Source organism: Dipodomys merriami, unplaced genomic scaffold, assembly GCF_024711535.1.
Source record: "Dipodomys merriami isolate MVZ:Mamm:240054 unplaced genomic scaffold, mDipMer1.0.p SCAF_5, whole genome shotgun sequence".
Taxonomy (NCBI): domain Eukaryota; kingdom Metazoa; phylum Chordata; class Mammalia; order Rodentia; family Heteromyidae; genus Dipodomys; species Dipodomys merriami.
The window spans coordinates 42,554,308-42,615,255 of NW_027206068.1; the positions used below are offsets into that span (position 1 = coordinate 42,554,308).

Genomic DNA, 60,948 nt, shown 5'->3' on the forward strand with positions numbered 1-60,948 from the left:
TCAGCCTGTTATTTTTTTCTCCTCTGTATTGACGTGGCATAGAGGCAGCTTCTGACATACATACAAAAGTAGATCCTCTCATAGCAAACAAGCTGCAGTTTCACTTTCTTGCTGATAGTCCCTGTCTCCATGGGTTCTTCTCTCACAACTCTCTCATTTGGTCTGGGTGTTCAAATGCTCACTTGAAGCTGGCAGTATGGGACAAATGGAAGAGTACCGGTCTAGTAACTACAAAGCCTTGAGTTCAAACCCTAAACACACACACACACACACACACACACACACACACACACACACACACACACACACACACACAACTTTTAAGGAACATCCCCCAAACTGTAGTAAGTAAACAAGCAAATGCCAGCCACTCTTATTTCAGGAAGTTGGTCCCCCCACCTCTCTCTCTCTCTCTCTCTCTCTCTCTCTCTCTCTCTCTCTCTCTCTCTCTCTCACACACACACACACACACACACACCAGTCTCTGTAAGTCTCTAACAGAGATTGAATAAAGAAAGGGGAGCAGGTGGGAAACTAGAAGGAATCAGCAAAGCATTCAAAGCCTTGAAGGTTGACTGTTCTCAGTTGTTTCTGTTGTCTTTTAGAATAGCAGAGTTTTAAAGAGGGCTGTAGGTTAGGGTTTTTGTTATTGTTCAGAGCTCAAAGATGCAAAGGGAAACACATTAGTAAACAAACTACAACTCCAATCAAAGTTATTGTAATTCCTTTCCCTTTCTTTTGCTCTTTCTCCTTGCTTGAATCGTCTGCAATTCTATTTCCTTCTTTCCCTTTCTTGCCTTCTTCCTCTCCCATGTTCTTCCTCTACTATCCCTCTCGCTTTCCATCCTTCCTTATATTTTTCTTTTCTTATTCTTTTTATTCTTAAAGATGAAATAATAAAAGGTACACAAAGGAAATTAAGTTGAAAATTTAAAACATTGGAAAACCAGAACAACAGGTTGACTAAAGGAATCTCTGATATAATACATGGCTTCAAACAACCTTAAAATAATAAAACAGTAATAGAGCTAGAAAGAAAGAAACTGATGTTTACCTTGAACATGAAAAGAATCCCTAATCAAATAATTTTCTTTCCCTCAAACTTTCTAAAAGAGAATATTTTCTCAATTCCTTCTATTTTTTTTAATCCAGCATATAGTTTTAAAGTTATAGGAAGTAAAAAGTTACTAAGCAGTTCACCCTTGGTTCACTTTAGGAGCTTCCTAAATTCCCTTCAAATTTTTTTTGAATGATTTAAATGATACCTGATCAAGCACATCAAAACAGGTTGTATATAAGGGGCTGGAACTCCAGGCCTCATGTTTTTACTTAGCTTTTACACTCAGGGGTGGTGCTCTGCCATTTGAGCCATACTTTCCAGTTCTGGCTTTCTACTGGTTAGAGATAAGTGTCTTTGGATTTGTCTGCCCAGGCTTGCTTAGAACTTTGATATTCAAATCTCAGCCTCCTGAGAATCTAGGATTACAGATATGAATGACAAGGCCCCCAGTTCAGGTGGTATATTCTGAAAAGGAAAATCAAGGGACTTACCGAGGAGCTGCTAGGCAGTGCACATACCTTATTAATTGAGGCGCCCATAAGAGGGAGAGAGTAATAAAAATACAACATCCACCCACTATTTCAATATAAATCTTCAACATGATCCTTTCTTAAAAGATTTTCCCCCTCCCTTCCCATGTTGAACCTCAATACCATATAAACCACTGTCCTAGCCCTCACAAAGTCACTCACCTAATATTTTACCAACAAATGTGGCAATAGTTGTCATGAACTTTAAATCCTATCTCCCCCTTGCTACCAATTTGTGTAGTTTTTCATGTAAAGTAGCTCTCCTGTGTCCCATCACTTCCTGCCATTAAACAAGCTCACCTTATTGTTCTAGGCTCGAGAATTGCAGTTGTGCTTCAGGGTATAAACGTATGAGTATGGGTTATTTAGATCACAGCCTTCCTGGTATCTATACCTGGTGCTTCATTACCTTAAAGCTGATAACTGATTGCAGTGCAAAATAATTATTATCCAGAAATGAGTAAATTCCATCCAATGGAGAGCCAATTGATTCTTCTCTCTTCTTACAGCCCTCCCCATGGAGCAATTTTACCTTCATGTGCACATTTATTTATTCCTGACTTAAAATTACCATTTTTATCTCTTTAACTATTTCACCTTTAAGTATGGAAATTATGGCTCATTATTGAAGTTTTACAGAAATTATGATTAAGTAATTGAGTTTTGGTGCTAGCAATTGAACCTGAGACCTTGTACATGGTTAGCATGTGTTTTACCATTTTAAAGCAAATTCTGTTCTAATACTCAATAACACATTGTCACTTCTTTCCCTTAGTTTTTGTTTTTGTTTTTGATTTGGTGCCAGTCCTGGAGTTTGAACTGCTATCTCTGAACTTTTTGCTTAAGGCTAGTGCTCTACCACTTGAGCCACAGCTCCATTCTGCCTTTTTGGTGCTAATTGGACATAAGAGTCTCACAGACTTTCCTGCTTGGGCTAAATTCAAATCTCAAACCTTAGATCTCACTTAGCCACTGGTGCCTGGCAACATTGTCACTTCTTTTTTTTCTTTCTTTTTTTCTTTTTCTTTTTTGTGAACATACTGTACAGAGGGGTTACAAATTACATGGGCAAGATAATGAGTACATTTCTTATCAAGCATTGCAGCCTCCTCCTTTGTTTTCCCTTCACATCCCTTCCCAGCCTCCCCACGTCCCCCCACCCAATCCTCCCCCACATTGTCACTTCTTAATACTTAGCATCATCAGTGGTCTAATTGCTTTGGCCATCCTACTCCCCAAGTAAACTCTTGGATACTAAGACATTTACAAAAATTATTGTAATGTAATAGTAAGAATTGATTGAGTGATGAAATGACAAATGTTAAGTAGATAAAATTTTACTTATCAGCATGTATCTGAGACTCCATCCCTGGGATCTGTTAGTGATCTTGCTGTCTATAACCCTTTCTTACCACCACCCCCTAGAAAGACCCTGATCAAAGTCTTTATGAAAAGTTACATAATACTTCCCAATAAGGAATTTCAGTTTTGACATTTAAGGTTGCCCAATAAATTAGTCATGATCATTTGGTCTCCATGATTACAAATCTCTGCTATTTGCTGATGCTTGTGTAAAGACTTGTGGTTTAAGAGTTTTGTCTTCCAAAGGCGGAACCAATACAACAGTGATACTCAAAAGACAATATGTTGGAAATTATCTGTACTTGGGGGGGGCGGAAGGAGGGAGAGTGGGAGAAAAATGAGGGGATAGTAAGTTCGACAAGAAATGTACTCACTACCTTATGCAACTGTAACCCCTCCTGTACATCGCCTTGACAATAAAATTAAAATTTAAAACAAAAAAAAAAAGAAAAAAGAGCTTTGTCCTCAACAAAAAATATAATCTCAGATTATTTATTTATTTAGCCCATCATGGGGCTTGAACTCAGGGCCTGGGCGCTGTCCCCAAACTTTTTTGTGCTCAAGGCTAGCCCCAAACCTCTTTGTGCTCAAGGCTAGCACTATACCGCTTCAGCCACACCACCACTACTGGCTTTTTCTGAGTGGTTTATTGGAGATAAGGATCTCTCAGCCTTTTCTGCGTGGGTTGGCTTCAAACCACACTCCTTAGATCTCAGCCTCCTGAATAACTATGATTGCAGGGGTGAGCCATCAGCGCCTGGCTTAATCTCTTACAGGAAGGATTTTACTAGGTGCTTTTTAATTATTTGTATTTCAATGACCAAATTCATATGTAACAGCTTGCTTTCACTATTTTCATATAAGACTTTCAGAACTCCTGTTAATACAGAAGCACATGGCTTCAAGAAAGCAGCCTGCTGATCCAAGAGAGAGCTGAGCAAGAAATGAATACATAAACAAAGTGAACAGACCACCAGATGAGAGGAAACTAATTATTGCTACTTGGTTTGTAATACTGTTGGCATTTGTTAATTATGTACTTTCTTGTGTGTAAAGAAGTCATTTCTCTTATTTTGTAATTTGTTTCTCTCAATACCAAATGAAACATTTTAAAAATAACTTAAAACTTTCAGTGTCCCTTAGAATTCAGAACCAAATGTCTTTACTCCATTTCCATGCCTTACATTGAAATATTTACTTGCGTAGTGACAATATAAAACTGTCTTCTTTCTCATCAGTCATCCGTTTTTAAAAAGAAATTATATATTGTATCCCAACAAAAATGTTTAATTTCTTCATTGTTGAAAGTCATACAGGTTATACTTGGATTCATATTTGAGAATAATGACCTTTGATCAGATATAGAAAGCCTATCATTATAGAGCAATGCCTACCAATTTCACCCCAGGAAACAGGTTTTATTTCATGATTAAAGCTTCACAGGCGAGAAGCAACAACACTTGTTGGCTAGCCAGGAATTCTTTGTTGGGAGACTTCATGTAGAAATTAATTTGCCAGAATCTAAAAGTAATGAAAGTGAGATCTTGATGGGTAAATTTTATAGGGCTTGGTTTCTTAGATTGGGGATAGAAGGAAAAAATAATAGAGATATTTAAATTACCAAATCCAATATTCCTTAATGAAATTACCAGGCCAAATTTAATTATTCTGCCTCAGTAGTTGATCAATACTGAGTGCTCACAGAAGTATGTATGATTAGTTGATACCTGCCTCTGAACTATGTCAACAATCAAGCCAAAACATAATGGGACTAACTTTATGTATATGTGTGTGATCAAGCATAATCTCTAGAGATTACTTATCAAAACAGAATTCTGAAGCAAAAGCATTTAAGACAGAATGAGGCAAAAAGGTGGACTGACCAAAAGTAGATTTTTAAAATTTATTTATTTTTTTGCCAGTCCTAGGGTTTGACCTCAGGGTCAGGCACTGTTCCTGAACTTCTTCGGCTTAAAGTCAACTATCACTTGAGCCACTGCTCTAGGTTTATCTTTTGTGGTAGTTTATTGGAAGTAAGAGTCTCCTGGACTTTCCTCTTGGGCTAGCTTTGAACAATGATCTCAGATCTTATCTTTCTAAATAGCTATGATTATAGAAATGAGCCACTGACATCCAGCTAAAAGGTAGAATCTCTAATGTTATACTTTTGTTTTTAACAGGCATGATCAAGGATTACTTAAATATGAAACTGTATCTGAGTTTTACTTGACTATATTCTTTTATACTTTCATTCTCAGTGACATGTATGTTTGCATGTGGTGATAGATCAATAGGGGAAAGATTTAGGAACTGCTCATGAGTTTGCCAGTAACACTGAAGTTTGAAGGAAGAAAAAAAAATTTTATTGAGTATCTAAATGAAAAGAACTATACATTACTCATTTAGTCGTAAAAACAACCATGAGTGACAGGTGCTATTATCTCCATTTTTACAAGTAAAAGTTGAAGTTCAACAGGTAAAATGATTTGACACGTTATTTAGCTCGTGACGGGTAGAGCCAGGTGTCAGATTCCAAATGTTCTTGTAGAACCTACGCTCTTTTTACTACATTATTCTACCTCCATAATAAAAACTTTTCCCTAACGACCACAGAGTTATACCTGCCACTCCTGCAAACTGAAAATGATATCTAAATGCCACAGAAGAATGTGCTAGCTAGAAAGGAAGAACTTCATGATGAGAAATGCAAGTATATGATCTGTATGCATGAAGTAAAAAGATCTATGAGTCAGTTTTTGCAACCCACAAAATGTTTAGTTGAAGATTGTTCTTTATCATTTAGCTGGATGGCAATTATAAGTGTGTGAAACAAAATATCCCTTAGGAAAAACTGGCAAATTAATAAATCATTTATTTTATAGGCATTACCTAATACATTTTCACACATCCCTGTGAGCTACACAGACTTGCACCAAAAGCAATTCTAATTTGTTTACAGACATTCAAAGGTGATATTGTGGAACTGGAAGGCCAAGATGCATCTAACAGCATTAGACATACCTGAGGCCTAGGGCAGTTTGGGCCATTTCAGTAGAAACATCTCTAAGTTAATTAACCTCCATTGTTTCCTTTAACCTGCTTAATGAAAATGGCAGTACCATTTGGGCCACTAGGCTGTGAAACCAGGCAGGTCATTTAGAATTTTCTTTTCTCCTTCAAATTGCTCTACTCTGATCTGATCAATGGTTAGCAACCTTCACCTTGGAAACAATGAGAGATACTCATATTCCCTTTCCCTAAGGGACATTGTGGCTTTAAAGAAAGCAGTGGGCTGTGAATTTCCAGCAGTCTAAATGAACTATTTCACAGAAAGGAGAATTTGTCTTAGCCTTTGAGGAAGACTCAAGAGAAAGTAACACACTATCATTTTTTTTCTCCCTGTATTTTTGTTATGTTTTGTGTTTTTTATTCATTGATAGAAAACATTGATTTCAGCTGAAACAACTGTAATTTTTGTATTTCTGACCTGGAGAAAAGGATATTAAGGATGTTTAAACAAGGCATTTCACACTCTAGTTTTTGAGTTTTAACTTTCTACTTTTGTTAATGTTAACAAGAATAAAATGAAGAAATATCGTGATCATCTTTCCCAAACTTATTTCTACTTGAGGTTTTCCTGTTAGTAAGTAGTTTCTCAAATCAGAAACAGAAGTATGTCACTCTGATTCTCACTTATTGTTGATACATATGCAATCCATCAGCAAGTTGTGTTCATTTCACTTCTAAATTTGTAGTGCCCACGTCACAGGATCCTCACCAAGAAGACCACCAAGAGTCAGACGTTCCGAAATGCAAAAGCAAGATTTTATTTAGACTCAGGCCTAGTCCTACACTCCAACACAACAGAGCCTAGGAGGAGAGCCCTGAGCTAAACATTTGCAAGGCTTATAAAGGCAAAAACCAGGTGTTTGGATTACCACCATGTGTGGCTCTGCTAGCTGAGATAAACAAGCAACAAATGGTCACTGCCTCAAAAATGGAGTTACTTTAACCCTTCAAATTTGTCTCTAATCCATCTACCTTTTCCCTCCTCTGCTTCTGCTCAAACCTTTGCTAGAAACATCTCAACAAACTATGACCACTAGGGTAAGAAATAGTTTTCTCAAAAGTAAACCCTGTAATTGGTAACAGAAAGAAACAAGATAGAAGAGAAGCAATAAAGGAGGTGGGGTGGGGAGGGAACAGATATATAGGTCAAGAAGGGAATTTAGGTACAAAGTTGTAGAAACTTAAGGTTGATTCTTGAGTGATTACAATCTAAAGACAAATAAGACATCTGCGAATATAGGGTGACTTCAAAATGTGTTCCCAATATTAAAAACATATTATGAAACTTTCACATTAGAAGATCTTTACATCATTTTTCCCAGGGAAAATTTTTCAAATTTTCTTAACCTAAAAGGATAAAATTAAAATAGTTTAGTTTTTTTTTTATGGGAGTTTTTAAACAGTTGAATAAATACAAGTTGGCCAAATACAAATTGGATATTGCGTTTTGCTTTTTTGGTGTAGGACACACTTAACCAAAAAAATATAAAGGCTTATATTCAAATTAATTATGTAAAAAAGCCTTTTTAGTTTTTTAAAGGACAGAATTTCAGGGTTTTTTTTGTTTTGTTTTTGTCGGTCGTGGGGCTTGAACTCTGGGCCTGAGTGCTGTTCCTCAGCTCTTCAGCTCAAGGCTAGCGCTCTACCACTTGAACTACAGCACCACTTCTGGTTTTCTGGTGGTTTATTGGAGATAAGCATTTCACAGACTTTCTTGCCCGGGCTGGTTTTGAAACACAATCCTCAGATCTCAGCCTCCTGAGTAGTTAGGATTACAGGCGTGAGCCACTGGTGCCCAGTCAAGAATTTCGGTTTTTAAAATAGTTTTGTACCACAATTTAAAAAATTCTAAGAAGAGAAGTATCTCAGTTTCCTCTAGTGTTCTTCATTAATTGATCCTTAATCTGAAATTAAGAAATGTAAGTTCAAGGGCACATTGGTGTATTAAAAAGTAGTCCACAAAGGAATATAAAAATCATGCTTTTGTACAGATATGAAATGTACATCTGCAAAGCTTTAACTGAATCCATCAGTAAGGCTAACAGTAAGATGTTACAACTAATCCAAAGGAAATTCAAAAAATCTATAAAGAAATGTTTGCTTAATAAATGTAAATTTTCAAACTAGTTTAATGTCCATCGGGTACTCCAAAAGGGATAAAATTTGCATTTCTATGGGAGGAAATTCTGCATCACTGTATTATGTAAGTTACAACATAAAATAATTCAGAGACAATAAAAGAGACCCCCCTAGAATCAGATTACCTGATTTCCATTGAAAACAAATATAATATTTTCATCCATTTATCAAAGTTTTTATAACATTTCCCTACAAATAATACAAAATGGACTAAATTCCTATGCCTCAATACATAAAAATCTGATGGAAGGAAATGAAAAGAAAAACAAATGCAGCAACCGAATAGTGTTCTTTATAATAAAGAATGTATGTCCCAAAATACAAAGTGATCATTTCTTATCATACACAGTATACACAAGAATATCCATTCTGATTGGATGAGTCTATGTAGTTAATTACCAATAAAAACAAAGTGCTATGAGAAATCAGATGAGGAAATATTTGTAATCTCATGAGGAACTACTAGGACAAATTAATAGATGAATCAAAATGTAGGAAACTTTTAAATGAGAAAGTTTTAAAATATAATATGAGATTCGTGTGTGGAGGGGAAGTACTTCAAACCAGGAAAAAAGCCACAAATAGTTAATGTTTTTGTTTTATCTTTTAACCTAATTGTATGAAATAAGAGTTGGAAGAGGAAAGAGCTTTGAGGCCTAATCTCAGGTCATCTTAATCATATTGAAAGGTTAGGAATTCTTCTTGTCCCAATAGAGAACTACCAATTATTTTTGTTTTCTGTTTGTTTTTCCCCCCATTGCACTGTGGGGAATTGAAAACGAGGTCTTGTACATGTGAATCAAACCCCCTACCCTTGAACTATATTCCCAAGATAACTATAGCATTTTTTAAAGCAAGGAGATAAGAAATTTAAATGTGTTTCACCTAATTCACTCAAACAGCAATTGGGAGTGGGAAGAGAAAGAAAATTATAAAGAAAAAAGTGTGTAGTCACAAGGCTGCCAGTAGACATCTAGAAGTCTAGTGCAATGGTCTGTTTGGACAGGTTGGAGCCTAAACCAGAGTGTATTGGGAGAAAAAAAGAGCTTTAAAAAAGGTAGAATTAATGAGACATGGCAAATCAAGTGACTCCACTTCTTTTTTTTAAAATCTGGTTATACATATCAGTTAAAAATTTGAGCATGTATCCCTTTCAACTTGTGAATATTTATTTCTTTATAAATTATGTACTGGTCTACTAATGTACTTATATAGTAACATGCGATTTGAGACATTTGCGATACTCATCAACTTTCTTTGTTCTCAACAAATACAAGCATATTTTGGCTGTATGGGGAAGGAGGCAGGGTCCTGGGCCTTGAACACAGTGCCTGGGCACTGTTCCTGAACTTCTTTACTCAAGGCTGGTATTCTAGCACTTGAACCACAGCCCCACTTCCCACTTCTTGGTAGTTAGTTGGAGATAAGAGTCTCAGACTTTTCTGCCCCAGGTGGCTTCAAATCACAATCCTCAGATCTCAGACCCCTGAGTATCTACGATTACCAGAGTGAGCCTCAGGTACCCAGATAAGAACAGAAAATTAATGCATCCATGTTTTAGAAGCTTAATTTTTAAGTGTCTTCCTACTTTTGATGGTCTTATGTCAGTAGTTATTTCTCATAACAAAACACTATACTCTTACTGACTGTATCCTTAAAAAATGAGTGGTTATAAATTCTTGTTCTAACCAGTCTTGATAGTTTCACATTTCTTTGCAGTTTTCTTACAAATTCAAATGGTATTCTCACATGTGCCGAATGTGTTAAACAAATACACAACAGGTTTTTCTTAACTAAGTAATATAACTAATAAAGAGCACATATTTGAAGACTGACTGTTTTTTCTTTTTTGTTACTTTGATTTGAACTATTTTCGAGGCACAGTTTCCATTCCATGTTATAAGTTTAAGTAGATAAAATGAGTTAAAGGTAACAAGTTTGACAAGAAATGTACTTACTACCTTATTTATGTAACTGTAACCCTTCTGGACATCACCTTGACAAAAAAAAAAAAAGTAGATAATACTATGTGCCAATTCATTTGATGCTCTCATTGGCTCAACTTTCTGAAAGTTAGCAAGTGTCAAGTTCTCACAAACACAAATTCCTCTTTCTCCCAAATGAACTTAGTGGTACTCCACAAAATACACAACGCCAGGGCACTAAGGATAATCTTTACACCAAATATTTTATTATAATTCAGAATTAACTATGTGAAAGTCTAAGTACTTTATTGTGGCTATACAATATTTTGACTTGTAAATACAAGTCCTTTGAAAAATCTATACTTTAGATGAGGCAGAGGCAAAAAAGATGAATCAAAAATTAGCTGAAATGTCTTAGAGGATAGCAGTTCTAGCGAACTAAACAGTAAATGTAATAGAATGAATGGCTTTGAAAGAAGAAAAGCTTGTTTCTGGCACATTGAATCTGAGACAATATGAGATCGTCAAGGATGCTATAGGTGATTTTGGGAGAGAAGGTCCAGAATGAGTGACAGAATTCCTGACTACATGCATATATCTGGTATATGGGATGCTTGAAACTATTTTGGATTTCCTAAAAATAAGCACACATGATAACCCCGAGAAGCACTTTCCTATAAGGAGTTTCAAAATGCAAGAGGAATCTTTTTGGAAATGTGTTGGGAAAGTGAATAAAGCCTGAAGGATGTAGGATTATGAAAGTCAGGAGGAGGATACTTTTTTTGAGTGGTACTGGGGATTGAATACATGCCTTGAACTTGCCACAGGGAACACTTCCACTTACATCATGCCACCAGCCAAAAGAGGAGATTTGGAGAAAACAAATATTTCAACAATGCACAAAAAGCTAAAGATATTAGATTTGATAATTTGGGATGTGACCAACAAGAATGCCTTAGCAACAAGTCATTTTTCAAGTGTCTAAACATGAAGTAGTAAAAAGGAAAATTAGAGCAGTAACCATCTTCTCCATGTTTGATAGTTAAGGAAGGAGAAAATGACATAGCAAGAAAGGTGTTTACCAAAGGTAGCATATGCCAAACAGTGAAGAGAGATATACTGGAAACAGCAATAGGGAAGGGAGACATGAAGACAAGTTCTCAAATGAAAGCTACTGATACACTCATGGTCACAGATGAAAGTGTCATTTTTTGAGAAAGGGGGGAGAAATGACTGCCATCAGAAGAGAAAGGATAGATCATGGTAGTTTATAGTCTGGTATAGAGTTGAAAGGGTTCCTATGAGATTTGTGTGTGTTTTCTCTTTCTCTGTCTCTCTCTAACCTGAAAATGAATTAGCAAACATAATTTGTACCAGAAAATGAACGTCATATTTAAGAGAAAATCCTTCTTAACAAGTAGATGCCAGAATTGGAGTAGGATTAGATTTCTGAGACACACCTGAGGAAGATGGTTTAAGGAATACTAAGTTTTGGCAAAAAATCATGTTTTAACCAAGACAACAGCAAGGTGATGGGGGACAACATTATCTGAGGATTATTTAGTAAGGATCAAAGGTAATGAATATTTGCTTGGATAATGGGGATGATGGTGAAACAATGAGGCACATAGGTTAAAAGATTAAGGGATAGTGATGAGTTTTTATTGGAAATAATGATTAACTATTTAAGGGTTATTCTAGCAAAGAGATCTGAGGGACAGTCTACATTTCGAAGATGAGGAGATAAATATGAACTAATATAACCAGGGGTGTGTATGTGCATACAAGTTAATTGATTACATGTGTGTAATTGGGGGTTGCTAGGTGATGGATAAGTCAGACATGATCTTAAGCTCACTTAAGGACAGGTAAGAGTGGGCTGACAACAGATACCTAGTTTATATCATTTAAAGAAGGTCCAAGGAAGGCCTCCTTCTAGACACAGGGAAGGGAAACTTGATGGATACCAAATAAGGTACAATAGTCAAACGTATGTGATGCAAGGAAATGATCCAAGATGGTAAGAAACATAAAATGCCCCCCTGCTTTTTTTTTTTTTTTTAAACAACAGGTCCTTTCCACCCAGCCTAATAACAACAATGAAGTAGGCAGAAAAGATAATGGGAATCGAGCAAGTCAAAACCCTCACTATTACTCAGTTAAGAGGACTGTCACAGGGGGGGAAAAAGAAGTAAACATATAGAAACAGAATCCAGGGGTGTTATTCATTGAAAAGATAAATTTATCAGTGGAAACCAAACAGCAGGCAGGGAGGCGGTGAGAGGAAGAGAGAGGAGAAAGAGAAAGAGAGACACAAACATGAAGGCACACACAGAGGACAGAGAGAGAGAGAGGGGGGGGGGAGAGGGAGAAACAGAGAGAGAGAGAGAGAGAGAGAGAGAGAGAGAGAGAGAGAGAGAGAGAGAGAGAGAGAGAGAGAGAGAGAGAGAGAGAGAGAGAGCACCCTTGCTAGGGAGGCGAGGGAGCACTTACAGGACCCAAGGAAAGGTGATTAATGTAGGGGCAGGGAGAAATTTAGTGCAGAGGTAGAGGGATTAGCTTTAAACTAGAGTGCAGAAATAAAAAGAGGTTTTCAAGCTATTTACAATATTTCAGAAAGCCTTCTGGAAATTGCAATTAAATAAAATGTCAAGTTTCTTTACTTTTGGCAGGCACTAAATCAACCCTGTTGGCTAACTCTGGTTTATTGAAGGCTGATCAGAAACTCCAATTTGCTGTTGGTGACATCATAGAAATGTCTAGGATGTGACTGGCAGACTATATATTGTTAGCAGAGTTATTTATCTGGTTTTTACAATATCTGATTTAATTCTGCCAGCTTGTGACCAACCTCAGATCAGAAGAATGACAGCCAAAATTAAGTGACCATTTGCAGAGAACTGTGCCCAAGTGTTTGTACACTTATTTAACTTTATTGCTTATTAGCATTGCGTCCATGACAGTGATATATGTGATTTCATTTAAGTGACAAAATCTTTCAAGATATGAGGTCCGGGACTGAAAATATAATAATAAAGAGTCCTTGGATGAAAACAATGGGAGTGACTAGACACCATCTCTACAGTCCCTTCTACCTAAATTCTATAATTTTGGGAAGGGCCTATAAACCCAAGGTCTGGAATGGGTAAATGGGGAAAGTTGTAAAGAATACTGGACAACGAACACCTCCAACCCTCCAATGACTTAACTCTGCACAAAGCAAGCAGAACGGCGAACCATGCAAATAGACATTTGTAGCTACATGAACACGTGTATGTGGCTGCGAGAACCATTAAACATTCACCAACTTCAGGAGGGAGGGTTGTCATAAATCCTCCCTCCTCTCCTCGCCCCCCAAGTCCGTTAACTTGTGTGTAAACACAACTGCCAGCAGGCTGGTTTCCCTCACCTGCCCTGTTGGGCCTCTCCCTCCGTGCCCTGTCCATACTTTGCCCATTGCAAGTGGGCAAACCCAACCAAAAAGGTTTGCAAGATAAACAGGCCAGGGCAGTAAGGCTGGAAGTGATAAGACCGGTTCCACTCCTAGGCTGGATGATAACCAGCCACCCCAACACCTGCCCAGCACCTGGGAGCGGCCCGACTGGCCAGGCAGGGATGCCAGGCCGGTTCAAGGAGCACTAGAAAGTTCAGACCAGGGCGGCAGCGGGAAGGAGGAGTGTGTACTTTTTCCTCTTGCTTTCTTTCCCGGAACTGTACTTCTATTGTCCCAACCTGGGCTCAGGTAGCGGACAGTGTTCCAGGGGACAGTCCAGGATCCGCGTCCCAGCCGGGATGGACCCCCGAGACCCCTCTCCGCGGCGCCCGGCGTCCCCGCCGCCGCCCGCGGCCTCCGCCCGTGACCCCGTGACCCCGGAGGGCCTGCCGGGGCCGGTGACCCCCGGGCACCCGGCATCCGGACCCCCCTCGGAGGCGCAGCCGTTATTAAGGCAGGAGGCTGGAGAGGAGGAGGAGGAGGAGGAGGAGGTGGAGGAAGGGGAGGAGACAGGCGTCCGGGGCGCCTGGGGGACCGGCACGGCGGAGCAGCGGCGGCGGGCTTGGGGGGAGGCCACCGAGGAGGGGCCGGGCGAGGCCCAGGGCGCCGCGGCCGCGGGGTCCGGCTGCCCGGTGGGAGGCCCCGGTGGCGGCCGCGGCCGCTGGCGGCGGCTCCTGGGCTGGCTGCGGCGGCGGCCGCCCCAGTGCTGCCCCTGCGCGGCGCCCCTTCCCCGCTCCGCCGCGCACTGTTGTCATGGAGGAACCAAGATGGCGGCTCTGGCCTACAACCTGGGCAAGCGGGAGATCAACCACTACTTCAGCGTGAGGAGCGCCAAGGTGCTGGCGCTGGTGGCCGTGCTGCTGCTCGCGGCGGGCCACCTCGCCTCCCGCCGCTACCGAGGTGAGCGGCCCGGGCGTCCTCTTCCCCCCGCCGGGGCCCGGCCCGGCCCGAGCCGGCCCGGGGGAGGCGCCGACGGCAGCGGGAGGCCGCCCCCCCGCACCGGCACACGCCCACGTCCCCGCGGCCTCGCGCCAGCCCGGCCCGCGGGAGGCGGCGCCCCCACGTGCCCCCGCGGGCCCCCGGCGGCGGGCCGGCGCCCCACCTCGGCCGAGCGGACCCCAGCGCGGGCCGTCCTGGCCAGGCGCGTGGTCCTCAGTCCCCTGCACGCTCCCCAGAGCCCCTCGCGCCGGGGGTCCAGGACGCGCACCCCGGACCTGACCTGAGGGGCTGCCCAGGGTCCCCTCGAGCCGGGCGCGGGAAGTCAGGCCAGGCCATGGCTCACGTGCAGGAGGCTGGCCAGGAGGCCCTGGGGGCAGTCCCAGGCTTGAAGGCCGCCCTGTCAGGGTCCCTGCAGTCGTGTGTGTGTGTGTGTGGGGGGGTGTCACACATTCTGTTTCTTGGGGGGGGGGGAGTCTGGCTCCTCAACCTTTGTCTCATCTCCTGTCTCTGCCCTGTCACAGTAGGGTCCAACTGTTGGACAGCGGCATGGACTGCTTTTGCCCCAAATTGCCATCCTTGGCTAAACGATGCCCTTGACCAAATGAGAGGAGGTGACACGAGTCTTTTTGTGACTCACCCACTTCTGAAGGGTTTGGGTTACACACTTCTTTTCTTTTACTTACTTACTTACTTATTTTTACAAGGTAAAGGCACTGAGGCAGATTTTTGAAAAGTAGTTAGGAGTTGACAGTAGAGGTGAGCAATAAAAGTAAGGTGTAAGTAAGCACTTTGAAAGCAGGCCTTGCAGTCCAGAAATAGGACCTCCTTATTTCGGAATGAATTATCTTTGAGTAATCAAAGGATATTTACTTGTCCTTGTTGATTGTTTTGCTTTGTTTTTATTAAAGTGCCACCAGGAGAGAGGCTGACAGGCAGAGGGAAATTGATAATGATAGAATCTTTCATTTTGGGCTCTTACTACTATCAAAGCCATTATCTGGACAGCTCTTGGTGGTTGTGAGATTAATTAATCAAGATCTAAAGTGTAATGAACAGGTGCACATTAACTCTGCACATCTACTTTGGCAAAATATACAGCAAATAGGGTGCCAGAATCAGAGCTGTCTTCTAATTCCAATTCTTTAAAAGTACCACCAGGTCAGTTTTTTGGTCAGTTTTGCTGCATTGTTTTGGCGAACGTTTGAATATTAAAAACCTTGTTACTTCAGTATCATACTGGATGAACATCTCACAATCTAAATATACCAAAGGATGAGAGAAGTTTGATTCTTAATATTGTTTTGGCTTTTCTCTTCCAGTCCCCTGCAGATGAACGGCCATATGATTTGGCCCCTGACTTTGGTTCATCTACAGCCACTGTAATAGAAATCCAGCAGTTTGATATGAAGACTGTAACTAGCAGTGCTGGTGTATTGGTTATGGTAATTTTGGGGAAATGTTTTTAAATTAATAATCATTTTAGGCTAGTTTGGTGTGAGATGATGGTAATCAAACTCAATTTTGGATGTGTGAAGTTAGTAAAGATAAGTTTTATAATTGTAATCTCTTATCTTAAAAGGAAACCTCTAGTCTCCTTCCCTTTTTAAAAAATTGTGTCAATCATTTCATAGTCTTGGGATACAAATTTTTATATTTAGATTTCATGTTGGATCTTATCAAGATCTGTCATCAGCAGGGAGAATAGAATGTCAGATGGGCTTTTTATGAGTCAGTGTAGCAATCTGGGATTATTTGTAAAGCCTCCTCCAGAATCGAGTCATCGGTTTTTGAAGGTACTTCAGTGCCTTGAGAGTGAAGCAGTACACCTGGTATGTATATTTGCCCAGACTAAATGTCATGAACTTGAGCCAGAGTCTGTTTGGAAAACAGACTTACGTGGAAGGTTTTAGCCATCCTCATGTTTTGAAAGTGTCAAACTATGAAGTTACAATTCCCCTCACACAAAGATAATAAGCATGCACTTGAATTGTATCATAAATGTTTAGAATAAGAGAGAACCTTATATATTAGATGAAGGGGTGGCTTATGCTATATATTAGTATGTTGAATGCGTAGATATGAATGTCTTCAGACTCTGTAGAGTACAATTTGAATAAACACAGTATCTCTTGCTTTACAAACTACAGAAATAAAAACAATTGAACACCACAGAAAGTAAAGTTTGGCAAAACTGTGTGCTACCATTGAGCCACTTATATACCAGGTTTTACATTTTTTTTACAACCATTCTATGAGATCTATACAATTACCGTATTTCATCTCTCTCCTTCCTTAACATTTCTGTAATCAGGATGAGTCTTTAAACTTTGATTGCATGTCAAAGTTTAATTGGTAACATTTTTTTCATACTATGACAAAATAATGTCTTATAATCAGTGGTCTTCAATTCAGTGAATTACAGTATTATTTACATTTTGAAGATGAGAGTAGAGAGGTTAAGTAAATTGCCTAAAATTATACAACTAGTTAATGACTGAGCTAGGATCCTGTTGGTCAGCCTCTTGCCATTGTGTTATAGTCTGCCTTTCTCATCAATTATTAAATATGAAAGATGAAGTAAGAAAGGATATTCAAGGGAGAAAGGCAGGGTTAAACAATTTACATACACTTATTCAGCTTTACATTATCAGCCAAGACTTTTTCTATTTAATCCAGTCAAGAGATAAATTTTTAAAAGTTATATGTGTAAAACTTCAAAATCTGACCAAAGCCTACTTTTTGTTACCTATGTGCTTTTCCATTATTCTTCCTAACTCCAAGCTCTCTGTCTAAACATGCCCTTCCTTTTTAAGTCTCTTACAGATAAATGTTTTTTGTTTGTTTGTTTTTCTGCTTGCAAAGGCCTATCCCTTTGAAAGAAAGTATAGGTTTTTCTTCAAGGCCTGGTTCAAATGTCACCTCCACAGAAGTGGGAATTAAGTTCTGCAACAGTAACTTGTACCTATTGACCATGTTGTATTTTAATAATTGCTATCTACCTTCTCTACATAGACTGTGAGCCTTCAAGAGTGTCTTTTCGTCTTTAAATCATCAGAGTTTATTAATACACAATATTTGCAAAGTCTTTGTTTTCTTCAATTTTTCTCCCTGTATTCGATTCTTTCGTGGATTTAATTGAATGTTTTATTTTAATTTCAGTTTCTGAAAGTTCAGCATTTTTTGTTTTTGTTTTTATATTTCTTCATTTATTTATTCATTTATTTTGGTGTCGGTCCTCAGGCTTGAACTCAGGGCCTAGGTGCTATTCCTGAGCTTCTTTTGCTTTAGGCTCACAGTGTACCACTTGAGCCAGAACTGCACTTCTGGCTACTTTGGTAGTTTGTTGGAGAAGCTCTCACAAGAAAGTCTGTGACAGCTTCCCACAGCCTTGGATTAGGTAGGATTACAGACATAAGCCATGGTCTCCTGATGAAAGTAGGGGAGTTTTTAATGATTAATAATATTTCCACATAGTATAACAGGATGATATTTTAAAGAAAATTACTTTCTTAACTATACTTTTTTCTAGATTTTGCTGGTCTTGTATAGTCATAAATCACAAATGTCCCTTAATAGTGTGGTTATAGATTAAAATAATCACTTCAGTATCAAAAGATCCTTATCTGTTGCCTTTAGGATCAACGTTCCATTTGGATGAATTTTAATTTTTTAAATAAAGTTAATTTCAGATGTCTTAATTTTTTTAATGAATTATTTTCTGTCACTGACTCTATCTATCTATCTATCTATCTATCTATCTATCTATCTATCTATCTATCTATCTAAAATGTCAACGTTAACTACTATTGCATGTTATGGGGAAAAGTAAACTGAAAGCCTCATCCTGCCCATGTAATTGTAACTCCTCTGTACAGTATGTTCACAAATAAAATTAAATTAAATTAAAAAAAAAAGAATTAAAGCATGTAATAGCCATAGGTCACTTAGGCTTAACGTTCTTTGACTGTTAGACCTGATCTATATGCTTTTGATGTGTCACTCCTACTTTGTGTAAAGAGAAAAGTAAATAGTGTTTTCTAGCATAGAATTAACTATTGCTTGCTGAGTTTTAGGCCGTGTTTTACAGACCATTCTGTACACTTTGTCATCTGATATTTTCATGGTGGTAGTAAGAAGCTCACAGTTGCAGTAGGGTGGCTCAGCAAAATGCACCATGTCCAGAGGTATTGTGTGCCAAGGAAAAGGGAAGTTGTAATTCATTGAGAGTATTAGGTGTTTTCTTAGGTGTTGCTTTTGGGTTTTGTTTCTTTTTTGTGTTTTCTTTCTTTGCTTGTTCCTGAATAACTTTTTATTACTAAAAAAAGTCCTTAATAAAAATCCAAAGCTAGATTAACAAGCCAGATGCTTATACTGGAAAAGATTGAAGAAGATAGTCAGGCATCTAGATAATCTTAGTATTAGAGATAGCTCCAATAGATAATTTTATCCTTTAGTTGTTTTTTTGAAAATTGAGTGCCTAGCTTGATTTAATCAGGCCAATTAGTAACTTCTCATGTTGGTTGTATTAAAGTACCTATCATAATCATGCTAGACAAAAATAATGCCTGGAGTGTTTCCTTTGTTTTTGATTCACTTAGAAAGGATAATACATGCCAGCAGATACTTAAATATATGTATATTAAAATACGGCAGATTTGCCATTTTTAATATCTAGGTTTACATTTAGTAATTTGATCTGACCCAAGAAAAGAGAACTTCTTTTAGAGTGTGGTGTTTACAGAATTTTCTTTTCTAAATCAGGTTAATTTTTCTTTATTACTAATTTTATTTTTATTTTGCTGATGAATGTAAAAAAAAAGCCATTATGGCCTTTTCTCTTAGTTCTTTTACTTTGCTTACAATCTTTATATTAAACTATGTCTATTAAAACAACATGTTCTTTCTTCCAACGAGATACTGTTATGACTATTATGACAGCTAAACTCATAATTTTGGGCAAAAGATTAAAAACAGTCTCTTTACATTGTGAAGTATAGTAAGAAGAGTTGTCATAATCTAGCATTCACTAGCAAATTAAAAATTTTTTTTACCCCTTGAAAGACCAGTGGTCTCTAAAATACTGTGTTTGTAGAATGTTTTGGTTAGTAACCAACTTCAACTCTATTTTGTTGTGGAATTATATATTATTTTTATATTATAATATTATTACATATTATTATATTACTATTACATATTATATTATTATATATATGTTATATATTATATTTTTATATATTAGCATTAAAGCTATTGCCTACTAGCTGAGCTCTTGAAAGGCAAAGTAAAGATCATACTGATAAGGGAAAGAGGAATGGTGCATTGACAGTACATTTTCTGGTGGAGGAAAAATTATTTTAATATGTTGGTATGATACGTCCATCTCCATAGAATCATATTGATAACCTATGCAGATGTGTAACAAATCACATAATACCAGACACTGAAGATTGATTAAAGAGTTATTTAAAAAATTTAATTACCAAATACACAGTCGGGGCTGGGAGAAAAAAAGGAAACACCACAAGATTAATATCTAGTTTTTACAACTCATGTTTGCTTAAAAATAGGTATGTTACTAACATGTAATTAGTTTAATAGATATGTCAAAACATGTAGAAATGTAGTAACTATGAAATTTTCATCCTAAGTTTTAAAGATTTCCTAGAATTTTAATCAGATTTTGCTGTACAAGAATGTTATTGCAGGAGTGGTGTTTTAAGGGAAATAACTTAATTGTGTGTTCCTACAGTCTTTTCTTTGCTCATCCTTGGTTATTTATGCAGCGTATTTTGTATTTTAGAACAAAAATTTGTTTTTATTGGAAAGAATTAAAAACTAATTATACTTAGAGATAGCTTATTAAAAATCTTTGTAGTAAAAAAACCCCTCAGGATATATCTATACATAGATATATCTATATAGATCGTCAAAGATTTAACCATTGATATTCTGTATTCCTTATACAGTTTTTCATTTGCACAACAGTGCAGTATTTTCATTTTTCTTTCCTCTATCTGGAATTTATGACACTGCAGCCACAATACTTTCAGTTGTCTCCTCTTAAGTCTATTGTGGCCTGCTGAAAGAATAATTGAAATGAGAAAAGTTATGTTTTTCTCCTTTTAAGTGTTTTGGAGGCTAGAGATTCAGCATACCCTAAATGAAGCCCTGGGTTGGATCCCTAGCACTGCAAAAACAAACAGAAAACTCCCAAATCCAGTAGAACCAACTTTGAGTCTTCCCTATCTCCTCCCTAAATGATTCTGCAACATTTTTGTTCTGTCATATTCCTCTTACCAGGCTCTTACCGGCCTGACCTGAAGAAATAGTAAAACAAACATAGCTTACTTATTGCCATTAATAAAGAACTAACATTTAAATTAAGCTTACATTTTATTATAACCCCACAGTTAATCTATACATTTCATTTTCTCCTAATCTGTATCATGTCTCAGTTTTTTAATACCTCCAAATCACCTTTTTGTTCTTTCAGTGATGTGTATTGAGCTAATGTACAGTAAAATTGCCTAGTAAAATCTCCTAGTTTTACATGGGACAGAGGGGTTTCCTAGCTATGAACCTTTCTATTTAAAACTAGGTTTTCAGATATGCTAATATGTTACCTACTAAAGTAGAGTAGGAAGTCATTTCCAGAGTCTTTTTAGTCCTTTAACTTTTCTTTCACAACCCAAAGTAGGAGTGATAAACATAGAAAGGCTGGTTTGAGATGGAGGTGATAACTCTAGGAAAAAAATCCTTAAGAGGAGGCAGGGATGTAGTTCAGGGGCAAAGCACTTCCCAGCAAGTGCAATGTCCTGGGTTCAATCCCCAGTACTAAAAAGAAAAGACAAAAAAAAAAAAAAACTTGAAGGAAAGGAAAAGAAATTGCCAATGCATCAGAGATAGTATAGAGACTTATAGAATAATGTGTAAGGCAATAATGGCTCTTCCCCTCATGAGTGTTAATGTATTAACTATGCTTTTCATATACTATGCTTTTCATGAATGATTTATATATATCCAAGCAGGTATAGGGAAGCATAGAAAACTGCGTGCTTTCTTCAGGATCTTAAATGGGATTACAATAACATATGTGTGTGCATATATATATATATATATATATATATATATGCACACACATAAACACTATACCATGGTGTTTTACTGTTACAGGCAGTGATTCATGTGAATACCTTCTCTCAAGTGGCAGATTCCTTGGAGAAAAAGTTTGGCAGCCTCACAGTTGTATGATGCATAAATACAAAATCAAGTAAGATGCTTTTCTTCCTCCCCCACCCCCTTCATGGGTCTTAATATCTAATGGAGAGAGAGTGGTGAAGGAGAGTACAATATTGTCTTCTCTACCTTCCTCTTCCCTTTCCTCCTCTTTCCTTCCCTCCTTTTTTTTTTTGTCAGTCGTGGGGCTTGAACTCTGGGCCTGGGCGCTGTCCCTCAGCTCTTCAGCTCAAGGCAAGCGCTCTACCACTTGAGCTACAGCGCCACTTCCTCCTTTTTTTTTTTTGATGCTGGTACTAGAGCTTGAACTCAGAGCCCTCACATACAGCTTTTTTGCTCATGGCTGACAAACTCTATTATTTGAGCCATGCTTCCAGTTCTGGCGTTTTGTTGGTTAATTGCAGATAAGAATCTCTCAGATTTGACCTTCTCAACTGGTTGTAGACTGATTTTTCATTTTAGCTTCTGAGACCTAGTATTGTAGATATGAGCTACTGGTACCTGGTAGTGCTTTTCTTTTTGTGGGATACATACTACCTGATTGATTCTAATAGAAGATTTTTGTTCTAAAGTATTAAAGAAAGGCCCTTGGCCAGGTGGCTTTATCTTTGGTAAATGAGGACAAGGACAAGGACCAAGTCCTATCCTATGAGCAGTGTCCTATTTCACTGTAACTTGGATACCTACCTTATGAAAGTTATTCTGAAATAATGGATATAAAGCATTTAATAAAGTTACAATACTTCTTAATTAATGACTGGGGGTTACTATAGTTGAGAATTATTTGGTAATAACTAGTAAGTTAAATAAATCTGGCCATCTACTTTCTTTTGTTTAAATTTAATTTAATTTTATTGTAAGGGTGATGTCAGAGGGTTCCAGTTACATAAGTAAGGTAATGAATACATTTCTGGTCAGTTATCCATTCCCTTGTTTTCTCCCACTCACCTTGCCCCCCTAAAGTCCTCCCCCCCCCCAAGTAGTAAAGTTCATCTACTTTCAAATCAACATGACTAGCCATGGCCTTTCTCCATTAAACTATGTGTTTTGAAATGCAAATATGTTGATTTTACCTATTAATACTTCTTTGTTGATTGCAGTGAAGCAAAGAACTGCCTTGTAGATAAACACATTGCATTTATTGGAGATTCCAGAATTCGTCAATTGTTTTATTCTTTTGTAAAAATAATTAATCCCCAGTTCAAAGAAGAAGGAAATAAGGTAAAAATTCATTTACTTCCTTCTCTTAGATGTAGTTTTAGAAGTTTAATAGTTTTGAAAAAACAGGGAAAAGAAGGGTGGTTTGTTGTAGTGGAGAATATAAAAAAAAAGAAGTGGAGGTGAAGGTATTTATTATCGGGCCTTAATTAACTTCAGTGTTCTCAGGAATAATTTCTTGCCATAGACAAATTTACAAAAATTCCTTGAGACAACAAGGAATATCTCTATCCTCTTACTAATAACCTTGGCACATTTTCTTTTAGTCTCCTTTTTAAAAACACATACTTGTGAGCTTTACCACATGTAATTTTTTATCTGGCTTTCCCCTCACCACTTATCATAATTCACCAAGTTATTATATAATCAGCTTAAGTATCTTTCTAATAGCAGCATATTATTGAGTGGATATAATGGAATTTTATGTAATCTTCCCTTAAAATTTTATTTTTTAGTATTTAAAATTTTTTTTGCAATAAGAGAAGCACTATTGTACTCATTTCTTTGTGCAAAAACTTTGCTTTTTAAATTTTTTATATGGAATTTCTATAATACAACTACTGCGTTTAAGGTAAAGATATAAAATTGATTATCTTGCCAGATTGTTTCAGTTTCTATTGTTAATTAGCAATGTATATTGACACCTACTATGTTGGCAATACATGTCGCCACTTTTCTGATTCAGAGTGATCAGCCTATAAATGAAAATTAATGATATCTTTCTGTTGTTTTCTGGTATGTTTCTCTCTCTCTTTTTTTTTTTTTTTTTTTTTTTTGTTGGTCATGGAGCTTGAACTTAGCTTGGGCACTGTTCCTGAGCCCTTCAGTTCAAAGCAAGTGCTCTACCACTTGAGCCACGTGCCACTTCTGGTTTTCTGGTGGTTAATTGTAGTTAAGAGTCTCACAGAGTTTTCTGCCTAGGTTGGCTTTGAACTGCTATACTCAGATCCTAGCCTACTGAGTAGCTAGGATTACAGGCGTGTACCACTGATGCCCATATGTTTCTCATTTTTAAAATGCACTTTTCTTTGTAACAAATCCTTGTAAAATAGATAAGGATTAATATCTTTCTATGTTGTTAATAGTTAATTATATTTTAGTGAGTTAATATAACCTCTATAGATTTTAAGTGATCATCTTCTAATCCCTTTCTTCAAACAGTTTATCATTAAAAGCAGGGAACTGAAAGGGGCAAAAAATGAAATAAAAGACTGTTCAGAGTTGTAGGAAGAGTAGCTCATCAACTTTTAATAAAAATTTGCCTGTATGGAACAACCTGGACTTTAGTAAATAGTTGAAAAATGAGCTTCATGGCTAAGTAGCAATTCACATATTGAAGATAATGGTCCTTAATCCTTAGTGGCTCTTCCTTTTCAGAGTAATGAAAAACAATAAAGTCAGCTATTTGTAGACTTTTAAGTGTAAATGTGTTTTCCATTAGTTTTATATATACAAAAATTAATGAAAATGTTTTAACCTTAATTTTAGGAACAGAACTAGCTTCTTATTGCCCCCTTCTACTTCTCTCTATTCAGAGTTTCTAATCTGTAACCATTTCTATCTTTTGGTTTTGTTTTGATGGTATATACTGCTATACTCATCCTATTTTATTTTGAACCATATATATTATGTATGTTTAAATCACATATAAACAACTAGAGTTATCTTTTTTAATATTCTATCTAGCTTTCCCCTCCTCTTTCAGACTGAATGTATTAGTAATAGATATTTGGTGCATAAAAATATATTTTAAAGTAACAGCTAAAGGGAAACATTTATTCTATACATTTGTATATATATACAAACTTGCATGTATTATCTCCTTTATTATGGCAGCATGAAAACATTCCTTTTGAAGATAAGATTGCTTCAGTTAAAGTGGTAAGTTCATGTACTAATAAGATAAATGTGATCATATTGATATTGTTATTTATAAATAAGCTTATATTTCAGCTACTACTTTGTATATACTAAATAGTTTTCAATGTGATCTTGAGAACAGATACACACAGCAAAACAATGGAGTAAATGTTTATGTAGTTGTTTTATGTAATGAAGTAGACTATTTGGTTAAACCTTTATCCAGGAGAAAATAATCTTGTGTAGTAATTTGAAATCCATCATTCTGGGATTAGTGATTATAAAAGAATATATACAGATTTGAAGTCATATATACAAATTTCCCAGTCATAATGAGAATTCAGTAGGTATCAGGACAGAAATGTTCTTAGTCTACTAGTAGTTTCAGGTCAGCATAGTTACCTACATGCAAAGCTAAGTGAGATAAGAATAGCAGGGAGCATTAAGTCCTGTTCCATCGTAAAGTACACAATAAAGGGAAATGATGTTTTAACTGAGAATCATATGTGCCGAACTCTGTAGACAGGGAATGCATAGAACATTTCAGGAACTGAATGAGGACCAAAGGAGTTCTTAGAGAGCAAGGGCAGAAGTAGCATTAACTAGGGCAGACAGGTGATAAACATTCTCTACCTTCTCAGCTGTTTTGGATTTTATTCTGAGAGCATTCATAAAAGGGGTATGAAACGATGAGATTTAAATTTTTAAGATTTGTTTTTGGAGAAATTAATTTCTTGAGCTATAAGTATATTTTAGATATGAGGCCCTTGTCTGCTATATGGCTAGTAAAGATCTTCTCCCAGTCTGTGGGCTTTCTGTATCTCTCACTAGCTGTGCCCTTTGCCATGCAGAAGCTCTGCAATTTCATGCAATCCCATTTGTTGTGTTTCTGGGTCTTTATTAAAAAGGTTTCAACCTGTGCCAAGGAGCCCTAGTGTTTCTCCTATTCTTTCCTGTAATATTTTCAGGATATCTGCATTTACCTCAAGGTCTTTGATCCATTTGGAATTGATTCTGGTACAGGGTGATATATAAGGATCTAACTTTAGTTGTCTACACATGTTTAGCCAATTCTTCCAGAACCATTTGTTGAATATGCTGTCTTTCTTCCATCCTAGTTTTTTGTCTCCCTTGCCAAAAATTAGGTGGCCATGGGCCTGTGGGTTCATTTCTGGGTCTTCAGTTCTATTCCATTGGTTCTCAGGCCTGTTCTTGTGCCAATACCAAGCTGTTTTTATTAAGCCACGTAAGCCAGACCCAAAGAAAAGTAGGTTTCATGGTTTCCCTCATTTTAAGAACTAGAATATGTCTATGATATATATGATATATATATATATATGATATATATCTCAGTAACCCAATTACTAAGTTCATAAGACCATATATAATGAAGAGTATCAACTTGAACTCCAAGATATGGAAACAAGAGGTTCTTATTATGTCCTATATGTGGTTATTTTTTTTTTCTTTTCTCTTAGTTTTCTATACCTTGTGTCCTGTATATAAGATTTTTCCATCTGTGGAAGGGAAAGGTAATCACAGAAACAGCAGGACAAAGGATGAACTAATGCAACATTGATATTCACTTGAGACTATGTTGGATATGAACCTTATAACTTGGAGGGAAGGGAATTATGAGGGGTAAGCAGGAACAGATGAGGGATGGGGTAACAGTGTTTAAAAACAAATGCACTCATTACCTTATGTAACTGTAACTCCCATGCTCATCACCTTTTCAATAAAGATTAAAAAAAAATTTTTAAGAAAATATTCAGCCAGGTGCCAGTGGCTCATATCTGTAGTCCTGGCTACTCAGGAGGCTGAGATATAAGGATCAGGGTTCAAAGCCAGTGTAGGCAGGAAAGTCTCCATGAGACTCTTATCTCCAATTAACCACTCAAAAAGCCAGAAGTGGACCTGTGGCTCAAGTGGTAGAGCAGTAGCCTTGAACTGAAGATCTCAGGGACAGCGCCCAGGCCCAGAGTTAAGCCCTACAACTGACAAAAAAAAAAAAAGAAAAAAGAAAATATTCAGGCTAAGTATGGAGAGTAGATGAGGTGAAAGTAGACATAGGAACTATTATGAGACATCTCATTGAGATTGAGATGGGAGGTGATTATGTACTTTGTGAGAGACTTAATATTTGTTTTGAGTGGTGCTAAATAAGAATATTGTTTACTGTTTTATTTCTAACATTTCTCTTTCAGGATTTTCTATGGCATCCAGAAGTTAATGGGTCTATGAAACAGTGTATCAAAGTGTGGACTGAGGTCTGTATTTGAAAACATAGGTCTGTTTTTGAGGAACCAAATTTAAAAAGCTTGTGAAGAAGTTTTGTTTTTATCTTTACTTGCCTATTCAACTCTACTCATCTTCTTTACGTAGCTTAGCTTTTTTAGCATTTCCCTGATAGGTGTTGACTCAGTAGCTCTGCCTCATTGCCACTGGTTAGACTATGTTCACACTAGACTTTCCAGATGTAAAATTGTCTGTTCCTGCTATATCTTAGTTAATTCAAACCTAAATAATCAAGCTAGGTATGGAATCTGTAATCTGAGCACATGAGAGGCTGAAGCAAGCAGATACTAGATTATGAAAGATAGTGTAAGCTATATTTTATCAGCCTGTTTTTTTCCCTACTTTTAAATATTTCAGGGTTTATTTCCTAAAAATAAGGACATTGATTTATTTTTTAGGGCATTTGAGAGAGATTGAAACTTTTAAGTGGAAGAATAGCAGTATGGTGGAATAGTGGGAGGAAATTGGGCTAAACTGTGAGGAAACTGGCAATTTAGATTTAATTCTTAAGTGAATAATAGTCATTAAGAAGTCAGAGCTACTTAGGTAGACTGGGGAAGTCTTGGTATGGATTAAAGTGATATATGAAGTTATTTGAATGGAAGGAATTTAAGAGATTAAGGAGAAGACTTCCATTACTGAGAAGATTCTGAGAAGTGGAAGTAGAAAGGGGTGGGAAGAAAATCAAGAGAGGAAAAACTAACATCAGTAGCAATAACTTTTTAACATATGGGATATGTAAAAGGTGAGTAATAAAGGAGTGTCACTTTAAAGAGATAAGGTAGAATGAAACTAAGGGGCCTGTCAATTCCAAATTCATTAGTAGCCTGTAACAGATTGTTTAAATGGATAGTGAAGTTCAAATTAAATCTTGTTAAATTGAGGCATGATGTGAGGAATTAGCAGGCTGAGGACAGAATGCTTTTTAATGTAATCTGTTGACTAAGGGTGTGAGGGGATTGACTGTTATCTTAGCTACTTAGAAGGTGGACATTGTGAGGAACAGTCTTCCAGGCCAGCCTAAGCAAAAACATTGAGAACTCAGCTACTGGAAGGTATAAGTATGAGAACTGTGGTCTCAGGCCGGTTCTGAACAAAAATATATATAAACAAAAGAGGTCTGGGTGTGTGGCTCAAGTGGAGGCCCTAAGTGTTTGAATTCAAGTTCTAGTTCTGCCATAAACAAACAGACAAATAAATAAGTAAATCGATGGGCAGAAAGAATTTTTTTTGAGAATAAGAATGATTTCATATAGAAGGAAGGAGAGTAGAGAAGCAGTACAAGATTGATATTGTCAATTAGAGGAGATAACTCATGGATCAAAGTTTCAGAAGTGAAAAGGGAGAATCTGGAGAAGAGAGGGGGACTCATTTCTTTACTCCCCTCTGAAAAGAATGTGGAGATGAAGAAGTTGTAAGAGTAGGGCAGGAAGGAGGAGCACTTATACATTTTCTCTTTGAACTTGAGAATTAAGATGTTATGCTAAGGAGAAGTACAGTCACAGCCTGTGTAAGGAAGATGAAGAAAGGGAGCTGTTTCTGAATGAGGACAAAGGAAAGAAATTTTTTTATACTGTAAAGTAAAGCACGTTAGACTAGAAATAGTTTTCCATGACTCTGAACATATATTACTTTTATAATGAGAATGTAGCAGTATTTTGTGTGGTTTTAAAATAAAATTTCTTGCTTTTTTGTTTCTTATGAACATTGATATAATATCAGATCTTTGATCTTTGGTGTAGAAAGTGCAGTGACCTCAGAAGTTAGATGATTAAAGTTCTGAGTATTCCTGACATAATATCAGTAGTTCTGAATGTATTTTATAGTATATAGACACCATCTTCCTTGATAACCTATGGGGCATAAGAATCTATATTGAAATAGCTTAAGAGAAAGTATTTAGTAAACTATTCACTGCTCTGTAATTATAATACACACACATACATATATATACTATTATACTAACAATACATACTGTATTATAAATACTACAATTTGTAGTTAGTGTGAATTTCCAAGTATTTTTTTCTGCTTCCAATCTTTAATAATTATCAATTTAGTTAGCTTTCCCAGAAGATTTTGTTTCCTTAGGGAGCTGACCTTGTATTTTACTTAACACTTACACTATATACCCTATAGGCATCCATGAGTATCTTTTAATTTACTGACATAATACACTAGAGCTTTACTCAAAGCAATTTGCTCACAGTTCAGAATACTATTGTCTTGTTTAAAACTCAGTACTTTTTTCCCCCTAAGAACAGCAAAAGAGTAACCATGTATGCTTTATGCTATGCTATGTAGCCATATAGCCCTGTCATTGGATTTTAGACATTAGATGTCTAAAATCTTATTGTAACCAAAACCCAGTAGGGAATTCTAACAAATTAAGATGCACTTAGAAGAAGCAGAGTTTGTATTTTAAGGAAGAAGTAAAGGATGTAATTGGTGTCCAACACATTTATAAAGGTTTTCTTCCTATAGGGTTCTGTTGCAAAGCCCCATGTGATTGTAGCAGGAGCAGCCACAGTAAGTACTCTTTTTTGTTCTGACCTAATAATCTGTGTTTCACACCTGAGGTCTTGTAAAGAAAAAAGGTAATTTATGTAAATGGAATACTTGGCTGTGTTTGTACTTTAATTCCTATTCAAATCAATCAGACTAGGGAATAATAATAAAAGATTTGAATGAACTTAGTAAATATAGTGTTAAAGCTCGATATTATTATATCTAAAGTTATTCTTGAATGATATACATTGAAAGTCTTTATAACTGCCTTCATATACTTAATGAAATAATTTGACCAAATGTTGTTAAATGTTAACTAAAATGGGAATTACAATAAAATTATAATTGTAATTATATTAGGTAAATTATATACTTGAAAGTCTCTATGATAAATACTGAATTAATGCCTAATTATTACTTGTTAGTGGTCCATCAAGATTCACAATGGTAGCAGTGAAGCACTTTCTCAGTATAAAATGAACATTACCTCCATAGCACCACTTTTGGAAAAATTGGCCAAGACCAGTGATGTTTATTGGGTCTTACAAGGTAAGAAATGAGTAATGAAAAAGTGTCATTTTGTATACACCTTAAGGCATGGCTTTTTATTATCTCTTGTTTCAGGAGTCAGAATTAACTGCTTTATGAAAACAAATTTTGAGTAAGTTTTACGAGATTAGAATAAAGTAGATTTTGCTGTGAAATTTTCAGGAGCAGACTAATAAATATGAGTATAAAATAAATTTTAAAAATCCTCTAAGGAACCTGAGCAGGCAGAGTGACTGCAGAAAGAGAAATCCTAAAGGCAAATAGCATGTTTACTTGCGATTCTTTTTAACAAAGTGTATTTATTGTGGTTGGAAAATACAGAGAAAATTATTAATAATGTTCATATTAGAATCACTAGAAGTAAATATTCTTTTGAATTCACAGAGCATTTAAATTAATATCAGCTAGTTTATACTTTGTAATGAAATTCTTCAAGAGGAAGTAGGCATTAGGTCAACTCAGTTCAGGAATTTATTCAATTTCCATTTCTTAATTCTTAACACAATATGAAATGCCTTGGATGTTTTAGCAATTTAAATTGTTTGTCAGAAACTCTTAAGATTATTTCCAAGTTGGATATCAAGAGGAACGAAATAAGAAAGTATACTGGTAACCTGTTCCTCCAGTCCTGTTTATTTACAAACTCACTGGTAACCTTTTTCATATTAAAAAGAGATAAAGTAAACTAGTATTACTTGTAATAAGTAATAGACTAGACAGACCTCAGTCCTCTGTATTATGCCTAAATTGTGAGAACAAAATTTACAGGGTTAATTAGTAACAGGAAAGAAAAAGATTGGCTATTATTCTTTATTAGTCTTCAATAATTCAATTTTAATTTCTTGTTTTCAGATCCAAAATTTCAAAACTCTTAAGACATGTTGGAACATAAAAATGTTTCACCAAAGCTGTGTATGTAAAAGAGAGACAATTATTTCTTAAATTTCAGGAAGCTGTTAGTTGACTCAAAATTTGAATATAAACAAGAAAATCTATTGTAAACCTTGGCCAGCATTATGCAGAAAGTTAATATTTAGTTCCTTGGTGTAATCTGGACTTTTATGAACAAAATATTGAATGTAGATCAACTAATTTGTATGGTTATAGTTTGTACTAATAAAGATTTTTAAAATTTGTTTTTAAAAATGTGTTTCAGGGCTGGGAAGGTGGCTCAGTGGTACAGCGCTTGCCTTGCATGCCTGAGGCCCTGGGTTCGATTCCTCAGCACCACATAAACAAAAAGAAAAAAGCCGGAAGTGGCGCTGTGGCTCAAGTAGTAGAGCGCTAGCCTTGAGCTGAAGAGCTGAGGGACAGCGCCCAGGCCCAGAGTTCAGGCTCCACGACCGGACCCCAAAAAAAATAAATTAAAAAAAAATGTGTTTCACACACAGATCCTGTTTATGAAGATCTATTAAGTGAAAATAGGAAAATGATCACTAATGAGAAGATAGATGCATACAATGAAGCTGCAGTCAGTATTTTGAATAGTAGCACCAGAAATTCTAAGTCAAATGTTAAGATGTTTAGCGTTTCCAAATTAATTGCTCAAGAAACGATTATGGAATCTTTGGATGGCTTACATCTTCCTGAATCAAGCAGAGAGACGGTAAGAATATGTTTGTTGGTAAATGAAGACTATGATTTTTATTGGTTATAGACTAACATGTTTATAATAGTATATTTTAACTTGTACTTTAAATTACTCATAGTCTATTTGAGGATGTATCTGGAAATATTTTTGCTTTTTAATTATCTAGTTGACCATATAAGAAATAAGAGTTCAGTATACTTAAAAGTAGGAGCTATGGAAGGGAGAAAAATTAAACTTTGTTTATAGAGTGCTAATCACTGTTAATACATATTCTCCTATATAAAATCTGTAAATTCTAGCAGAGTATGATGGCTTACACCTATAATTCTAGCAATCCTCAAGAGGCTAACATCAGGAGGACTGCAGTCCAGGCCAGCCTAAGCATTAAGCAAGGCCTAAAAATAATGAAAGCAAAAAGGAGTGGAAGTGTGGCTCAGCAATGGAGCGCCTGCTGAGCAAGTGTGAGAGCCTGGGTTCAAACCCTAGTACTGTAAAAACAAAGAAAAAAAACCCTATACGTTTCTTAGCATACTCTGGAAAAATACTGCTTTATGCTATCCTTGCCTTAAACCTTATGATTACAGAATTAAACTTCAGAAAAGAGCACACATTTTAATCCATAAATAAATTTTTTAAATTTTCTTAGAGTTGTTATACTTAAGTATTATTCAAGATACAGAGTAGATACTGAATGTAATCCAGGTTGACTGATAGGGATTTATTTATATTAACTGTGAAAGAATTTCAGTTACAACTTTCACACATAGTAGAATAGATAGTTCCTGTTTTCTTTTTCTCTTAGAAAGCAATGGTTCTTAACCTCATGAACCACTTGAATATCTGATTTAAAAGCAGAGATTCTGGGGCTGGGAAGGTGACTCAGTGGTAGAGTGCTTGCCTCACATGCATGAGGCCCTGGGTTCAATTCCTCAGCACCAACCACATAAGCAGAAAAAGCTGGAAGTGACACTGTGGCTCAAATGGTAGAGCACAGCCTTGAGCTGAAGAGCTGAGAGACAGCGCCCAGGCCCAGAGTTCAAGCCCCACAACTGACCAAAAAAAAAAAAAAAAAGCAGAGATTCTATTCCTCTCCTTCAAAAAACCATACAAATATGTTTGCTAAGAATTAAGAATTTTGCTATGACAGTTATTTTATATTCTTTTTTCACTTCTAAAAACTGGGGCCCTATGTGGAGTCTTTTTTTTTCAAATTTTTTATTGTGATTAAGTGGTTACATAATTTCCCAAATTTCACAGTATTGTGGGATAGTGAAGCTTAGTTAAAGTCACAAACACATTCTAACTTTCATAGAACAAATTGTCTATCATGGTCTATAACATTTATGAGTTCTATGAGCTTTGTAATACAGTTATCTCTTCCACATTTGTCATATGTACATTTCTTTTGTTTTGCATAGCATCAGCTGTTCCCTCCCTCCCATCACTGCCATTGAGTTGCTTAGTTCATTTTGGTCAATGTCCAGTACAGTTGATGGGTCTCACTGTTGTATGTTTTTCCCTGATTCCCTCTAGTTCTGTGTTGTCCTACTGTCCAGTGTGCACATATATATCATACATGTGATCAGCAGCATGGGAGTTATTTAGTAGTGATTCGACCAGATGAGTGGAAGTCCTTTGTTTCTTAAGGCCTGTTAATTTTGTTGTATCACCTAACATTTTGGATTTAACATCCACTTATCAGGGAGACCATGTGCTGTTTGTCTCTTTGCACTTGGCTTCTATGTGGAGTCTTTTGAGGAACCTCCATACTGCTTTCCAAAGTGGTTGAACAAGTTCTTCCCCCATGGTATAACCCCTGTTTTTACTGTATCTGATTCCACTGTCCTGTATCTTGTATATACATTTTTCTAATTTGGGGAGGGGAAGAGATATAACAAAATTCTGAAATAAGGATACAGGTTGACCCATTGTAACAATAAGATGTACAAAACACTATATTGAAAATGAACTTTACAGTTTTGGCGGGGGGGGGGGGGGAGGGCGGAGTTGAAGGTTGGTAGGGGAAACACAAAGGACGAGGTAACAATGCTTGATAGGAAATGTACTCATTACCCTACTCATGTACCTGTAACCCCTCTATATAGTATTTTTACAATAATATATATATTTTTATATGTATATATTTTTTATATGTATATATATATTTTTTATATATATATATATATATGAAAAAAAGCTGGGGCCCTATAGTCTGGTATCTTTTGTTTTGAAATTCTGCTAATTCAAACTCTGGCCCTTGACATCTGTCAGTATTTATTTTGTTCCAATCTTGGAGTTTAAATTCAAGGTGTGATCCTTGAGCGTTTTGACTTTGGTTCTCTGCCACTTGAGCACAGCTTACTTCCAGCATTTTTTCTTTTTTTTTTTTTCTTTCTTTCTTTGTTTCTTTCTTTTTTTTTAGGATGGTTAGTTGGATAAAAGAATCTCATGGATTTTCCTGCCTTGGCTGGCTTTGAATCACTATCCTCAGATCTCTTCCTCCTGAGTTGCTAGGATTACAGGTGTGAGCCACCAGTGCATGGCATGTTAGAATTTTTTTTTAACCAAAGGTCATGATTCATTAGTAACCATGAAATCCATGGGGGTTTGTGTGGCATTTTTTTTCCCCATGTGGTTATTTTTATTTCCTTGAAGAATGGAACCATAGAATATATTCCAAATAGTAAGAAGAGGAATTGTTTCCTGTAAATATTTCCTAGGTCACATCATAAACAAATTTCTTATTATGAATCATAACCAGAAATTTGAAACACCCTGAACTAGCTATTACAGATTGAAGGAATACTATTATGTGTGCATGACTGCTTGAAATATGGTTGCAAAAGTGTTGAAAACTCAAAAATATTCACAGGAGAAAATCAAATGTGAAATACATCACTGACAAGATAATAACCAAATAACTTGATTTGTTCACAGAGTGCCATGATTCTTATGAATGTGTATTGCAATAAGATTTTGAAGCCTGTAGATGGTTCCTGTTGTCAACCTCAGCCTCCTCTTACTCTCATACAGAAGCTAGCTGCTTGTTTCTTCACGTTATCTATTATTGGATATTTGATTTTTTACATTATTCATCGTAATGCTCATCGGAAGAATAAGCCTTGTACTGATTTGGAAAGTGGAGAGGAAAAGAAAAATATTATCAATACCCCTGTGTCTCCATTAGAAATACTTTTACAGTCTTTCTGCAAACTTGGCCTAATTATGGCTTATTTCTATATGTGTGACCGTGCAAATCTGTTTATGAAGGAAAACAAATTTTATACTCATTCATCTTTCTTTATTCCCATTATCTATATCTTGGTTTTGGGAATATTTTACAATGAAAATACAAAAGAGGTAAGAATCGATTTTATTTTAGCTCACGTTATCCATCTGATCTCATAATAAAATCTAAGTTAAATATTATTTACTATGCCAGAATATTCAAACTTGTATACAAATGGGGGTTAAGGAATTTCACTTACTGAATTTTTTTTTTTTTTTTTTTTTAGTTTTAAAAATTATCCTTAGCCAGGCGCTGGTGGCTCATGCTCCTAGCTACTTAGAAGGCTGAGATCTGAGGATCACAGATCAAAGCCAGCCCAAGCAGGAATATCCAGGAGACTCTTATCTCCAGTTAACCACCACAAAACTGGAAGTGGTACTTTGGCTCAAGTGCTAGAGCGTTTGCTTGAGCTGAATTGCTCAGCGACAGAGCCCCACGCCCAGAGATCAGGATCCATGACTGACCCCTCCCCCCCAAAAAAAAATTATCCTTAAATAGTTGTACAAAAGGATTTTAATTCAACATGTTAATTTATGAGTATAGTACATCTTGATCAGTGTCACACCCATTCTATCATTTCCCCCCATAAACATTTGCTTTTCAAAATAATTTGGAGGAAATTCAGAATCAAGTGAAAGGTTGTAAAAAGTTGGAAAGTATGACCTGTGGGAAAAAAATCTTGACTTAGTGTTAATATTGCCTGCTTAGAGATGGAGAAGGTGGAAAGACTTTTGATGTTATACTCACCTTCACATGCTAGGTACTATTTAATATCTCATGTACATACAAATATATATAATTAAATATATTGTGATTTAATTTGAATTAAGTTCTATTGTCAAAAGTAATTTTCAAATGAGGATGATTAATCTGTTCTTCATCTCCAATAAAAGCATACTAGGGAAAATATAATAGTAGAACCTTATTCTCAATAGCGTATGAGAATTGTAAAATAATTTTTAACTCTGAAATTCTAAAATTTTGTTATCAAATATCATTTTTAGATCTACAAATACAACTGTCATGTTTAAATGCAATTTTAATGTAAAACTGTAAAAACTCAACTAAGTTCTTCAAAATGCCTGTAGTTTATAGTTATTTTTCAAATTATATTTAAAATAGCTTAATTGCATGTTTTAGCATGAAATGAAAGGTTTTTAACTCTCTTCCCCACCAAGATTCTTATTACGGAAGTATTACTTTTGATGTGTTTTAAGAATATATAATATATATAACCCAAAGAATTACTTCTTGGTGAATCTTTAAACAGATTTTGGTTCCTTTATGCAGACTAAAGTCTTAAATAGAGAACAAACAGATGAATGGAAAGGCTGGATGCAACTTGTGATTTTAATTTATCATATCTCTGGAGCAAGTACAGTAAGTAATCTGAATTTAAGTTCAGATGATACAAATCACTTTACTGCTTCTTAAAGGGTACTTTTTGTTTGTTTGTTTTCTATGTTCTCTGTTTTTTAGAGAACCTTTTGATTTCCATTTAATCATTTTACCTTTTCATTCTTCTTCTGACTTTGTGCATCTATAATTCTAAAAGCAAAATGAGTTTTGTTCAAGAAGATAAGGGAACAATTCATTTGAGTTGACATCTTTAATGCTAGCATTTAAGTAGCTGAAGGGCTCTATATTTTAGGCCACATTTTGTTGTTGTTGTTGTTGGTTGTGGGTCTTGAACTCTGGGCTTGGGTACTGTCCTTCAGCTCTTCACCTCAAGGCTGAAGAGAGCCACAGAGCCACTTCCGGTTTTCTGGTTTATTGGAGATAAAAGTCTCATGGACTTTCCTGCCCGGACTGGCTTTGAACCCCAATCCTCAGATCTCAGCCTTCTGAGTAGCTAGGATTATAGGTGTGAGCCACCAGCGCCCCACCCAAGGCCACATTCTTAAGCACTTCTTCCTGAATGTAGTAGAAGACCCTGCTTTGGTGAGCCATTGCCCTTTGTATCTGGATGAAACTCTTTTCTTCCTGATCTGTGGCTACCCTTGAATATGGCAGGGTTAGAAGAAAATCTATTCATTCTTAATTGTAACATTTTGCTGTAGTGCTTTAAAAAGTTTTTTGTAGCTGAGCCTAACAACTTTTCACCTAGGCTTTCATAGTGAAGGTTCAAACTGACTGATGAAAACTTTTTTAGAGGAAATTTAAATTAGAAACTTATTTGTAATTTGGGACTCCCAAACTGTTTTATTCCTTTATTTGTGAATATAAAACATATGTCCATGACTTTTCATAAACAGTATTTGAATCAGTGCTAAATTGACATAAGAGAGAAGTTATCAGAAAAGAACGTTTTGAAAATTACATAGCAGCACAGCAATAAGAAAGTAAATAATTTTTCACATATGTAAAAATTGTCTCTTATTTCTAAAAATTGGTGACTTTATGGATGGTTTGAAAGATACAAAGTAATGGAATGACATGTACTTTTTACTGAAATTATATGGCTATAATATGTATACTTGTGGCAACAACAGTTAAGTTCCTGTGAACATAGAAGCTGTGAATAAGCTGGAGCTAGGGAATTTGAGTAGTTATTGTTGAGCTAAGACAGTTAGAGATACCTGAAGCAAGGAGAGATGGAGATGACAAGACTTAGTTTATAAGCCTACCTTGGAATTAAATTCATATTCTCTAAAAAGTAAATAGAGATTAGAGATGAATGTTGAATTAGAGAAATACTGCTGACATATGAATAAAGACTGAGTTTCAGAGGAAAACATGTTTCGTTTTAAGAAAATACCATGTAGAGACATAATTAATTGCTGACATATTACAGGGTGATATCTCTATTAAAAAAATATAATTCATGGAAGATTAAGTTTCTCAAGTCAATGATTCCAGATAGAATTTAGATCATAATAGGATGAAGATAATTTGGCTTTCTATTATAATCACTTACAAACCTAATATTCTAATATATCTTCTTAGATTACCTCCCAATTCATTCTAATTGACAAAAAAAAATACCCTGCTCTGGAAAGACATACTTTTCATTAACTGATCATTTGTAATGATTAATTACTATATCACTCTTCTGTTATATCACATTTTGTCATTAAAAATTACCTGTATTGACAAACATTGTTAGTACAGTTTATATTTTGAGACTTTATTCCTGGATAGTTGAGAGATTAATCTCATTAAAAACTTTTAACTGCCATGGTTATTTTAATTACTTATTTTAATGTTTTGAGTAAAACATTTCAAACTTTGTGCCATATTTCATGCCAAAAGAAAAACTATGTTAAAAATTGCAGAAGACTATTAAAATAACCCAGATGGTCTAGCAGATTGTGATTGTTGGTATATTTTCCTTTAAAATAAAATTTACATATCAAATATGTACTTCATTTAAAATGCTGTGAACTTAATAGAGAGAGAACCACTTGCTTGGTATTTGTTATTTTGTTTTTCCCTGTATTGTGTTTGTTTGTTTTTTCACTCTGAGAGTTTCATTAAGAAATTTGGAGAACCAGAAAAGAATAAAACCAGAGTCAGTCAAGCTCTTAAATCTTTTGTATTGAGAATGTTAAACATATTTTAAATACACACACAACAGATATTTAGATATATTGATATATAAATTAAATTTTGTTTTGATACTTGACTGATGAAAGATGAAAAGAAAAACCATTTATACTGAGACAGAAGGAAAGAACAACTAAATGTAATGTGTTATTCTTGATTGCAGCCCCTAGATTTATTTATTTTTTCAGTGCTGGGAATTGAACCTAGGAATGTGCACATTTTTGGCATATACCACTGGGCTATATCCTAGCCTTTGTTGAGAGTCTCAAAAATTCACCTTGCACTTGAAATCCTCTTACTTTTCACCTCTAAAGTTCTGGGATTATAGGTATATATGACCATATCAGATACATTTTCTTTAATTGTATAGAAGAATAATCAGAGATGTTTAAATCTGAGTTCTAAAGTAGATGCTATTATTTTCATATTAATTTTCTTGGGTGTTGTGATGATAGTGTGGTCATGTAAGAAGCTACCTTTCTTTCTACCAGTACCATGGCCAAATGCCTAGGAGTGCTGTCACATGCTCTGCAACACTTAACATTTCTCAGCGTAGCTTGGATTTTTAGCTTTGTTATGGTTTAAAATATATTGTAGTAAAATGTTAACAGAAATGTTGCTTGAAATTTATAATAGACCAGCATTTGTAGGACCTTGAAATTGTTATAACAGTATATTTCATTCAGTTAAGTGAATTGTATTTGTTGTTTAAATATATTTACCAGATTTCTCAGCTCAAGTCTCAAAGAACTTGAGAGCATGTTTTATGGAAAGTGGTTAAAGTAATTGGGAATGGCTAACATAGGTTTGACATCTGTTTCGAATACTTGAATGCAGATCAGATGTAAGAAAGGTTACCTATTATGGTAATCCATAGATTCATACATCTATGGATTTATTGCTATACTCTACTGTGGATCTATAGCTACACTCTACTGTAGTAACCAGTAGCTACATAAAGCTTTTGAGCATTTCAAATGTAGCTAGTCAGAACTGAGAATTATAATTAAAATAAACTAGTACTAAGTTTAAAAAACTTCATGTAAAAATAAAGTATATTATCCCCTATACATACTGAAGTTACAATATTTTTATATATTAAAGTAAATATATTTGTTAAAATTAATTTCATTTGTTTCTTTTAAATTTTTAAATGTTCTGATAGTTACATTGACAGATGACTCCCATTTTATTTCTGTAGGACATAGCTGTTCTAGAAGACTGAAATTGTAGCTTTTACAGATGGATTTCAGCTTTTAGTGAAAAAGAACTCTATAGCAGTTAATAATTGTCCAGCCAGTATTGGGGTTTTTAACCTGCTATGAAGGAGGATAAGGTTTGATTAAGCAAAATTTGGGAAGGGAAGAATATTTTATGACTGAATGAACAGGTAAACAAGGTAGTTGGCAAGGGAATATAAGTGAGAAGACCAGTTTAGAGGATGAGGAATCTTAACAGTTCAGTTAAAATGGAGATGAGGAAAATTTATGATATATTTAAGTTTTTCTCCCAGAATATTAATACCTAAAAATATATCTCAGCAAACATGCAAAAGATGCCTATACTCACTTTATTTTCATAAACAATATTTATGCTGGATACTTGCAAAGGTGATCAGCTGAGTTTGTAAAATGGAACCCATAGAAATTTAGCAATTGCAAAGGCTAGGTATCACTCTACAAGCCTTTTAAAGATCATATTTTATTTATTTATTTTTATTTATTTATTTTTTGTTGGTCATGGGGCTTGAACTCTGGGCCTGGGCGCTGTCCCTCAGCTCTTCGCTCAAGGCTAGCACTCTACCACTTGAGCTACAGCGCCTTCTGATTTTCTGGTGGTTTATTGGAGATAAGAGTTTCACAGACTTTTTGCCCAGACTGGCTTTGAACCTTGATCCTCAGATCTCAGCCTCCTGAGTAGCTAGGATTACAAGAGTGAGCCACCAGCACCGGGCCAAAGATCATATTTTAAAAATCAAAATAAGAAGTGGGCACAGTGACACATTGTTGTAATACCATAACTCACTTGCAGAAGCAGGTAGATCATGAATTCAAGGCCAACTTAGGCTACATACTGAGACTCTGTCTCAAATAAAATTTTAAGAAAGAAAAGAAAGGGAGGGAGCAAAGAAGGAAGAAAGGAAGGAAAAACAAAACAAAAAACAAATGCAGCCAGTATGTTGAAGAGATGGTGAACATACTGCTGAAAGTGATTGGTAGTCAGGTGAAATGTGTAAGACAATGAGAATTAAAGTAACATTTCCCATGATCCTTATACATGGAGTTAAAGTGTGTTGCTTTTTACCTTAGAAGTGAGGATGTGATTCTTTGCAACATCAGAGTAAATGATTTTAATAAGCTCCATCATGATGAAGACAGTAGGAGTATTAAACAGTTGTTTCGTAGAAGAAGAGTTAGGACTGGAAGAGTGTCTCAAATGGTAGAGCACCAGCCACACAAGCAAGCTTAAATGGTAGCCTTAAGTTTCAACCCCAGTACTATCCAAAAAACAAAGTGGAGGGGAGGGATATTTCTAAATTATGCTTAGATATGTTTTCTAAAATATTTATTTTGTTAGGTATTTTGTTAAGTATTAAAAGTAGTTATTTGGTTATTTTACTTACAAGTCTAAGACTTAAATTTTTAAGAAATAAATAGTGTTTGTTGTCTTGTTTTTCACCTCATATTAAGAAAATATGAAATCCAGGATAATCAGGATGTATGGTGGTTAATAATTGCCACTATTATACATTGGATTGCTCCTGGGTGCAAATTGATCTATAAAATTCCTTCCATATATTATTTCCTTTGTGTTTAATAAGAACTGTTTAATAAAGAAGGTAAAATTCTCATTTTGTGAGTTTGAAAACTTAATATCCTATAGATAGAAGTAACAGAACTAGAATTTGAACATGTGTCCATCTGATTGTGAAGTCTATATTCTTGTAATCATTGCTATAATAATGTCTTGGGAATGTTTTCATTGAGTTAATACCAAATGAAAATGGTGTTTCTTTATAAACAAATATGTATGCTGATGTTTAAGTTATGATAATTCAAGGAATAGTTTATGCCACCATATGTTTTACCTATTTATTCTTGTCAACAGTTTTTGCCTGTGTACATGCATATTCGAGTGCTGGTTGCTGCATATCTGTTTCAGACAGGGTATGGACATTTCTCATATTTTTGGATCAAAGGCGACTTTGGAATCCATAGAGTATGTCAGGTAGGAATTCATTGAGTTATTATGTTTTTCTTTCAATTTGACATGCTTCTGTGCCTAACTCTTGAGGAAATATGAGTAAGGTCAGTATAAGACTGAATAATTTGAATTTTTGAAATAACATCAAAGTTATAGTCTGATAATTTGAGATAATTTTTTGGTGAGAGGAGGAAATTATCATTTAGATAATGTACAGTAGTACCACTGATATGCAAGTGACATTGTTGATTCATTTAGTTCAAACAAATATAGGTAGAGAGTTATTGTTACAAGTTGTTTCTCTGAAGAGTAGATAATCTTCAGCTAGTACATATTTTATTAGCTTTCTACCTTGTGCTAACTAGTTTTTAAACATTATCTTATATACCTTCTGTTGCAATACTATTTCATGTTTATAGATAAGGAAACTAAGACTCAGAAAGATCATATAATCTGTCCATGGTTTCATAATAAGTTCAAATATTGTTTTTAATAAGTTCAAATATTGTTTTTAAAATGATTTCCAACTGATATCTGAGATGATGATAACAAAGGCTCCAAAGACATTTTTTTTTAAATTAGAGTAATATTACTTTGTAACTGTGACAACCCTCAGTTTAATCCCAATGGGATAAATCATAGTCAGACTCATAGTCAGACAAGAGATGAAATTGATACCCTTTTCTTGAGGTAATCCAATCTCTGCTTATAAACTATAGCTCTACAAAAGAGGTTTATGGGTTTTTTTCCCTTATATTTAACAAGATGATAGTTGAAGCTAGAGGACAGCTCAAGCTGGCACTTTGATGGGATTTAGTTAATATAAGGATATATAATTACAATGATTATACAAATATAATTAAAGATTAATAAAATATGTTTATACAGTTATTTTTAAGGCCTCAATGTTAATACTCTGTCAGAACTAGAAAATCTGTCTTTACTTGTATACCATAAAAACTATTTTCTTCTCTTTTTTCATAGGTCTTATTTCGTCTCAATTTCCTGGTAGTAGTGTTATGTATAGTAATGGATCGACCTTATCAATTCTATTACTTTGTCCCCTTGGTCACTGTATGGTTTATGGTCATATATGTTACTTTAGCACTATGGCCCCAAATAATTCAAAAAAAAGCAAATGGTAAATATACTCTTACTAATGTCAATAAATGTTCTTTCAATGTATAAAATTCCTTTTTAGTTGAGAAGCTTTTCTTTTTATTGAGATGTGTAGACATTCATGTGTAGTTTTGACATTTTGAAGTTTTGTTCTTAAAGTAAGTTTCTAAAATATTAGAGTAGTTCAGTGAAGATTATAATGACATAGTATGCAATACAGTATAACACTTGTAATACTGGTTTATATGTGTGTTCCCTCTAGCTAATACAGTAGTTTTCACATTTCCTAGTGTAATGCCAGAGTGTAACACAGCTGGGAGAAGGAAAAACTAAATTCAGCTTCAGCCACACATCTTGCCTTAGTATTTGACAGTTCTGATATATAGATATATATGTATATGTATATATATAGAGAGAGATTTTTTTCAACTTTTTCTTTTTAAATTATCTTTTTTTGTTTTTTGGTCAGTTTTAGGGCTTGAACTCAGAGACTGGCAGTGTTCCAGAGCCTCTTTGTGCTCAAGGCGGGTGCTACCACTTGAGCCATAGTGCCACTTCCAGTTTTTGAGTGGTTAATTAGAGATAAGGGTCTCACTGGGATTTTTCTGCCTGGGCTAGATTCGAATTGGTGATCCTCAGATCTCAGCCTCCTGAGTAGCTAGAATTATAGGCGTGAGCTATAATCCTTTTTTTTTTTATTGTGAAAATACTGTACAGAGGGGTTACAATTACATGGGCAAGATAGTGAGTACATTTCTTATCAAGCATTGTAGCCTCCTCCTTTGTTTACCCTTCCCAAATTACCTTTAAGTAATAGTACAAAGGGGTTTCAAGTCAGCATGTCACTTTGTAAGTGCAAAGCATCTTAATCAATGCCACCCTTTCCATCATTCTCCCCTATCTCTCCCATCCCTCCCATCCCTTCAAGTTCTCTGGTTCCGTCTCCACATCTGTACATTGAATACCTAACATATAAGGCATAAAGAACCTAAGTATCCCAAAAGTTTTCATATTCATATTTCCTATCACTTGTTACTGATCATATTCAAATTAAAGCCATAATCATTTATTTATGTTAATGCTATTTTTTTTTAAGATCATATTATTAAAATGAGATTTCCTTTGTTTGGAGAAATAATGCTTTTTTATTTTTAAAAGCACATTTGGCTTTTAGGCAAATATATATCAAAAACACTTTTTCATTGGATCTCACTATAATATCAGATAATTTTTCTAGAAAAAGTTGAAATGGTGTCTTTGGACAGCCTCTATAATGTAGTTTATCTACACAAACCTACCTATTAGTTAATGTTTATAAAGATTTGAACACAATTTCAAATATATGTATGTTAAAATGTGTTTTGTAATATGAGTTTTAACATTACATTGAACATACTCTATATTTTGTAGGATTAAGTATAATAATATCTAAGCGGTATTTTAAAATATCTTTTAAAATGTCTTCAGATATATCGATAGTGGATGAACAACAGTGTATAGGGTACTGCTTTTCATTTTAGTCTCATTTCTAAAAAGAATCTCCTACGTTTTTTCACCCTTTGTCCTACCTGTAATTTATACTACCTAGTATATTTTATTTATCTAGTTATTTAGTTAGTTTTATTTTTTGACACCCCTTACATTCTACTCCAGTAGATACATTTTATATCCTTATTATGCATCCTTAAATTGTCTTGAGAACTAGTCAAGGTATAAGTGTTCTAAATAGAAAGTATTTAATACGTTTTCTAATATGAATTTTTTTTTAGTAAATTGAATATTTTCTCTCTTAGGAAATTGTTTCTGGCATTTTGGCTTACTGTTGAAGCTAGCCTTTTTGCTGTTGTGCATTTGTTTTTTGGCGTATTCTCAGGTTTGTACAGCCTTTTCTGTTTTTATTTTGTAGTATTTTAAAGTTCAAGTCTATTAAAGTATGTGAGAAGAGTCAGAGCCTTTTTTTGTTTCATATTTTAATGACTGTAATAAAAGTGTCACTTTGTAGTTGACTATTCAATGTAGTTCTACTTTAGTTACCACTGTTTTTGTTGTAAGAGCAATTTAAAGCTCTTCTTCTGGCAGTTGTTCAAGATCCATTTTACTTGACTTTGATCAATCAAACGTTTATTGAATGCCTCTTAGAAGACACTACTCTAAGTGGAGATCAAAATTCTCTTGACAGAATTTGCAGCTTGGTTTGTGCATTATTCATTTCATCAAACTTTCACCTGATTTTTCTATAACTGCATAGAGAAAAATTTGGGCAGTTAGTAAAGTGAACTTAGGTACAAAGGTGTTTGTTTATGTGTCATACATTTAATTTAATGGAATTTTGGGTCATTTTCCTAGCTCTAACCTTTCATCCTTTCATTTTAATGGTTGGCATTTTCTGTTGTTTTAGCAGTATGCCAGTCTGCTTGTGCTGGTTCAGTCTATCAGGAAGACATTTTATTTGGGGAAGAATGATATTTATAACAATATTTTTACTTTGAATGCCTATAGTTTTGACACATTCTACAGTTCACTGTATCTCTATCACTTGGCTTTGTACCAGGCTGTGTCAAGTGTAAATACTTCATGTGTATTTTGTGTATAATTTTACAAAGCTATTTTGGAAAGGTTTTTTTTGTAGGCATTAATACTTATTTGCGTTCTTAGAATTATTTAAAACGTTTTTATTTATGCATGACATCAGGGTTTTTAAATAGGAGATTAAACAATAAGGAAGCAGCAGACAAGTATATAAAGAAATAAGAGCAACAACTACTTGACAGTTGTTTATCAAAATTTCCAACCCCATGAGTGCTTCTGTGGCAATGAACAGAAAGCTGACCAGAGATTTAATAGAGTCAATAGATGATTTCTTCGGCTCTGGGTCAGTGTTGATCCCTGTACAAAAGAAAATCCAGTGTAGCTCTTTATCTTTTAAAAATTGAAAGCTCAAACAGAAGAGGTAAATTGTAATTAGAAATAAAACGTTAAGCTGTAAATGTCCTGTATCTATATTTATATCAATATGCATGTATGTATGTGATCCAAAATACTTAGGAATACAACTCTCAGTAAGAATTAACAGTTTTCTGGAGCATAAATTTTGATATAATCTATTTTTACTATACTCTTTTAAATCTTGTGATTAAACGAAGATTATTCCATTTTGTTAATATAATGTTTTTGACTTAATGATTCAGCATTATCTGAAATATTTTCACTTTTTGAGCTTTAGTAATTTAGTAATTGTAGATAGATAGATAAATAGATAGATATAAAACACATATAAATACATTTTTTTTATTGTGGCATTAGGTCAAATAATGGAGCTTTTCTTAATAGAATTTGTTGTGGTTCCTTAGTCTGGCAATTGATCTCTGTTTTTAAAAGACTTCATTAATGTGCAGGAATGTTATAAGACTTTTGCATCTTTATTCTCTGAATGATTGAGTAAGGTGACTAGTTCAGAGGACTCTTGTAATGCTATAGAATGATTTTCCAAGTTCTAGTATTCTGAAAACTACAGTCTTAGTAGCTTTCATGTAAAGTGTGAATAAGTTTAAAAAGCTTTAAGTCACCTTTGTTTTGGTCATTAGAAAATTAATTTATTTTACAATGAATTTCTAATATTTTATATGAATAGACTAAACATTGTGAATCATAACTTTAGAAAACTACAGTTTAAAATAGACTTGCAAAACAAATGTTGATTTATATTGTAACAATGTTTCTGGATTTCTTTTCTCAGGGTGCATTTGAGAAGATCTTTTCTCTCTGGCCTTTGTCTAAGTGTTTTGAGCTGAATGGGAATGTGTATGAATGGTGGTTCAGATGGAGGTTGGATCGTTACGTATGTATTTACTTTGATATTTTGCCATTTCAAATTATACTTTTTGAGCTTTTTGAACTTTTTGAGCTTTAGTAATTTAGTAACTCGTTTATCTATTTTATCTAATTTTAGAATAGAGGAACACATTGATTTAGTAAGTCATTTAATAGTCTACCGCATCTCCTTATTCTTTACAGCAGGAATAGAAAATGCATGTGTATGTTCACCAGAAAGCAGATAATATAAAAATGTTTCTAAAGTGGTCTAGGAATAAGCTATAATCCAGTGATCCACATATGCTTCAACAACTCAGAATAGAATTCAGAATATTGAACTTCTAAGTCCTAGATATTGGTGATGTGAAGTGTACATTAGAAAAGGAAGATACACCCATAGGGCTTCTAAGCCTTTGCAATCTAAGTCTAAAAACTCCAAGATTACTACCTATATTGGAGCACTAACCTATGCAGTAGGAATTTTGTTGTAGAATTATACAAAAGAATAAACAAATGTATTGGATTATTCCATGAAGTTAAAAATGGTTAAGATTCATTTTTCTTTTTCATTTTTGGGGGTACTAAGGTTTGAAATCTGTGCTTGCACTTGGCTAGGCATAGTTCCACACTTAAACCATTCCCAAGCAAAAACCAGTTAAGATTCAGTCGGCTAGAGTTCAATTTCTAGCTCAATGGATGAGCCCTTGCAGGTCACTCCTCACCTCTACACAGCCCTCCCGACCCCCCAAAAACTTGACTGATTTTGTGTATGTGTTTGTCCACGAGTGCCAGTCCTGGGGCTTGAACTCATGGCCTGGGCACTATCCCTGAGGTATTTTTTTGTTGGTTTTGTTTTGTTTTGTTTTGTCTTGCATAAGGCTAGTTTGCATTCTGCCACTTCAGCCTTAAAACTCCCAGCTTTTTGGTAGTTAATTGGAAATAAGAGTCTCAGAGACTTTCCTGTCTGGGCTGGTTTTCAGTCATGATTATCAGGTATCATCCTCCTGAGTAGTTAGGATTACAGGTGTGAGCCACCAGCTGAGAAAATACAAGACATTTAGAAAATACTATATATTAAGTAAATACTGATTATTCTTTACCTTTTATTTTTATTATCTTTAAATAGTAGTACAGAGAATTTGCCATCAACAAAGCAATTTATGAATACAATGTATCATGATCACTCACTCCTTTCAGCATTCTCACTTACCCCTCTCAACCTACTCCTTCCCGGGTTTCTTAATTTTGTAGGCTACACATTGAATTATTGACTGCTTTCTCCTCCCCTCCCCTCCCTTTTCCTCTTCATTCATCTACCTTTCTCCCCTTGACCTCACTCTACCCCTTCACATACTTGTTTCATGGGGTTTATTTTGTAGAATCTTGGCTTTGCTTTCTAAGGAATTATATTATTTGAGTTCCCCCTTGAATCTACTATATTTCAGTTAATACAGTTGTATATACTTGCATCTTCTTTCTATCTTTGACTCATCTCCTTTTGCTTTCAACAAATGGTTTTTGTTTGTGTGTGTGGGGGGGGCTTGTTCGATGATGTTCCTGGTTTCCAATACCTATCCACTTTTCACTGTTTATTGAATTCCCAAACCATATATGAATAGAAGCTTTTTTCTAAAGCCTCATTTAGAGTAGTTTACTGTGATACACTTCTTAGTGTATATGAACTACTAAGCAGAACACCAGACGGGGCATTTTAAGTTGACTGTGTATACATTTGGTTTTATGGTGGGTATCTATATCCTGGTTCACAGAGCCATGTCCTCACATAGTGGAAAGGATAGGGAGCTATCAGGGTAACAGTACTCATTCCTTACTTTATAAAGGGTCCACCCTCATCACCTTTTCAATTCTGTGAAACCCCAACTTCAAAATTGTTACATTGGGGATTAGGTTTCAAACTTTAGGGGTTTACATGAATATTAAATCTGCATAATTCATATTGTGTGTTTATTAGGTCTATTTATATGTTCATGTCATTTTTTTAAGAAACATTATAGGGCTGGGAAGCTGGCTCAGTGGTAGAGCGCTTGCCTTGCATGCATGAGGCCCTGGGTTCAATTCCTCAGCACCACATAAGCAAAAAGAAAAAAGTTGGAAGTGGCGTTGTGGCTCAAGTGATAGAGCGCTAGCCTTGAGCTGAAGAGCTGAGGGACAGCGCCCAGGCCCAGAGTTCAGGCCCCACTACCGGACCAAAAAAAAAAGGAAACATTGTATGCTTTCTGCTCTACATTGTTTTTTTCACTCCTATGTATATATTCTTTTTAAAAGTGTACTTGGTATTATTGTTGATTTTATTTGACTAAAAAATTGGTAGATCAGTATAAAAGATGTCTTGTTGGGTGTATTTAAATTTTTCTCATGTATCTTTAGGAGAAATTCTTATTTTTAAGTTGTTGGGACTGGAGTCATGTACTTAATTAGCATGCACAGTGGCACAGCATGTATTCAATATGCACAAAGCCTTGGGCTTAATCCCCACTACCAGCAAAACATAGAATAAAGTAAATAAATTGTCTTTATTACTTCCTTCTGAGACTGCTCACAGAGAACTAGTTTTATCTCATATAAATACAATAGCCTTTGACCTGCCTATCACTGATGGTTTCTAACAATCACTGGCTTTATTTCATTATTTGATGTTTCACTCTAACTTTTTAAGTTCTTTATAAAAACGCCAAACCCTTAAACTTTTAACTGACTTACTTTTGGTGATATAGTCATCATTAACAAAATATTTTTGCTAATTCTTGTAAAGTAAGACAATTTTTCTCTTGTTTGTTTTTTTCAGGTAGTTTTTCATGGAATGCTGTTTGCTTTCATTTATTTGGCTTTACAGAAACGTCAAGTACTTTCTGAAGGAAAGGGCGAACCTCTTTTTTCAAGCAAAATTTCAAATGTTCTGTTGTTTATTTCAGTAGTTTCTTTCTTGGTAAGTTTTGCTGAAATAATTTTCCAGAACCTTTTTTTTATAACTGGCAATAGATTTTATTCCTATTTATGAAATTCATTCCCCATAGAGTCACAATAGCTAGGTAGTATCAGCAATTAAAGATTTTTTTTAATGCAGTAGTTCTTTTTTTAAAAAAATGTATTATCTTTAAGTAATTGTACAAGCAGTTGCCATTCCACAAGGCGGTGTATGAGCACAGTGCGTCTTGATCAGTGTCGCCTCTTTCAGTGTTCTCACCTACTCCTCCCAAATCACTCCTTCCCTTACTTTTCTTAATATTTTAGAATACGTATTGAATTTTTTTGCCATTTAACAAAGCAGTTCATATGTGCAACACATCCTGATCTGTGTCATCCCTCAACATTTTCATCCCCCTTCAACACATTTCTGCCTTTATTTTTCTTAATTTTGTGGTATATACAATGGATTTTTTTTTTTTTTTTTTTTTTTTGGTCATGGGGCCTGAACTCTGGGCCTGGGCGCTGTCTCTCAGCTCTTCAGCTAAGGCTAGCACTCTACCACTTGAGCCACAGTGTCACTTCTGGCTTTTTTTTTTTTTTTTCTGGTTATGTGGTGCTGAGGAATCGAACCCAGGGCCTCATGCATGCAAGGCAAGCACTCTACCACTGAGCCACCTTCCCAGACCTACAATGAATTCTTGAGTGCATTCTCCCCTTTTCCTCTTTCATTATCTTACATAACATAGAAGCTTAATTTTAAAGTGAGTAAAGGATTAAAATCAATTATTTTTAGTAAATATCTTTAATTTTTTTGCTTTAATTTTTTCTAACAATATAAATTCTAAGGAAAATGTTTATGTATATTAAATATGAAGAATAATTGAGTCAGTGAAAGAAGAATTTTTTAATCACCTTGGACACACACATATAAATATAATGAATATAATATGATGAACTGAATATTGTAAATAAAATAGGCATAAGAACTTTCCCTACTCTAAAGTTTAACTATTTTTGTGAACTGATAGATTTTGTTTTGTTTGGTTTTGTTTTGTTTTAGACTTACTCCATTTGGGCTAGCAGTTGTAAAAACAAGGCAGAGTGTAATGAACTCCACCCATCTGTTTCTGTGGTACAGGTAATGTTTCATTGATACAAGTCTTGCTATGTAGCCAAAGCTGTCTTTGAACTCATGTTCCTCTTGTCTCAGCTTCTTTGTGTTAAATTATACAGTGTACCACCATACCCAGGTTCTGGTAATATTTTTTTTTAATGTTGAGAAATTTTTACTTAATTTTGGGTAAACATAGAGGTAATGTAAAAATTTTACTTATTATTCTTTCTATACTTTACCATCTTCTGTAATAACAGATATATTAAATCTCCAAGAGTTACCATGTTAAATGGTTGGAAATGATCTAATTCAGTATTTGTGACCTACAAAATATTAATTCTTATCTCCTTTTCATTATTCGAATTTCTTTAATTTCTATGTATTAAATACTATGCTAGATATGAGGCTCAATTCTCAAGAAATTCAGAATTGTATAATGATAAGTATTAATAAACATTTAATAAAGATTTTTTATTAAAAATTTAATAAACTTTTAGCAGGGCACTGATAGCCTACATCTGTAATCCTAGTTACTTAGGAGGATGAGATCTGAGGATCATGATTTGAAGCCACCCTGGTTACCTCCATTTAACCACCAAAAAAAAAAAATACCCAAACGGGAAGTAGAGCTCAAGTGGTAGAGTGATAGCTTTGAACACAAAAAAGCTCGGTTATAGTGTTCAGACCCTGAGTTCAAGCTCTAGGACTGGCACAAAAAATCAGTAAATAAACTTTTGATTCCAAATGTTAGTCATTTCAGTGATTAGTAAATCAGGTATTGTTCCTATACTTATTGAGCCTACATTTTTCTTCTCAGAGGTAGTAATTACATAACAACCACATTATTATGAATCACAGTATATGATGCTATACTAAAATGTAATAAGGGAGAGTATATGACCCTAGTTGAAGTTGAAGGGGAGGTGATTGGGTCTGGAATTATTTCCCTGATAAAATTAAGCATAATAGATGATGTTATAAACTTGGGTCTTATAGTATAAGGAAGCATGGCCCATCCAAGGAAGGCTAGTGAGACCAGAACTCAGCCCAGGGAAGTGTGTGGTAATAATTGAGGTTAGGCAGAAGCTGTGAACAGCTCAAATCAGATTTGGTAGAGTATGGTACAGGAGATTGCAGAAAATCACAGGGTAGAGATGGTTAAGTATAGATTTCTTAGGGAAAAAAACCTTTTCCTAATTTATCTTGATTATTGATCTGGGTTTTAGGGGAAGTTGTGTCTCAGTTAAAGCTTAATTGAGCCCAACCAAGAGGAGCTAGGAGAATCTCTGGAGGGGCTTCTTGTAGGGCTTCAGTTCTCTTCAGGGCAGGGAGTATTTTATTTCTTTTAATCCTCTGCATACTCAGTATCACCAAGAAGATGATAGATTCTCCAGACTTGATAATGAAACTTTTAAACTTTATATTGTATTCACTCTATGCTCAAACATTTGCTTCTTGTTGTAAAAGAGCATCCAGATAGTTGCAAATGCTATAAGTTTCAGCCATATTCCAACTACATTCACTGTTATTCTTAGATGTAAACAGAGGTATTTATATATATATATATATATATATATATATATATATATATATATATGTTATGTGTGTGTATCACAAGATTTTGTGATAATATGTAGGTATGTGAAATAGATTGATAAGTAGGTAGTAAATAGGTGTATGATAGAAAATTTTTAGTGTACTTATCTAAGGTACCTCCATTAACATTGTCAACATATACAAGAATTCCAGTGTTTTATTGGAAGATATTTTCCAGCCTAACACATCTGATGGCTTAGACATCAGTCTTTGAAATCCTGACCTTAATTGTTTTGCCTATGAGTCTAGATAGAAACATCCAGAAGAGCTTTGCTGTAAAACAGATGATTAGTTATGAATAATATATTCAGAGTACCTTGGATAGTACTCAGCTATACAAATTTTCATTTTTTTAATTTTTAAATTTCTCATCTGTTCTTCAAATCATATTGTTTACTAAGTATGTTACCAAACAACAAGAATTGACTATGCTAAAGAAAGGATGTATGCATTGGGGAATGCCAGTTGACAGGAAAAAGAGGATGAATTGTTAAGGACTATTCCTAGACTTTGTGTTGCTCAAGTTAATGATTTTATGTGTGTGTATATATATATGTATATGATAGTATTTTACAGAGAGTTTATGTAATACTTTAATTATAATAAAACTATGAAAGATTTTATTCAGGTCTTATCTTTATAATGTTTTATCAGTTATGTTTATTACCTACATTAATATGGTATACTACCTATGGTAATTACCTAATACGTTTTTTAAATGACTTACAATGCATTCTAATTTAATGTTTGCATTCAAAGTTAAGCTAACTTGCATTTGTACAGATGAAGATACACACTCACAAGTTGTTTCGTCCTTTCCACAGGTCCCAAAACAAATGTAATCCAAAAGCCAGATTCTTTTCTTTTATGTTTTTTATTAGCACCAATTAGTTGCACAAGGGGATTTCATTTTGACATCTCCACGTGTTCCTATAAAGTATCTTTATCAGATTCAGATGAGTCTGCATGATGCTGTTGCCCATGAATACCCCTTAGTTGAGTCATACCTGAGGTGTGTGGGTGTGTGGGGGGAAAGGGGGGGTGACATTGTCCAGGAACGAAATATATACCCTTAGCCACCATGACTTCCACTAGGCCCCCTGCCTCCTAATAGCTCATTCACCTATGAACTCAGCAGTGGATTAATCTGTTGATCCAGTTAGTACCTAATGATCCTATCACCCCTACATCACACCACTGAGAACAGAGCCTTTAACACATGAACCTTTATGAGAGAGCACTTCATATCTAAACAATAACAAGGGGTTTGAAAGATAGTAAAGAGAGAATTCCTGCCTTGCCAATCAGGCAGATACTTTACAGAAATAGCAAGATTATATCATGGGCTTTTATGAAGTTTTGCCATATAAATCTGATACCAACTTTTGCTACTCAGAAAGCCTCAAAGCAGGTTTTCTCCGTTGTATATTCATAAGATAAAACTTTAGCCTGGTAGAGTGCTAGCCTTGAGCTGAAGAGCTGAGGGACAGTGCCCAGACCCAGAGTTCAGGCCCCATGGCCAACAAAAACAAAAACAAAAAACAAAAAAACCCCAACAAACTTTAGCCTTGCATTGATATTCAGAATGCAGACATTGGGTCAAGAAATCCAGTTTGGTTAAGATCTCAACAACAAAAAATCTGTAACTTAAATATACATGTCAAATTCACAATCTTTCAGAATAAACTTAGAAAGTTTAAAACCACTTAAAGCTTTATCTAAAATACTTTTAAATAAATACAGCAAAGTTTATCTTTATCATTTTTTTCTTAGATTTTAGCTTTTATTCTAATAAGGAACATCCCTGGATATGCCCGTTCAGTTTACAGTTCATTTTTTGCTTGGTTTGGAAAAATTTCATTAGAGGTTAGTACATTAATATTTTGCTTTATTATACACAGCCATGTATTTTGTATGTATGTGTGTACATATACATGTGCACACATGTGAATACATAAATCTGACATTTTTAACAGCCAAAGCTTTCATGGTATTATAGACATAAGGAATTTGAGCTGTTATGTACAGTTATAAGTATTTTGGAATGTTTTTAAAGCCTATATTAAAATGACTAGATGAAAATAGTTTTCTGAACATTCTTTACATTGTCTTAAGCTTTTGGGCATGATCAAGATTCTAAGATCAAAAGAGAAAAGTATTAGGCCATGTAAAAATGAAATCTTGATCATGTCCATAATAAAACACAATATCATGAGAATTCAGATTATTGATGGTTATCAAAATAATATTCATCTTTAACAGGATTGGAAATTATGGGGAAATATTAGACTTTACATTCTATATAAATTATATACAAAAGCAGTGTACAGTAGGTTTTGAAGTCCATTCTGCATAGTCTGAACTTTATTATTTGAAATAGAATCTTTTAAAACAATTTATGTAACTGTAATGTGCATTTCAGAGTATAAGGTTTATTGAGTTATCCTTAACATAAAGGAAATGAAGTTTCTCTTTTGAGTATTCAGTGTCCTGTTAATGTAGTTTCATTTGTGGGTGATAGTATAGTGTAGTATTGTATAGGCATAGGGGTCCTGGGAAGTAAATTCTACAGGGGGTTTTTCAGGGCTAATAGTGAGACTGAATCTAATCTTTTGGGGAAACTATTGCTTTCAAATATTTAAATTAGGAAAAATTCATTCATTCATGGACTCTGTATATATCTAACTTCAACTATTTCTTTTCTCCTAGCTATTTATTTGCCAATACCACATATGGCTGGCAGCGGACACCAGGGGTATCTTGGTTCTCATCCCTGGAAACCCTGTGCTCAACATCATTGTCAGCACATTCATCTTTGTTTGTGTAGCACATGAAATTTCTCAGATCACTAATGATCTTGCACATATTTTTATTCCTAAAGATAACTCATCTCTCTTGAAAAGATTAGCATGTATAGCTGCTTTTTTTTGTGGACTACTCTTCTTATCATCCATTCAAGAAGCAAGACATTAGGTTCCTCAAATCATTAAAAAAACAAAACTTAAATGTTTCAGGTTTATTTTATTACTTTATATCTGCCTAGAGGAGAAGAGCATCTGTATGGATCAATATAAACATGTATGGGAAGAAGGTACCATGTCTATTGAGCATGTGTGGTTGTATATATAAGCAATGTATATATCCAACATGAAATACTAAGAGTGCACCATATAGGATTGCATGTAAAGCTTTTTCTACTGGTTCTCTATTTCCATTTATAACTGATATTAAGTTAACCTATGAAGGCAGGGAAATGATTACCTTTCCAGTAAACAGTATGGATAATTTTATTAGCTTAGTGACACCACTGAGTGTTTTGATATTTACTAAATTCGTGGTAAAAGACTCTACCTAAACTCATGTGGAACTTACTATTTCAGTGAAAATATTTTTACTCAAGAATGACTTGCAGTATTGTTTTCTTACCATATGTGCAATGATGTGGAATGATATGCCTTTAATTTATATGTATTCATGTTCTGATATTCTGTGTTTCCTGATGTGATTTTCTCTTTACTGTGGTTTTCAGGTACATAAAAGCCTAAATCTTTGTATACTTAGTCTCTCACAGAGTTGTTCTGAGGCTCCATGACAGGGTTTTGTCATTGTTAGTTGTTGTCATTGCTTCTTTTTATAAAAAGGCCAAACATTTACCTGTTTGTTTTCCTTAATCTATACCAGTGTAATGTCAATTAGTCTTTGGATCCATTTGATATGTTTTCTTCCCACTAATTAATTTTTGTATATTATTTCCAATGTTTGGAAAGTTCTTTGTAGCCATTTTGGTATTTCTTATGATCCTCTCCTATTTTTAAACAATATTTATCAATCGAAGCATATACAGTGTAATTAAGAGTCAAGTGGTGATTGAGATGAATGGCCATAGTAGGATTGTTAAGTAAACTGGTGACTTTGGGCAATAAATGTGTGCATCTTTGTTTTTGTTTTTTTTTATAAGCTAACTGTTAGAGGTATACATTTATTTATCTGTTGTACAGATTTGATTATGATTTTTAATGTTTGAAAGGTTGCACTTATTTGCTTTTACTATGTGTGAGGTGAAATATATTTTCTTTTCATAATATGTGAAAATATGGAATAATTTAAACAGCAAATAAACATTCTGTGGATGCTATTTTTGTATTGGAAAGTGTCGATTAAACTGTGTGTGTTTCTTTAATTGAATCATTAATTGGTTCATATTTCTAATTTATTTCCCTAACTTAAACTTACTTGCTTTATTAATCTGCTAACAAAATGATGGAAGATAGAAATAGATTATAAAGTTATTATTGAATGAGGAATGATTTAGTTATCAGTGCTTCTAATGTCAATGTACCTTCCACCCAAGAAGTTGTAAACATTATGGTTTGTTCACACTTTTACTTGAAAAAATTTACAATTTATTATTTCTGTGGCACTAGATTTATGTGTTACTGATACATTCTCATTAACTGAAGAGTATTTCTTGGACACAAATGTGTGCTCTTTCTTTTTCTCTCTTCTATCCTTACTTAATCTTTTGACATTTCCCAAATAGACAATTGTAATGATTCATTGCTCTGCCTTCTAGACTGCAGCCATATAAGTAGAGAATAGTATAGTTATAAATCAAAAACTTCCACGTACTGCAATCACATTATTCTTGCTCATGTAGCTTGCCAATGAGTAGAGTGCATTTTAATTTAGCTTGTAAGTTTTATCACCTGAAAAAGATTCTGCCTCATGAAACAATTGAAAAAGAAAGACGACTAGCATTTCTCTGTGGTTTGGAAGCATTTGTGTCTTCCAGAAAAGATACCCAAATAAACAAGTTTTACTCTGATGTTTGAACTCAAACCTAAAAGTTCTCGTGTATATTGTTTTTTAATTACAGATTCCTACTTAAAATTTAAATTTGATTAAATTAACTACATAATAAATATCAATATTTCTATTGATAGAGACATACAGGTAATTAAAAACCACAAAACCTCGGGCAGCACCTTTCTATAATAGACACTCAGTAACAACTAATCAAAGAACATTTGCAATTTCGCAAGTGTCCCTCTCTCTCTAAAGTAGGACCGTTACCATTCTAGCTGTTTTGAGAGAACAAGTTGGATTTTAAATTCCAAAGGCGTAACTATATAATATTAAAATAGTATAATTAAAATTAAATGTGTTTGGGCTTGAACTACATTACATTTTATATCTGATTTTGTAAATGAGACTTGATGGATAATAAGAAGTTGTCATAATGATGGCACCTATGTATGTCAAATGTCTTATTTTTAAGAATTGATGAAGATGCTATCCAGCTACTTAATCATACAGTTCTTCAGGGGAAAATGAAATGTTTAAAAGATTTTTTTACACCTGCTAACGTTGAGATGAACTACCATTCTCTGAACTCAGATTTTCTGAAACAGAAGTTACATCCAGAAATTAACCATGTAGCTCCAAAATTATAAATTAACTATATAACTCCAAAAGATTTGTTTGACTGGATTCTATCTAAATCCTTCTCTATTTCCTGAACCAATCTGTTATATTAATATGACTAGCCAAAGAAATATTAAAAATTCACCCCAGGCTGGGCATTGTTAGCTCACCCTTGTAATCCAGCTATGTAGGAGGCTGAGACCTGAGGATAGTGGTTCAAAGCCAGTTTGGGCAGGAAAGTCAGTGAGGCTCATTGCCAAAAAAGTTGGAAGTGCTGCTATGGCTCAAGTGGTAGAGCACTAACTTTGAGAAAAAAAAATCTCAAGAGACTTCCCAGGCCCTAAATTCAAGCTCCAGGACCGACACACACACACACACAATTCATCCTACACCTAAAATCATTTATTGTAACTACATATTAGATCATATTTACTTTAGGTACTGGTATTAAAATAACACTGACATCCAACTATTTCATTGTGATAAAAATGGGTCCATTTTTCCTTCTCAAATAATAAATTGTTTCAAATTTTAGCTTATCTGATAGAGCTTTTCACAATATCACCATTTATTAGTATGAAATCCAGCTCCCCAGGTGCCATGATTTTATTTCCCTTTCTTCCTGTTTCCAACTCCTTTATGTCTATCTGAATCTAACTTCTAATTACATGATTTTCCTTATTTTTGTTACTACTACTGAGGCTTGAACTCAGAACTACATAATCTTGCTCATTTTTTTTTCTCACAGTTGGCACTCTACTACTAGAGCCACACCTCCTCTTCTGGCTTTTTGTTGTTAGTTGGAGGTAAGAATCTTTTTGATTTGTATATCCAGGCTAGCTTTGAACTACTATCCTTGGCTCTCAGCCTCCTAAATTGCTAGGACAGCTATGAGCCTGCAGTGAGTGCCCACCTTCTAATTTATTTTTAAAGTTGAATATAAAGTTATTTTTTTTCTGTGAAACCAAATATTTTATCCACTTTCAAACTAGTTAAGTATTACTCTTCTGGACCCATTGTCATATCTTACATTTCTTTTGGTAAAATTACAAGTCCAGAGTGAAGGTATGTCTTTTAAGGCCATAGTAAGGTATTGTACACAAAGGAAATATAGAAAACTTAGGCCATCATTCTTTATTTTCTTGAAGAATAAGATTGGAATATTGATAGGTATCACACTGAAAGACCCCGAAGAGCAAAAAACAATCCTTAGCAGAAAGAAGAGTGCTAGAGGAATATCAATACCAAATTTCAAACTCTACTACAAAGCCATAGTAATCAAAACAGCTTGGTACTGGCACAAGAAGAGACCTCAGGATCAATGGAATAGAATTGAAAACTCAAAAATGAACCCACAGATCTATAGCCACCTAATCTTTGATAAGGGAGCTAAAAAAATTAGAATGGAAGGAAGACAGCCTCTTCAGTAAATGGTGCTGGCAAAATTGGTTAATCACTTGCAGAAAACTAAAGCTAGATGCTTATACATCACCCTGCACCAGAATCAATTCCAAATGGATCAAAGACCTCGGAGTCAAAGCAGACACTCTGAAAACATTACAGGATGGAATATGAGAAACCCTAGGTCTCCTTGGCACAGGCTGAAATTTTCTTAATAGAGACCCAGAAACAACAAATCAAAGAATCTTTGGACAAATGGGATTGCATGAAGCTGCAGAGCTTCTGCATGCCAAAGGACATACCTAGCAAGATCAATAGAAAGCCCACAGATTGGGACAAGATTTTCACTAGCCATACAATGGACAAGGGTCTCATTTCTAAAATATACTTGGAACTCAAAAAATTAAATCCCCCAACAACAAATCTTCAAAGAAACAACTGCCCAATAAATAAGTGGGCTAAAAACTTAAAGAGAAACTTCTCTGAAGAGGAAAGAAGGATGGCCAATAGACACATGAAGAAATGCTCAATCTCTCTAGCCATAAAAGAAATGCAAAACAACATTCAGATTCTACCTCACCCCAGTTACAATGGCTATAATCTAATAAAAACAGATGCTGAAAGGGATGTGGCCAGAAGGGAACCCCACTACATTGCTGGTGGGAGTGTAAACTTGTTCAACCACTTTGGAAAATAGTGTGGAGGTTCCTCAAAATACTCCACATAGAGCTCCCGTATGACCCAGCAATCCCACTTTTGGGCATTTACCCAAATGATCACAAACAAGACCATACTAAAGCTACCAGCACAATGGTTTATTGCAGCATTATTTACCATAGCTAAGATATGGAACCAACCCAGATACCCCTCAGTAGATGAGTGGTTAAAGAAAATGTGATATTTATACACAATGGAATTCTAGGCCTCCATCAGAAAGAATGACATCACCCATTTGTTAGGAAAGGGAAAGACTTGGAAAAAAATCATATTAAGTGAAGTAAGCCAGGCCCAAAGAAACATAGGTCTCATGGTTTCCCTTATTTGCAATAACTAGTGTATGTCTGGGACAAGCAGAAAAGGTCAGATAAGATGATGTTAAGCAAAATGAAACCCAAGATAGGGACACAAGTGGGTTTTTCTTTCTTTTGTTTCTAACGTATTTATAAGGCACCATGTGGGGTTTTTTTTGCTTTGTATGTCTCTCCCCCACAGTATAACCCCTGTTTTCACTGTATTTGATATTGGTATAATTTGGGGAGGGGAAGGGAAAAACAAATTGTTTAAATAGGGATGCAGGTAGACCCATTGCAACAATGAGATGTACAGGACTCTATGTTGAAAAATGAACTCTACAATTTAGGTGGTGGGGGAGGAGGGAGTGTAGATGAGGAAATGGGAGGGAAGGGAAAGTAGGGGAAAAACAAAGAAGGCAATACTTGATAAGAAATGTACTCATTACCTTGCTCATGTACTTGTAACCCCTCCGTACAGTATTTTCACAATTAAAAAAACTTATTAAAAAAAAGAACATAAGAAGAAAAAAAAGCTTAGGCCATCAGTAAGAAGTTCTAACTTTATTTCTTCCATCTTGAAGACAATTCCTATTTGCCCCCTGTGTTCCCCAAACTGCTGCCTCGTTTACCTTCTATATCCCATACTGTTCTTGTCAAGACCAACACAACTTTCGTGTTGCTATATCCACTAATCATTTCTAAGTCACCATCTGATTTGACCTGT

At 35.1% G+C, this 60,948-nt stretch overlaps 1 protein-coding gene across 1 annotated transcript; it reads left to right on the forward strand.

Moving 5' to 3' along the window:
- The first annotated feature begins 14,183 nt into the window (after positions 1–14,183).
- Casd1 (CAS1 domain containing 1) lies at positions 14,184–56,521 on the forward strand. Its single transcript, XM_069996509.1, has 18 exons — positions 14,184–14,478; positions 21,691–21,787; positions 22,854–22,974; positions 24,808–24,852; positions 27,039–27,101; positions 29,614–29,658; positions 30,063–30,186; positions 31,578–31,792; positions 34,715–35,137; positions 36,357–36,446; positions 41,721–41,840; positions 42,801–42,957; positions 44,729–44,808; positions 46,672–46,773; positions 49,555–49,695; positions 50,737–50,814; positions 54,160–54,252; positions 55,096–56,521. Exons 1-18 carry the CDS (start codon positions 14,346–14,348, stop codon positions 55,357–55,359), a joined length of 2,391 nt encoding a protein of 796 aa, XP_069852610.1. The 5' UTR covers positions 14,184–14,345; the 3' UTR covers positions 55,360–56,521.
- The last annotated feature ends 4,427 nt before the right edge of the window (positions 56,522–60,948 follow it).

Bases quoted from the DNA above. Each gene is read 5' to 3' on its own strand.
- Casd1 (XM_069996509.1), top strand. From the start codon at position 14,346: ATGGCGGCTCTGGCCTACAACCTGGGCAAGCGGGAGATCAACCACTAC. The intron at 30,187-31,577 runs GTAAGAAATGAG...TTTCACACACAG, and splicing joins TGTTTATTGGGTCTTACAAG to ATCCTGTTTATGAAGATCTA. The intron at 50,815-54,159 runs GTAATGTTTCAT...TTTTTTTCTTAG, and splicing joins CATCTGTTTCTGTGGTACAG to ATTTTAGCTTTTATTCTAAT.